At 47.6% G+C, this 72,089-nt stretch overlaps 2 protein-coding genes across 2 annotated transcripts; both read left to right on the top strand.

Moving 5' to 3' along the window:
• The first annotated feature begins 29,671 nt into the window (after positions 1 to 29,671).
• On the top strand, positions 29,672 to 30,652 carry LOC138680943 (eggshell protein 1-like). Its single transcript, XM_069768144.1, has one exon. It carries the CDS (start codon positions 29,672 to 29,674, stop codon positions 30,650 to 30,652), a length of 981 nt encoding a protein of 326 aa, XP_069624245.1.
• Positions 30,653 to 43,977: 13,325 nt separating this feature from the next.
• Positions 43,978 to 50,696, top strand: LOC138680938 (nucleolar and coiled-body phosphoprotein 1-like). The gene is made up of 6 exons (XM_069768139.1): positions 43,978 to 44,069; positions 46,099 to 46,397; positions 47,968 to 48,453; positions 48,520 to 49,080; positions 49,213 to 49,938; positions 50,005 to 50,696. Exons 1-6 carry the CDS (start codon positions 43,978 to 43,980, stop codon positions 50,694 to 50,696), a joined length of 2,856 nt encoding a protein of 951 aa, XP_069624240.1.
• The last annotated feature ends 21,393 nt before the right edge of the window (positions 50,697 to 72,089 follow it).

The following is a 72,089-nucleotide window of genomic DNA, read 5'->3' as shown; positions in this document are numbered from 1 at the left end:
AGGAGAAGGTGTTCTGGGAACGAGGAAGGTTGTACCGGGAGACAGTACCCGGAGAATCACAAAAGGAGTGGTTGAGGGAAAGACAGCTGGTCGTCCCGCAGCAATTCCGGGGTGAGTTGTTGCGGATTGCCCATGAGATCCCGCTAGCTGGACACTTGGGGATCAGCAAAACTAAGGCCCGGCTGTCTCAACACTTCTATTGGCCTAAGATGTGGACAGATGTGTCAAACTACTGCCGCTCCTGTCTCACCTGTCAAAGAGTGGGGAAGGCGGGGCCTGCTCTTAAGGCTCCCCTGATCCCGTTGCCAGTGATAGAGGAGCCTTTCCAGAGGATCGCGGTGGACATTGTGGGCCCACTGGCCGTCCCCAGCAGCTCTGGAAAGCAATACATCCTTACTGTGGTAGACTATGCTACCCGGTACCAAGAGGCAGTAGCTCTGTCGTCAACTAGGGCAGATAAGGTGGCGGATGCCCTGTTGGCCATCTTTTCACGTGTAGGGTTTCCCAGGGAAATGCTTACTGATCAAGGGACCCAATTTATGTCTCGCCTAATGGAGGCTCTCTGTAAGAGAATGCAGGTGAAGCACCTGGTATCGAGTGCGTATCACCCACAGACCAATGGCTTGTGTGAACGCTTCAATGGTACCCTCAAACAGGTGCTGCGTATGCTGGTTGAGACTCAAGGGCGCGACTGGGAGCGGTACCTCCCACACCTGCTGTTCGCTTACCGAGAGGTTCCGCAGGCCTCGACGGGGTTCTCCCCCTTCGAGCTCCTGTACGGCAGGCGAGTCCGGGGACCCCTTGGGTTGGTAACAGAATCCTGGGAAGAGGAGCCGAACCCTTCTGAAGTGTCCATAGTGGAGTATGTCATGCGCTTCCGTGGCAAGATGCAGACCTTGACGCAGTTGTTGCATGACAACATGACGCAGGCTCAGGCTGATCAGAAGCACTGGTACGACCAGAACGCCCGGGAGCGGACCTACCACGTGGGTCAAAAGGTGTGGGTGCTGGTCCCCGTACCAACGGATAAGCTTCAGGCAGCCTGGGAGGGCCCGTACGTCGTCCACCAACAGCTCAACCCGGTCACGTACGTGGTCACGCTTGACCACGCTCGGGGTAGGCGAAAGGCCTTTCACGTCAACATGATGAAGGCTCATCACGAACGTGAACCTTTCGTCCTACCGGTCTGCAGCTTGCCCGAAGACGGTGAGGAAGACACCCTCCTGGACATGCTGGCCCAAGCCAAGGCCAATGGGTCCATCGAGGACGTGGAGGTAAGGGCGTCGTTAACTGAACCCCAGCGGTTGCAGTTGCAAACCACACTGGAACCCTTCAGGGTCGTGCTCTCCAACTGACCTGGGAGGACTAAGTTAGCAGTCCACGAGGTGGGCACCGGGAATCACGCCCCACTACGGCGAACACCCTATCGAATCTCTGACCAGGTGCAGCAGACTATGCGCCAAGAGATCGATGAGATGTTACAGCTGGGGGTGATTCGACGGTCAAAGAGCGCGTGGGCATCACCTGTAGTTCTCGTGCCAAAGAAGGACCGGACCACCCGGTTCTGCGTGGACTACAGGGGGCTCAACGCCATCACAGCCTCGGATGCGCACCCAATGCCGCGCATCGAGGAGCTGCTTGAGAAGTTAGATGGCGCAGATTACCTAACAATAATGGATCTGAGTCGAGGATACTGGCAGATTCCCCTGAGCCCCGAGGCGCAGGAGAAGTCCGCCTTTATCACACCCTTTGGACTGTACGAGTCCACGGTCATGCCCTTCGGCATGAAGAATGCCCCTGCCACTTTCCAGCGGATGGTCAACCTCCTGCTTCAGGGACTGGAGAAGTACGCAGTGGCGTACTTGGATGACATTGCCATCTTCAGTTTCTCCTGGGAGGAACACCTGCAGCATCTCGAGGAGGTGCTCAGGCGAATTCACCAAGCAGGACTGACTATCAAGCCCGGAAAGTGCCAGATGGGCATGAGGGAGGTTCACTACCTGGGGCACCGGGTAGGCGGGAACACCCTGAAGCCAGAGCCTGACAAAGTGGGAGTGATCGTGAACTGGCCCACTCCCGTGACCAAGAAACAGGTGATGTCCTTCTTGGGCACTGCAGGGTACTATAGGCGCTTCGTACAGCACTATAGTAGCCAGCCTGGCAAAACCTTTGACAGACCTCACCAGGAAGAAGCTACCCCACATCGTCAACTGGACAGATGGCTGTGAGGGGGCCTTCCAGGTGTTGAAAACCGCACTGTGCAACGCCCCTGTGTTGAAAGTAGTCGACAGCAGTCGACCGTACTTGGTGCAGACCGACGCCAGCGAGTTTGGCCTTGGTGCTGTGCTCAGCCAGGTTGACTCGGAGGACCAAGAGCACCCCGTGTTATACCTGAGCCGGAAGCTTTTGCCGAGGGAAGTGGCCTACTCCACCATTGAGAAGGAGTGCCTGGCCATAGTCTGTGCCCTGCAGCGCTTGCAGCCCTACTTGTACGGTCGCCCCCTTCACTGTGGTGACCGACCACAACCCTCTGCGCTGGCTAAACGCCATGTGTGGAACCAACGGCAGGTTACTACGCTGGAGCCTTGCCCTTCAGCAGTTTGACTTCACCATTGAACACAAAACAGGCAGGGAGCATGGGAATGCAGATGGACTGTCCCGCCAGGGTGAACCTACTGTGGTGCTCATGGAGGCATACCGTGGGGTTCTGCCTCCCTAGCGCAGACCAAAAGGGGGAGGTGTGAGGACAATGCATAAAATCGGTAGTAGTTTCTCTGCCTTTTAGCACCATAGCTGAGGGAATTCTGCACCACTAACCATGGTGCTGAGAAACACATGGTCGCTGTAAACCCCCCCCTCTTTTTCCCCTTTCTGAATACAACCAATCAGCCCTAGGACAAACACTGGGTAACCTGAAGCTGTGTGTGAGCAGGGTGTGGCCTTACACTGCAGGTGACCAATCATGCAAAGCCACCTGTGGTCCCTCCCTTCTTAGTCAGGAATGTCTTTGTCCTGAGAGTCTCACAAAGTAAATATCTCAGAGACCTCAGTGAATATCATTAGTGATGTCCCAAGGCTGGAGTATATAAGCCCCCACACTTAACCCAGCAGGCAGTTGGAGTTTTGTTGCCTGAGGACTTGATCTGTACTATGCATTGGGACATCTGGGGTCTGCCTACAGCATGGTTTTGCCTGACATGAACTGAGAACATGTGAGTGTTACCTTTTCTTATTTACTCCCTGTTTATTTCATAATTACCCTTGTACATATTTGCAATTGTCTCATTTGTAACATCTTTATAAAATATTTTTGATAAAGCACTGCCTAATTTTTATGGAATATAATATTTAATATTAGTTCGTTCTCCTGTTCTAAATCGTACCCTAAGTCTTCTGAAGGGAAATACGCTACTGTTACTGTTGTGTTGGGTTAGCTTCGGACCCGTTTAATCGAAGCTGGTGGCAGCGAGAGTGCGCTGACTGTTGAGGGATGCTGTAGCGACTGCGGCGTTGATAATTATTGTTCCTGTCTGAGTGGGAGTAGTTATCGCGTCGCTGCAGCATGCCCAATAGCCAGTACATAGCAGGCAGCCTTTCTGGCGACTAATTACCCAGGGTGCAGTACCTAATCTGACCTGAGAGTAAGGGGGCGCCAGAGAGCTGCAAGTGTTAAGAGGAACTGTAAGCGGGATATACATAAATCCCTGCAGTTTGTGGTATATTGAAAGCAGTGGGATACCTAGAATAAGCCCCTGCTGTAAACTAAGAGGTCAATAGCCCTGTGTGTGTTTTCTCATCACATTGTTAGCAGTGGAGGGATAACTAGATAAGCCCCCCTGCACATGTGATAGTTGTCTGTTGGCCTAAAGTCACCCCGGATCGTGACAATTGGGGCCAGCGGTCAGGGGAATCCTGACACTATGTAACACCACAGATAACACAGTGATCACTCTCTGAGTACAGATAATGTAGTAGATGTCACCTGCAGTCCTATGTAACACCACAGATGACACAGGGATAACTCTCTGAGTACAGATAATGTAATAGATGTCACCTTCAGTCCTATGTAACACGACAGATAACAGTGATAACTCTCTGAGTACAGATAATGTAGTAGATGTCACCTGCAGTCCTATGTAACACCACAGATAACACAGTGATCACTCTCTGAGTACAGATAATGTAGTAGATGTCTCCTGCAGTCCTATGTAACACCACAGATAACACAGTGATAAACCTCTGAGTACAGATAATGTAGTAGATGTCACCCGCAGTCCTATGTAACACCACAGATAACACAGTGATAACTCTCTGAGTACAGATAATGTAGGAGATGTCTCCTGCAGTCCTATGTAACATCGGTATAATCCATGTGTCAGAGTGCAGTGTCTCGTCAGTAGAGTGCTAATTAGACAGTTCTGGATGTGACAATCGTGCTCATTATCTCATTAGTCTATCTTTCTGACCATCCGTTTTTCCTGGCCGCACCTTCTACTGTATAATTCTTGGATGTTGACCCTGTAGGATCCTCAGTTCCGTCGTGCATCCGGTGGCACCGGGGTCCGGCTCTCCATGGGACCGCAGCACACACACTGTCAGTTCAATGCTCGGCTTCATCCTGCCTTTCTTGCGGTAGTTTTGATAAACTTGTCTGCAGCGCCCCAGAGTCCTGGTCGTTGCAGTAATGTTATTCTTCCACCAGGGGGAGTGATGTTACGTCTGAAGGTAATGAAGGAGATCTGTCCAGGTATCACAACCACAAAACACACTTCACACTCCAGTCCTCCAGGGGGAGCCATGCTTCTATCTATTAGGGCACTCCTCACACTTAGGTAAAACTGGTTCGTTGGTTAGGAAGTTAGACAGAAGCTGACTGGAGGGAGAAGGAGACAGTCAGTGAGTCCCGACCGAGTTTGGCAGAGGCTGGTTGGAGTGGGTTCCAGCCAGCTCCAGACTGCGGCCTGCGGAAGACGAGGGTACACGGAGCTGCACCTGCATCCCATGCGGCAGCATTCCACGAAAGAGACATTGAAAGGAATTGTGTTGCTGTGAGTGAGAAGCGAAGTCATAGCAACAGGAGAGGAACATCAGGGGGAGACCAGCTAGAAGCAGGCTGTCTCCTTCTGAAGCGCAGTACCGGTAGCCAGAACACTGAGGGAGTAAGGATCTCTATGCCGTTACTTCAGAGACTGGCAGGACAGTTGATTCTACGTTGACTGCCCGACCATATACCCAGGAGGCAGGGTGGCAACTTGTGGGGGCCGGGGCGTCTCTAGGGTCCCTATAAAAAGCCTCAGGCCATCAGTCATACGGGTTTGTCCTATCCGTCGGGGACAGAGAGAAAGAGACTTAACATCTACGATAGTTGTGAGGACCTTACCGAGTTGCTCAGAAGGGAGGGACTACATTGCCCAGGCGCTAGAGGAAGGTTATTGAATTCCACCTGGACAAGGGGACTCTGGATATGCCTTCAGACCGTCGGACTCTGCCTACCTGTGGTCCCTACCCTGGACTGTGGATGCTGAAGCCTTCAGTAAAGGTAAATTGACTGCAACCTTGTGTCCTCGTTATTCACTGCGCCTTACATCATCCACCATCTACACACTGGGAAGCCCTGGGGACATACTTCACCTGTGGGAAGGTATACCATCTAGCTGCCATAACATCACCCCAGTGGACCCCTAAGCAGCGTCGGTCATCCTGACCAAATACCACAGTTGGCGTCACAAACATTATCCTATAAACTTTTGTCCTTTTATTGGACGCCCCTCAAAGGGCCACGGACCGGGTCTAGCCACCGTGACATCCCCACTGAGAATCGAAGGTGCCCGGCTCCGAGTACCCCATTGCCCTGACGTGGGGGCACTCCAACTTTGGCGTCACGAACAGGATCTACTGAAGCCTGAAAAATCGGGTAATGTGCACCTAAGAACTGTGCCAGAATCTTATTTGAACTGCTTGTGCTTAAAGACTGTGTATTGTTCTTTACCGCCAAAATTCCCGCCAAAACCGCCGCAATTGTCGCGCCACGAGGAGCGCAGGAGAAGAAGAAGGGCGGGCCAACATGGGAGGAAACTACCAAAGCGGCACCATAAGTGACGACCGCCCCCGCCGACTACGGCTGCAGGATGATGATGAGCTCAGTAATCAAAGAGCTCAAACCCCAGAAAATGGAGAAGCAGCGTGTGGGTGTGACTGAAGGTCCCGGAGCAGAGATGGCTACCGGCGGGGACCTGGAAGAGGGCGACCCGATCCACTGCAGCCTCAAGTCATCAGAGGAGGAGTGCCCAGGCATGCCGCCGCTAGAGGAAATCGACTTGGTGCAGCTATGGGCAGAACAGCTGCGTCGACTGTCGTGGCACAACGGCTTTACGGCACCGAGGGTGGTGAGACCTACCCTATACCGGGAGAACGCCCAGGCGGAGCCGTAGTCCGGGCAGTCATCGATTCCAACATCCCGGACAGCAGAGCGGATCGGCGCCGAGGGGACCATATCCAGTGCAGGTAAGAAGAACGCCGGCACCCCAGAGACCAGGCTGACTCCAGCGGTCGCTCGTCGCCCTGCATCTGATCCGACCCCTGCACTTCCGGTGCGATGGGAGGTGGTGGTAGTCTCTCCTCACCCGACTGGAAAGGGCTATATACAGGAGATAGAGCCGCCAGTCGGAGCCTCCGCCACCGACCAAGAAAGACCATCTCCCGCAGAAACAGACTGGGGGACATTGTCACGTACACCCGCTATTGGACAGATGATGGCTGGCGTGCACAGAAGGTAAGGAAAAGTGCCCCCTTAATGGTGTCACCCAGTGCCTGGCAGGCTGGTCTGAACACCCCTGCAGCCACCCAGGATGTGGCAGCACAAGCTGACGCGGTAACTAATCTGCGCAGTCAGACCCGATTGCAGCGCCTGACCTGACTGTGCCTGAGCAACTGACCCATGGGGTCGACATAGACGAGGACATATACACGGATTGTCCGAGGTCAAAGGTTACCAGATATCGTATTGGGCCCTGGATGCAGTTACATAAGTAAACCTCAAAAACCTAAAGATTGTATATAGTTTAAAAACATTTCCTGTTTTGCTGCTTTAAAACCCATCTAGGGTTATTCCTTAAAGGGATCCCCTGTTTAAAGTGATCCCATGTTTTGGTTGCACCTGTTTTTGCACAAGTTTCTACTTTTATACCAAAGAACTGCAGAATCATGAACTGTGCATGATCACAAACTGTCCACTGTATATGGTTTGCACCTTCTTTAAGGTGCTCTCTACTGGTTTTACAAAAAGAGCTTTTGCGAAGAAACTGTTCCTGATGACATCGTGAACATTTTTGCTGTTTTAAAGCTAATAAGTGACTTGTGTATTGATACTTTGCACTACCTCAGAGAAAGACTTGAGTTTCCTCTTAAAGGGAATGTTGAAGTATTGCACTATGCTAAAGAGTTAATATAATAGATAGTAAGTTAATGCAATAAAGTTAGAAAGTTAGAATAGTAATAATGTTTACATAGCAGATAGTATGCAGCTAGAAGGTTAGAGATAGAATGTTTGATAATGTTCAGAATAAAATGTTAAAATGATGTACTTTAAATAAAATTGAAGTTAAGTTAAAATGATAGGTTGAGTACTTTAAAAGAAATGCAGTGAGCCCGTGAGGGTAGACAGATAGTCCTGCATGTGTAGAAGAGAGAAAAGGCAAATGTTGATTTGCACTTTAAGGGTTAATGATAGTATACCCTTAGAGGGTGCTTGCACTGAGTAGATAGAATACCTGTATGGGTAATTATGTTCCATAGATAGATAGTAATTGTTTTCCATTTGCCTTTAAGAAGTCGCGCACGCGCAATGTAAATATGTTATTGTTTGCAACGTTCAAGTGTTCTCACCTCCCATAAAGGGAAGCACAGTTATATTAACATGTTTTATAGCATTTCAAAAATTTTGCATGTATTTTGCTGATGTATTATGCTGATGTATTATTGTTTTCTTTTTCCCAGTCTGGGAGTACTGGATTTAACAGGGGGGAGGTGGGGGTGCAGTGCCCCAGAGTCCTGATCGTTGCAGTAATGTTATTCTTCCACCAGGGGGAGTGATGTTACGTCTGAAGGCAATGAAGGAGATCTGTCCAGGTATCACAACCACAAAACACACTTCACACTCCAGTCCTCCAGGGGGAGCTATGCTCCTATCTATTAGGGCACTCCTCACAATTAGGTAAAACTGGTGGGTTGGTTAGGTAGTTAGAAAGAAGCTGACTGGAGGGAGAAGGAGATAGTCAGTGAGTCCCGACCGAGTTTGGCAGAGGCTGGTTGGAGTGGGTTCCAGCCAGCTCCAGACTGCGGCCTGTGTTGTGAATTCTGTGGTCAAGCTCCCTCCTGTGGTCATGAGTGGTACTTCGGCTGGTTCTGTCTATGGGCTTCCTCTGGTGGATGTGAGTGGGGCTGCGGCTTCTGAGTTTCCTTCCTCAGGTGACGAGGTTAAGTCGTTAGGTGCTGCTCTATTTAACTCCACCTAGTTCTTTGCTCCTTGCCTCCAGTCAATGTTCCAGTATTGGTCTTGCTCTCTCCTGGATCGTTCTAGTGGCCTGTCTTCCCTGCATAAGCTAAGTTCTGCTTGTGTTTCTTTGTTTGCTATTTTTGTCCAGCTTGCTATTTTGGTTTGTCTTGCTTGCTGGAAGCTCTGGGACGCAGAGGAAGCACCTCCGTACCGTTAGTCGGTGCGGAGGGTCTTTTTGCGCCCTCTGCGTGGTTGTTTGTAGGTTTTTGTGCTGACCGCAAAGCTATCTTTCCTATCCTCGGTCTATTCAGTAAGTCGGGTCTCACTTTGCTAAAATCTATTTAATCTCTGTGTTTGTATTTTCATCTTTACTCACAGTCATTATATGTGGGGGGCTGCCTTTTCCTTTGGGGAATTTCTCTGAGGCAAGGTAGGCTTATTTTTCTATCTTCAGGGCTAGCTAGTTTCTTAGGCTGTGCCGAGGCGCCTAGGTCTGGTCAGGAGCGCTCCACGGCTACTTCTAGTGTGGTGTGATAGGATTAGGGATTGCGGTCAGCAGAGTTCCCACGTCTCAGAGCTCGTCCTATGTTATTAGTAACTATCAGGTCATTTTCTGTGCTCTTAACCACCAGGTCCATTGTGGGAATAGAGGGAAAAGAGAAGTTCTGAGACCATTTTTTTCTCTGCACTCTGTTTTGTTTTTCTTTTCCCCTAGACATTTGGGTGGTGCAGGACACAGGTGTAGTGATGGACATTAAAGGTCTGTCTTCTTGTGTGGATCATCTCACTGCAAGAGTACAAAATATTCAAGACTTTGTGGTTCAGAATTCTATGTTAGAACCTAGAATTCCTATTCCTGATTTCTTTTCTGGAGATAGAGCTAAGTTTCTGAGTTTCAAAAATAATTGTAAACTGTTTCTGGCTTTGAAACCTCGCTCCTCTGGTGACCCAGTTCAACAAGTTAGGATCATTATTTCTTTATTACGTGGCGACCCTCAGGACTGGGCATTTTCCCTTGCGCTAGGAGATCCTGCATTATGTGATATTGATGCGTTTTTTCTGGCGCTCGGATTGCTCTATGATGAACCTAATTCAGTGGATCAGGCAGAGAAAATCTTGCTGGCTCTGTGTCAGGGTCAGGATGAGGTAGAGATATATTGTCAGAAGTTTAGGAAGTGGTCTGTGCTCACTCAATGGAATGAATGTGCTCTGGCAGCAATTTTCAGAAAGGGTCTCTCTGAAGCCCTTAAGGATGTCATGGTGGGATTTCCTATGCCTGCTGGTCTGAATGAGTCTATGTCTTTGGCCATTCAGACCGATCGACGCTTACGTGAGCGTAAAACTGTGCACCATTTGGCGGTATTATCTGAGCATAAACCTGAGCCTATGCAATGTGATAGGACTTTGACCAGAGATGAACGGCAAGAACACAGACGTCGGAATGGGCTGTGTTTTTACTGTGGTGATTCCACTCATGCTATCTCCGATTGTCCTAAGCGCACCAGGCGTTTCGCTAGGTCTGCCACCATTGGTACGGTACAGTCGAAATTTCTTTTGTCCGTTACTTTGATCTGCTCTTTGTCATCCTATTCTGTCATGGCATTTGTGGATTCAGGCGCTGCCCTGAATTTGATGGACTTGGAGTTTTCTAGGCGCTGTGGTTTTTTCTTGGAGCCCTTGCAGTATCCTATTCCATTGAGAGGAATTGATGCTACGCCTTTGGCCAAGAATAAGCCTCAGTACTGGACCCAATTGACCATGTGCATGGCTCCTGCGCACCAGGAGGATATTCGCTTTTTGGTGTTGCATAATCTGCACGATGTGGTCGTGTTGGGGTTGCCATGGCTACAGGTCCATAACCCAGTATTGGATTGGAAATCTATGTCTGTGTCCAGCTGGGGTTGTCAGGGGGTACATGGTGATGTTCCATTTCTGTCTATTTCATCATCCACCCCTTCTGAGGTCCCAGAGTTCTTGTCGGATTACCGGGATGTATTTGATGAGCCCAAATCCAGTGCCCTACCTCCGCATAGGGATTGCGATTGTGCTATCGATTTGATTCCTGGTAGTAAATTTCCTAAAGGTCGACTGTTTAATTTGTCTGTGCCTGAGCACGCCGCTATGCGGAGTTATGTAAAGGAATCCTTGGAGAAGGGTCATATTCGCCCGTCGTCGTCACCATTGGGAGCAGGGTTCTTTTTTGTGGCCAAGAAGGATGGTTCGTTGAGACCTTGTATTGATTACCGCCTTCTTAATAAAATCACAGTCAAATTTCAGTACCCCTTGCCGCTGCTGTCTGATTTGTTTGCTCGGATTAAGGGGGCTAGTTGATTCACCAAGATAGATCTTTGTGGTGCGTATAATCTTGTGCGTATTGAACAGGGCGATGAATGGAAAACAGCATTTAATACGCCCGAGGGCCATTTTGAGTACCTGGTTATGCCATTCAGGCTTTCCAATGCTCCATCAGTATTTCAGTCCTTTATGCATGACATCTTCCGAGAGTACCTGGATAAATTCCTGATTGTATACTTGGATGATATTTTGGTCTTCTCGGATGATTGGGAGTCTCACGTGAAGCAGGTTAGAATGGTGTTCCAGGTCCTGCGTGTGAATTCTTTGTTTGTGAAGGGGTCAAAGTGTCTCTTTGGTGTTCAGAAGGTTTCATTTTTGGGTTTCATTTTTTCCCCTTCTACTATCGAGATGGACCCTGTTAAAGTTCAGGCAATTTATGATTGGACTCAGCCGACATCTCTGAAGAGTCTGCAAAAGTTCCTGGGATTTGCTAATTTTTATCGTCGCTTCATCAATAATTTTTCTAGTATTGCTAAACCGTTGACTGATTTAACCAAGAAGGGTGCTGATGTGGTCAATTGGTCTTCTGCTGCTGTGGAAGCTTTTCAGGAGTTGAAGCATCGTTTTTCTTCTGCCCCTGTGTTGTGCCAGCCAGATGTTTCGCTCCCGTTCCAGGTCGAGGTTGATGCTTCTGAGATTGGAGCAGGGGCTGTTTTGTCGCAAAGAAGTTCTGATGGCTCAGTGATGAAACCATGTGCCTTCTTTTCCAGGAAGTTTTCGCCTGCTGAGCGTAATTATGATGTTGGCAATCGAGAGTTGCTGGCCATGAAGTGGGCATTCGAGGAGTGGAGTCATTGGCTTGAAGGAGCTAAGCATCGCGTGGTGGTTTTGACTGATCATAAGAACTTGACTTATCTCGAGTCTGCCAAATAGTTGAATCCTAGACAGGCTCGTTGGTCGCTGTTTTTCTCCCGTTTTGACTTTGTGGTTTCGTACCTTCCGGGCTCTAAGAATGTGAAGGCAGATGCCCTGTCTAGGAGTTTTGTGCCCGACTCTCCGGTTTGCCTGAGCCGGCGGGTATTCTCAAAGAGGGGGTAATTTTGTCTGCCATCTCCCCTGATTTGCGGCGGGTGCTGCAAAAATTTCAGGCTAATAGACCTGACCGTTGCCCAGCGGAGAAACTGTTTGTCCCTGATAAATGGACGAGTAGAGTTATCTCTGAGGTTCATTGTTCGGTGTTGGCTGGTCATCCTGGAATCTTTGGTACCAGAGATTTGGTGGCTAGATCCTTTTGGTGGCCGTCTCTGTCGCGGGATGTGCGTTCGTTTGTGCAGTCCTGTGGGGCTAAGCCCTGCAGTTCTCGTGCCAGTGGGTTGCTTTTGCCCTTGCCGGTCCCGAAGAGGCCCTGGACACATATCTCTATGGATTTTATTTCGGATCTCCCTGTCTCTCAAAAGATGTCGGTCATTTGGGTGGTTTGTGATCGCTTCTCTAAGATGGTCCATTTGGTACCCTTGTCTAAATTGCCTTCCTCCTCTGATTTGGTGCCATTGTTTTTCCAGCATGTGGTTCGTTTACATGGCATTCCGGAGAACATCGTTTCTGACAGAGGTTCCCAGTTTGTTTCGAGGTTTTGGCGAGCCTTTTGTGCTAGAATGGGCATTGATTTGTCTTTTTCCTCGGCTTTCCATCCTCAGACAAATGGCCAAACTGAACGAACCAATCAGACCTTGGAAACATATCTGAGATGCTTTGTTTCTGCTGATCAGGATGATTGGGTGTCCTTTTTGCCTTTGGCTGAGTTCGCCCTTAATAATCGGGCCAGCTCGGCTACTTTGGTTTCGCCGTTTTTCTGCAATTCTGGTTTCCATCCTCGTTTCTCTTCAGGGCAGGTTGAGTCTTCGGACTCTCCTGGTGTGGATACTGTGGTGGATAGGTTGCAGCAGATTTGGACTCATGTAGTGGACAATTTGACATTGTCCCAGGAGAAGGCTCAACGTTTCGCTAACCGCAGGCGCTGTGTGGGTCCCCGACTTCGTGTTGGGGATTTGGTTTGGTTGTCGTCTAGTTATATTCCTATGAAAGTTTCCTCTCCTAAATTTAAGCCTCATTTCATTGGTCCGTATAGGATTTCTGAGGTTCTTAATCCTGTGTCGTTTCGTTTGACCCTTCCAGCTTCTTTTTCCATCCATAATGTATTCCATAGGTCATTGTTGCGGAGATACGTGGCACCTGTGGTTCCATCCGTTGAGCCTCCTGCCCCAGTTTTGGTTGAGGGGGAGTTGGAGTATGTGGTGGAGAAGATTTTGGATTCTCGTATTTCGAGACGGAAACTCCAGTACCTGGTTAAGTGGAAGGGTTATGGTCAGGAAGATAATTCCTGGGTCGTTGCCTCTGATGTTCATGCTGCCGATCTGGTTCATGCCTTTCATTTGGCCCATCCTGGTCGGCCTGGGGGCTCTGGTGAGGGTTCGGTGACCCCTCCTCAAGGGGGGGGGTACTGTTGTGAATTCTGTGGTCAAGCTCCCTCCTGTGGTCATGAGTGGTACTTCGGCTGGTTCTGTCCATGGGCTTCCTCTGGTGGATGTGAGTGGGGCTGCGGCTTCTGAGTTTCCTTCCTCAGGTGACGAGGTTAAGTCGTTAGGTGCTGCTCTATTTAACTCCACCTAGTTCTTTGCTCCTTGCCTCCAGTTAATGTTCCAGTATTGGTCTTGCTCTCTCCTGGATCGTTCTAGTGGCCTGTCTTCCCTGCATAAGCTAAGTTCTGCTTGTGTTTCTTTGTTTGCTATTTTTGTCCAGCTTGCTATTTTGGTTTGTCTTGCTTGCTGGAAGCTCTGGGACGCAGAGGAAGCACCTCTGTACCGTTAGTCGGTGCGGAGGGTCATTTTGCGCCCTCTGCGTGGTTGTTTGTAGGCTTTTGTGCTGACCGCAAAGCTATCTTTCCTATCCTCGGTCTATTCAGTAAGTCGGGTCTCACTTTGCTAAAATCTATTTCATCTCTGTGTTTGTATTTTCATCTTTACTCACAGTCATTATATGTGGAGGGCTGCCTTTTCCTTTGGGGAATTTCTCTGAGGCAAGGTAGGCTTATTTTTCTATCTTCAGGGCTAGCTAGTTTCTTAGGCTGTGCCGAGGCGCCTAGGTCTGGTCAGGAGCGCTCCATGGCTACATCTAGTGTGGTGTGATAGGATTAGGGATTGCGGTCAGCAGAGTTCCCACGTCTCAGAGCTCGTCCTATGTTATTAGTAACTATCAGGTCATTTTCTGTGCTCTTAACCACCAGGTCCATTGTGGTTCTAAATCACCAGTTCATAACAGGCCTGCGGAAGACGAGGGTACACGGAGCTTCACCTGCATCCCATGCGGCAGCATCCCACGAAAGAGAAATTGAAAGGAATTGTGTTGCTGTGAGTGAAAAGCGAAGTCATAGCAACAGGAGAGGAACATCAGCATGAGACCAGCTAGAAGCAGGCTGCCTCCTTCTGAAGCGTAGTACCAGTAGCCAGAACACCGAGGGAGTAAGGATCTCTATGCTGTTACTTCAGAGACTGGCAGGACAGTTGATTCCACGTTGGCTGCCCGACCATGTACCCAGGAGGCAGGGTGGCAACTTGTGGGGGCCAGGGCATCTCTAGGGTCCCTATAGAAAGCCTCAGGCCACCAGTCATACGGGTTTGTCCTATCCGTCAGGGGGACAGAGAGAAAGAGACTTAACATCTATGATAGTTGTGAGGACCTTACCGAGTTGCTCAGCAGGGAGGGACTACAACGCCCAGGCGCTAGAGGAAGGCTATTGAATTCCACCTGGATAAGGGGACTCTGGATTTGCCTTCAGACCGGCGGACTCTGCCTACCCTGTGGTCCTTACCCTGGACTGTGGTTGCTGAAGCCTTCAGTAAAGGTAAAGAGACTGAAACCTTGTGTCCTCGTTATTCACTGCGACTTACATCAACCACCATCTACACACTGGGAAGCCCTGGGGACATACTTCACCTGTGGGAAGGTATTATTATTATTATTTATTTATATAGCACCATTGATTCCATGGTGCTGTACATGAGAAGGGGTTACATACAAGTTACAAATATCACATACAGTAAACAAACTAACAATGATGGACTGATACAGAGGGGCGAGGACCCTGCCCTTGCGGGCTTACATTCTACAGGATTATGGGGAAGGTATACCATCTAGCTGCCATAAAATCACCCCAGCGAACCCCTAAGCAGTGTCGGTCATCCTGACCAAATACCACAGGTGTGGTGTCATGAACGTTATCCTATAAACTTTTGTCCTTTTACTGGATGCCCCTCAAAGGGCCACGGACCGGGTCTAGCCACCGTGACATCCCCACTGAGAACCGAAGGGGCCCGGCTCCGAGTACCCCATTGCCCTGACATGGGGGCGCTCCATGTCCATCTGACCAGTCCTCCCTGTGATCACCTCTGTTGTGTGGTCCTCGAGATTCATAAGCTCCTGCTAGCTCTGATCAATAGGACAAGCGTCTCTGTCCCTCACAGAGTCATAAGTCCCTCATTAGTAAGGAATGGAGGTATATTGCTAGTAAAGATAGCCCATAACTGTGGCAATTGTTCAGAATTCCACACGAGTACATAAGGAATAACACTATTTCTGGCCATTATATGACTTGTATCCTGAATTTATCTTCTGATTTACCCTCTGTAGATTCTATCTCTAAGCTTCAGTTCTCTCCCATACGCAGCACACAAAGACATGAGGGGTTCCTGCTCTCCTGTCTCTATATGTCCCATGTTCAGGAGCAGCAGCATGGAGGACATTATACAGCAGTACTAAGAGTGTAGATGTGAATCCAGCTCTGGGGTGAGATAAACACTTGCGAGAAACAGCAGCAGCACTGAAGATATTACACAGTAGTACTGAGTTGTGTAGCTGCGAATGCAACACTTACATAAGATAAAACATTAATAGCTAGCAACACCGATGACATCATTCAGCAGTACTAAACAGTGTAGATGTAGATCCAGCTCTAGAGTGAGATAAAACTCTTAAAAGAAAGCAGCAGCAACATGGAGGATAATATAAATTAGTAATAAGCAATGTTGTTGCAAATTCAGCTCTGAGATGAACTAATCCACCTACTAGAAGCCACAGTGGCATGGAAGCCAGTGCACGGCACTGCTGAACAAATTTAATATATATATAGGACTGGGGTGAGGTAAAGCAAATACTAGAAACAGCAGCACAGTCTGTCTCTCTGCCTCAGTCTCTGCTGCTGCATTCTCTTCATCCTCTCATCAATTTATAGACTTATATGGGAAGCAGCTGTAACCTGATCCCTCAGTGATCTGGGAGTTTTGCTCTCTTTCCTTCCTCGGGTGCTCTGCTTGCGGTGGATCTTGCCATGGTGACTTTGTGTATTACATAGCTGCCAACCCCACTGTACCCAGGAGAATCATCTGTTTGCAGGGTAAAGACATGGAGGGAGATGCTCAGGGGGTACTTGTTGCAGCTCCTTATAGTCTGTCTGTCCAGTTTCGCCGCTCCTTGCAGCTTTTCTGGTGTTTTGCATATTTACTGTCATGAATGAGAAGAAGTCAAATCTATGAATAAAACATTGTCCTAATGGAACGGCGAGGCGGGTGAGATGTTTTATTAATGACTTCTCCGCCCTCCGGTGCCTCATGGTGGGAAGATGCTGCTCTGCCATTTACTCCCCTTTATTAGGATGGAGAGGAGAGGACATCTTTATATGGGCAGTCAGTGCCGAATCCTTCACAGACGTTATTTTCCTCCTTTCTGAGATCTTTCCACCAATTACTGTGAGTTTGTGGAATCACACCGACATGCGGGTGTCCAAAAAGTGTCCAACAACCAATCAGATGCCCCGACAGAGCTCACGTCTGCCCATTATTGTGGACTGGCTTTTCTGATCTGAGATCAGTGATTGGTGGAGAGGGCGCAGGTGTGTACAGTCACCTGGCGGAGTGTAATAAAGGGGCTTCCGCTTCCCATCACTGTAGGATGAAAGGTGTCTAAACTTCTGATCTACTTTGTGTTTCAGTTCTTCACCTTTTTTAGAATCTCTGCTTGTTCACAGTGAATGGAAACATTGTTATTACATCTAAATATAGAGACCCATCAATTATCTAATAGCTGAAGGTTTGTTATAATGTGTCAGTGTAGTCCAGGGATCTTCAGCTTGTGGCTCTGGAGCGTCCCCGTCAGGGCAAGTGGTTTACTCGGTACCAGGTCTTGCGGTTCACAGGGGGAGGTCACGGTGGCTGACCTGGTCCGAGGCCCTGGGACGTCCGTATAAAAGTGAAAAGTCTTTAAAGGGATAAAGTTTACGTTCGTGACGCCACCTGTGGTATTCGGTCAGGGTGACCAACGCTGCTTTAAGGGGTCCGCTGGGGTGATGTTATGGCAGCTAGATGGTAAACCTTCCCACAGGTGAAGTATATCCCCAGGGCTTCCCGGTGTGTAGATGGTGGTATGGTGAGAAGTGCAGTGAAGAACGAGAATACAAGGTTGTAGTCTCTTTACCTTTACTGAAGACTTCAGCATCCACAGTCCAGGGAACCAGATCACAGGGCAGGCAGAGTCCGGCCGGTTCGGAGGCAAGTCCAGAGTCCCTTTGTCCAGGTGGAAATCAATAGCCTTCCTTTGCGCTGTAGTGGTGTAGTCCCTTACTACATAAGCTTCAAATAAGGGCCTCACAGATGTGGTGTCTCTCTCTCTGTCCCCCGTAGTCGGATAGGACAAAACCCGTATTACTGGTGGCTTGAGGCTGTTTATAGGGACTCTAGCACGCCCCGGCCTCTGAGGGGTGCCACCATGCCTCCTGGGTGTAGGTGTGGACAGGTAACATGCAATTAGCTGTCCTGCCAGTCTCTGAAGTAAGGCATAGAGGTCCTTACTACCTCGGTGTTCCGGCTACTGGTTATCTGCACCTCAGAAGGAGGCAGCTTGCTCCTGGCTGATCCCCTTCTGGTATCCTCTCCTGTGCTTTGCTTTCCTTCACGCTCGCTGCAATACAATTCTGCTTTCAAAATGTCTGCAGCTCTGAGGGCTTGCACAGCTCTGTGGACTCTCTGTCCTCCTTAGATGGATGTCTGGAACTAACTAACTTTCCCTACAGACTACCAGTTATATATATATGGGGAGTCACTGTTAGTATCGCTGCTCCTACTCACCTTCGCCGCTCTGCCTCTGGGTCCCGGCGCGCTCGTCCTGTTTCTTCTGCGGCCGCTCTCCCTGCTCGTTCCTGCCGCTCAGCTCCGGGGTCCTGGCGCACTCTTTTCCGCGGTGCTCCTTCCCTTCTTCCTGCCTCTTCTACCTGTGTCTCCTACTGCATCCATCCCTGAGCTTATGCAAGTTGATCGAGTCAAGATGGCGGAGCAACGTCGTAGGAAGAGACGTTCCCAAGGACTCTGTTTCTACTGCGGTAGCGCTTCCCACTTGTTGCGGTCTTGCCCTGAGAGACCGGAAAACTCCTCCACCTAGGACAGGTAAGAGAGGCCTCCCTAGGTGTACCTGATTCCTCTCAACCTTTGTTCCTGTCTTTCTTACTGGTTCTTAATCTGAAGCATTTTTCCGAGGTCGCGTATGTGGATTCGGGCTCGGCAGGCAATTTTATCAGTCTTGAGGCGGTTCGGAGGCTTCGCGTTTCAGTTCTCACTTTGGACACTCCATGTCTGATTGCCTCCGTAGATGGGAGACCTTTGCAAGATGCCATCACCATGGTTACGGAAGAGGTTGAACTGCGGATTGGGGCTCTACATCGTGAAAAAATCACTTTTTACGTCCTGCCTAACCTCGCCCATGCTCTGTTACTTGGGTTACCATGGCTCCGAACTCATGAACCTACTCTTGACTGGGGGACGTGCTTCGTTGGGGGTCCACTTGTCAGAAACAATGCTTACAGTCCATATGTCCTGTTGTCCCTCCACTGGTGGTTTCTGTACCCTCCGGATTACTTTCTCCTTACTGGTCCTTCATTGATGTCTTTGATAAGAAAGAGGCTGAGAGTCTTCCTCCGCATCGCTCCTATGATTGCCCAATCGAGCTTCTTCCCGATTCCACACCACCAAGAGGAAGAATTTACCCGCTTTCTACTGCTGAGACTCAGGCTATGTCCAAATACATCCAAGAAAATGTAACTAAAGGATTCATTCGGAGGTCTTCTTCACCCGCAGGTGCGGGATTTTTCTTCGTCAAGAAGAAGGACGGTTCGCTTCGTCCTTGCATTGACTACAGAGGTCTGAACAACATCACTGACAAGAATAAGTACCCTCTACCTCCGCTTAGAGGGGCACGAATCTTTATGTTAAGTTAGATCTTCGGGGTGCTTACAATCTTATCTGTATTCGCGCCAGAGATGAATGGAAGACCGCCTTTAACACCCGGGACGGTCATTATGAATACTTGGTCATGCCATTCGGCCTTTGCAATGCTCCCGCAGTCTTCCAGGAATTTGTCAATCATATTTTCCGAGACCTTCTCTACTCCTGTGTTGTGGTGTATCTAGATGACATCTTAGTGTTTTTGTCAGATTTACCGACCCACAGAAGAATTGTCCGTTTGGTTTTGCAACGTTTGAGAGAAAATTGTCTTTATGCTAAGTACAAGAAATGTCTCTTCGAGCAAACTTCTCTGCCCTTTCTAGGATACATCGTCTCGGATTCTGGACTTAAGATGGACCCTGAGAAAGTGAATGCCATTCTCAATTGGCCGCGACCCTACGGAGTAATAGCCATCTAGCGGTTTCTTGGATTCGCTAATTACTACAGGCAGTTCATATCTCATTTCTCCTCTGTGATTCAGCCTCTTTCATCTCTCACTCATAAAGGTTCCAACCCGAAGATTTGGACCCCGTAGGCCGAGAATGCCTTTGTGCACCTGAAGCATTCTTTTTCCTCTGCTCCTGTATTGCACCATCCTGAGATTAACAAGCCATTTGTTCTCGAGGTTGATGCCTCCTCCAGGGGTGCCGGAGCGGTGCTCTCCCAAAGGTCCTCTGTGGGTCGGATGGTTCCTTGTGGATTCTTTTCTAAAGCATTTTCTGCATCAGAATGCAATTATACCATTGGAGACCGAGAACACTTGGCCATAAAGCTGGCTCTAGAAAAATGGAGGTATCTTCTGGAGGGAGCCGTGCATCCATTTGTAATTTTCTCTAACCATAAAAATTTGGCCTGTCTTCAGACTCTTCCAGTTCCTTCTGCCCCGTAGCAGCATATCGCCATGGACTTTATTACCGATCTACCGAGTTCCTCAGGCTGTACAGTCATCCTTACAGTAGTAGATCGGTTCTCTAAAATGGCTCATTTTGCTTCCCTGCCCGGTCTACCCTCGGCTCCTGAATTGGCAAAGATATTTATTTCGAATGTCTTCAAACTCCACGGTTTTCCTCAACACATCGTGTCTGACAGAGTGCAATTCACGTCTCACTTTTGGAGGGCGTTATGCAAACTCTTGAAGGTGTCTCTAGATTTTTCGTCAGCCTACCACCCTCAAACCAATGGCCAAGCTGAGTGAACAAATCAAATTGTGGCTGCCTATCTCCGACACTTCACTAATGCCCACCAAAATGATTGGGTCAGTCTTCTGCCTTGGGCTGAGTTTGCTTATAATAATCATTCCAGTGAATCCTCAGCTAAATCTCCTTTCTTCGTCGTGTTTGGACAGCATCCGAATATGCCTCTTCCGATTTACTCAAATTCAGGAGTTCCGGCAGCTGATTCTTTGACTTTGGAGTTTTCTACAATATGGGGGGAGGTTAAAGAAGCATAAGGCATCTGTAATGATGAAAAGACATGCCGACAAGAGGCGTTCAGATTCTTCTCCGTTTTTATCCAGCGACAAGGTCTGGCTCTCCTCATGATACATTAGACTCAAGATACCATCTTATAAACTTGGTCCTCGCTACATCGGTCCTTTTGAGATTCTGAGTCGAGTCAACGATGCTGCTTACAAGCTGAAGTTGCCTGCATCGCTCCGTATTCCCAATATGTTTCATGTGTCTCTGCTCAAACAAGTTATCCTTAACCGCTTCCATCCTTCTTCCTGTACCGCTCCTCAATCTGTCCATGCCGATAACATTTTTGAGGTGAGGGATATTTTAGCCATGAAAAAGGTTCGTCGGAGAGATTTTTTCTTGATTGATTGGAAGGGTTTCTGTCCTGAAGAGAGGTCGTGGGAACCGTTAGAAAATATCAATGCACCTCGTCTTTTAAACAAATTTCTCTCCAGTTTGGGAGGGGGGAGGTGGTAAGGAGGGGGGTACTGTTAGTATCGCTGCTCCTACTCACCTTCATTGCTCTGCCTCTGGGTCCCGGCGTGCTCGTCTTGCTTCTTCTGCGGCTGCTCTCCCTGCTCGTTCCTGCCGCTCAGCTTCGGGGTCCCGGCGCACTCGTTCCCATGGTGCTCCTTCCCTTCTTCCTGCCTCTGCCTCTGCTGGAGGGATCCGTCTTCTGCGCAGGCGTCCTGGCATCTCTAGAGGGCGCACGCGCTACAATCCCTCTGCTACCGGATACCTGGATCCAGTGATCTCCTGCAGCCAATCCGGGTGAGGTATTTGGTATATCAGGCCGCCTCCCCTGCATGGAGGCGCCTGATCGTCATTTGCTTTCTGCTTGTGTCTCTGGCCTCTCTGTTCTCAGTTTCTGGCATCCTCGTGCTTTTCACTTTGTCCAGCGCTATCCCGTGTCCGTGCTCTTCGCTGACTCAGTTAGCGTCTCCTACCGTCCATTTCACTAAATCCGCTCTCTCTCCCTCTCTCTCTGCAGATCCGTCCTCGTCCCAGCTCCTCTGTAGTCCAGTATCTATGTGCGTGTACCTTCCGTAGCAATTGTATCGGTTGTCCTGGTTCCAGTGTTTCTATCCCCTGTATTTTCTTGGTTTTTCTCTCATTCCCTCCTCCCTCCTTCTGAGCCATCCCTCTCGGTATTAGCTACTGTGGACTGGTGACCTCTGGGCCTGCTCCTGATGGTCACTGTATAGGGGTCGGTCTCACTAGGTCAGCTCGCTCAGGGGTAGGTCTTTTCCATGGTCCAGAGGGTCCACTCTAGCTCCACCTCCTTGGTAGCGTCACAGTCACCTAGTAAATAGGATCAAAAGCTCCCCCTGGTGGCCTGGAATATGAATGTGTTGCATGTTTGTTATACCTGGATGCAGTTATCCTTCCTTGTCTCCAAACGTAGCATCACTCTCCCCTGGAGGAAAGCAATACCACTGTGATGACCAGGACCCTGGGGCGCCACAGTTCCACAGCTGTTGTAGAACTACAACATCTGGCATCATGGGATTTGTAGTTGGAAGGTTGCAGGTCCCTGATTAAGAAAAAGCTCAGCTGTTCACTGACCTGTTTGTACAATGTATCAGTGCAGATAAGTGTATTTGATTGGTGTCACGGTTCACACCGTACTGCCAACAATATGTCATGGAACCCACCAATATGTCAGGGATCCCAGGGAGAATATTTTTATCATCCCACTACTAACACCAATTTGTCACGAACCGGGGTTGTTTGGTTGCCCCTGGTTCCTTCTGAAAGGGATTTATCTATAATCTATATCCCACTTCCCAGTTCCGGTTTGGAACTTGCAGCTCTCTGACGCCCCCCTTACCCTCAGGTCAGAATAAGTACTGCACCTAGGGTAATTTGTCGCCAGAAAGGCTGCCTGCTATGTACTGGTTATTGGGCATGCTGCAGCGAGGGCGATTTAACTAATCCTACTCAGGCGGGAACAATAGTTATCAACGCTGCCATCACTACAAAGATTCCCACAAAACAAAAAGTATGCTGTCACCAGCTCCAATTTCCTAAGGATTATCAGGTCAGGAGCCAACCCAAATCAGTAGCGTAATTCACTTCAGAGGAAGCGACAGTTCGTTTATAGAGCATGAAGAGACAAGCTAGTAAATTATATATTTTACTCCATGAAAAGGTAGACAGTGTTTACAAGGTATAAAAAGATATTATAAAGAAGACAATTCATATGTACAATACAGATTACAAATAAAATAAGGATTAAAATGGAAAAACACTTACAAAGCGTTCAGATCATTTCATATCATCATGGCTGGCCTGTGGGCTTTGTAGGATCCACACATCAAAATGCATGTCCCATCTATATATCAGCTACATCCCGGACACAAAGACGCTGCTGGAATGCTGTCTCCCTAAGATATTCTTAGCCCAAAGACCAGGCACTCCCCCTGTGGTGACATCACTTAGAAGCTCAAACCTCCTCTTTACTTACAGCTATGGTAACTATTTTATGCATAACTTGCAGTGTGAACCTCGCATAAGTACGACACCATGCTCATGAGGTTCCCCACGTCAGGGGAGTTCTTTTAAGTGTAAACACGGAGCAATTACCTGAACCACTTACTGAGAAATCCGCACTTTGCACTCATTGCGTTTAGCTGCTCGAGCTTTCAGTGGGTGATAGATCTACCGATGGGCATCCAGAATATATAATTCTTATCTTTCTAGCCCAAATCGGTGCCGCTATATATAACTTTAATCAAACAAAGAAACTCAGGGCTTCCACACAAGTTCTAACTAGTATTAGATGGGAGGGTGAATGAGGGGTTTTCACAAAGACTGATATTTGCAGCTAAAAGCAATAAAAATTATTCTGGGAGGGGGAAATGAGGGGTTTAGGGTTCACATACACACAGGCAGAGTGACAAGAAACCGGGTCGGTATGGCTTGCAGCGTGTGTATACTCAGCTTTAAGGGATGAAGCAGAGCTCAGTGTGCGTGATAATACACAATCAAATACTACATGTTCCTGACATTTGGATTGGCTAGACTGGTTACCACTGTAACAAACCCTCAGTTGTGGGATGTATTAAAGGATATGCATCATGATGGCTCAGTGGTTAGCACTATATACAGTGGCTCATTGGTTATCACTATATACAGTGGCTAGGTGGTTAGCACTATATACAGTGGCTCAGTGGTTAGCACTATATACAGTGGCTCAGTGGTTAGCACTATATATAGTGGCTCAGTGGTTAGCACTATATATAGTGGCTCAGTGGTTAGCATGTATACAGTGGCTCAATGGTTTGCACTATATAAAGTGGCTCAGTGGTTAGCACTATATACAGTGGCTCAGTGTTTAACACTATATACAGTGTCTCAGTGGTTAGCACTATATACAGTGGCTCAGTGTTTAACACTATATACAGTGTCTCAGTGGTTAGCACTATATACAGTGGCTCAGTGGTTAGCACTATATACAGTGGCTCAGTGGTTAGCACTATATACAGTGGCTCAGTGGTTAACACTATATACAGTGGCTCAGTGGTTAGCACTATATATAGTGGCTCAGTGGTTAGCACTATATGCAGTGGCTCAGTGGTTAGCACTATATACAGTGGCTCAGTGGTTAGCACTATATACAGTGGCTCAGTGGTTAGCACTATATACAGTGGCTCAGTGGTTAGCACTATATACAGTGGCTCAGTGATTAGCACTATATACAGTGGCTCAGTTGTTAGCACTATAAGTGATGGCTCAGTGGTTAGCACTATATACAGTGGCTCAGTTGTTAGCACTATATACAGTGGCTCAGTGGTTAACACTATATACAGTGGCTCAGTGGTTAGCACTATATACAGTGGCTGTGGTTAGCACTATATACAGTGGCTCAGTGGTTAGCACTATATACAGTGGCTCAGTGGCTAGCACTATATACAGTGGCTCAGTGGTTAGCACTATATACAATGGCTCAGTGGTTAGCACTATATACAGTGGCTCAGTGGTTAGCACTATATACAGTGTCTCAGTGGTTAGCACTATATACAGTGGCTCAGTGGCTAGCACTATATACAGTGGCTCAGTGGTTAGCACTATATACAGTGTCTCAGTGTTTAACACTATATACAGTGTCTCAGTAGTTAGCACTATATACAGTGGCTCAGTGGTTAGCACTATATACAGTGGCTCAGTGGTTAACACTATATACAGTGTCTCAGTGGTTAGCACTATATACAGTGGCTCAGTGGTTAGCACTATATACAGTGGCTTAGTGGTTAGCACTATATACAGTGGCTCAGTGGTTAGCACTATATACAGTGGCTCAGTGGTTAGCACTATACACAGTGGCTCAGTGGTTAGCACTATATACAGTGGCTCAGTGGTTAGCACTATATACAGTGGCTCAGTGGTTAGCACTATACACAGTGGCTCAGTGGTTAGCACTACATACAGTGGCTCAGTGGTTAGCACTATATACAGTGTCTCAGTGGTTAGCACTATATACAGAGTCTCAGTGGTTAGCACTATATACAGTGGCTCAGTGGTTAGCACTATATACAGTGGCTCAGTGGTTAGCACTATATACAGTGGCTCAGTGGCTAGCACTATATACAGTGGCTCAGTGGTTAGCACTATATACAATGGCTCAGTGGTTAGCACTATATACAGTGGCTCAGTGGTTAGCACTATATACAGTGTCTCAGTGGTTAGCACTATATACAGTGGCTCAGTGGCTAGCACTATATACAGTGGCTCAGTGGTTAGCACTATATACAGTGTCTCAGTGTTTAACACTATATACAGTGTCTCAGTAGTTAGCACTATATACAGTGGCTCAGTGGTTAGCACTATATACAGTGGCTCAGTGGTTAACACTATATACAGTGTCTCAGTGGTTAGCACTATATACAGTGGCTCAGTGGTTAGCACTATATACAGTGGCTTAGTGGTTAGCACTATATACAGTGGCTCAGTGGTTAGCACTATATACAGTGGCTCAGTGGTTAGCACTATACACAGTGGCTCAGTGGTTAGCACTATATACAGTGGCTCAGTGGTTAGCACTATATACAGTGGCTCAGTGGTTAGCACTATACACAGTGGCTCAGTGGTTAGCACTACATACAGTGGCTCAGTGGTTAGCACTATATACAGTGTCTCAGTGGTTAGCACTATATACAGTGTCTCAGTGGTTAGCACTATATACAGTGGCTCAGTGGTTAGCACTATATACAGTGGCTCAGTGGTTAGCACTATATACAGTGGCTCAGTGGTTAGCACTATATACAGTGGCTCAGTGGTTAGCACTATATACAGTGGCTCAGTGGTTAGCACTATATACAGTGTCTCAGTGGTTAGCACTATATACAGTGTCTCAGTGGTTAGCACTATATACAGTGTCTCAGTGGTTAGCACTATATACAGTGGCTCAGTGGTTAGCACTATATACAGTGGCTCAGTGGTTAGCACTATATACACTGGCTCAGTGGTTAGCACTATATACAGTGTCTCAGTGGTTAGCACTATATACAGTGGCTCAGTGGTTAGCACTATATACAGTGGCTCAGTGGTTAGCACTATATACAGTGGCTCAGTGGTTAGCACTATATACAGTGTCTCAGTGGTTAGCACTATATACAGTGGCTCAGTGGTTAGCACTATATACAGTGGCTCAGTGGTTAGCACTATATACAGTGGCTCAGTGGTTAGCACTATATACAGTGGCTCAGTGGTTAGCACTATATACAGTGGCTCAGTGGTTAGCACTATATACAGTGGCTCAGTGGTTAGCACTATATACAGTGGCTCAGTGGTTAGCACTATATACAGTGGCTAGCACTATATACAGTGGCTCAGTGGTTAGCACTTTTCAGCCTTGCAGCGCTGGGGTCCTAGGTTCAAATCCCACTAGGGACAACATATGCAAGCAGTTTGTATGCTCTCCCATGTTTTGTGGGTTTCATCCCACATTCCAAAGACATACTGATAGGGAATGTAGATTGTGAGCCCCGTCGGGAACAGCGATGATTACGTTTATAAAGCTCTGTGGGATTAATGGCGCTATATAGGTGAGTATAATAAATATGCCAGAATATTCCCCCAGTGCGGGGTCTCTGGGATCCCACTGATCAATGAACCGATGATTCTGCCCTGTGGTCCCTTCAGTCTCCGTGCTGTGATGTTTCTCCATAGTTAGAAGGACGGGAAAGGAAAACAATGAAGGAGGCTGCGTTTTTATTGTTGATGTGTTCCTAAAAGTCGGACCGCTGTCAATCATGAATGATGGCTCATCCGTGCGCGGTAACTTTGTGAGAGACAATTACTCAAGAATGTGGCAATTCACTGACAGCAAACAAAGGTCTGAAAATGCTAACAGGTCTGACGACAAGGAAGTTGCAGGATTATCCGTTATACGATGTTGGTGAAACTTTACATCAAACCAGAAATCTGAGCTCCAGAGAAGAGACAGATAGACACGTGACTGACAGGTGAAAGGTGACTGACAGGTGACTGATAGGTGAAAGGTGACTGACAGGTGACTGATAGGTGAAAGGTGACTGACAGGTGACTGGTAGGTGACTGACAGGAGATAAGTGATTGACAGGAGATAAGTGACGGACAGGAGATAAGTGACAGGAGACTCACAGGAGACAGGTGACTGACAGGAGACAGGTGACTGACAGAAGACAGGTGACTGACAGGTGAAAGGTGACTGACAGGTGACAGGTGACTGACAGATGACAGGTGACTGACAGGAGACAGGTGACTGACAGGTGACTGATAGGTGAAAGGTGACTGACAGGTGACTGATAGGTGACTGGTAGGTGACTGACAGGAGATAAGTGATTGACAGGAGATAAGTGACGGACAGGAGATAAGTGACAGGAGACTCACAGGAGACAGGTGACTCACAGGAGACAGGTGACTGACAGAAGACAGGTGACTGACAGGTGAAAGGTGACTGACAGGTGACTGACAGGAGACAGGTGACTGACAGGTGAAAGGTGACTGACAGGTGACAGGTGACTGACAGATGACAGGTGACTGACAGGAGACAGGTGACTGACAGGTGACTGATAGGTGAAAGGTGACTGACAGGTGACTGATAGGTGACTGGTAGGTGACTGACAGGAGATAAGTGATTGACAGGAGATAAGTGACGGACAGGAGATAAGTGACAGGAGACTCACAGGAGACAGGTGACTGACAGGAGACAGGTGACTGACAGAAGACAGGTGACTGACAGGTGAAAGGTGACTGACAGGTGACTGACAGGAGACAGGTGACTGATAGGTGACTCACAGGAGACAGGTGACTGACAGAAGACAGGTGACTGACAGGTGAAAGGTGACTGACAGGTGACAGGTGACTGACAGATGACAGGTGACTGACAGGAGACAGGTGACTGACAGGAGATAAGTGATTGAGAGGAGATAAGTGACGGACAGGAGATAAGTGACAGGAGACTCACAGGAGACAGGTGACTGACAGGAGACAGGTGACTGACAGGTGACTGACAGATGACAGGTGACTGACAGGAGATAAGTGACTCACAGGAGATAAGTGATTGACAGGAGATAAGTGACTGACAGGTGACTGACAGGAGACAGGTGACTCACAGAAGACAAGGGACTCGCAGGTTACTAACAGGTGACAGGTGACTCACAGGTGACTGACAGGAGATACGTGACAGGAGACTCACAGGAGACAGGTGACTGATAGGTGACTGACAGGAGACAGGTGGCTCACAGGTGACTGACAGGAGATAAGTGACTGACAGGAGATAAGTGACTGACAGGAGACAGGTGACTGACAGGAGATAGGTAACTGACAGCTGACTGACAGGAGACAGGGAACAGATAATTGACAGATGACTGCCAGGTGACAGGTGACGTCACGCACATAGGGCACCAGATCATTTTTGCCGTTTTCCGGATCTTCTGGATCACCCAGTGCCGGATCACACAGCTTTTCCTGTCGCGGCTTCATTTCCATGATATTTATGAGATGGATTTGTGGGCATTGGTTATTGCAGACCCCGTCGGTGCCGGGCGGGGGGCGCGCTGCGTCGTGTGACTGTAATTATGGGCTCTGGGGACCCAGGAGGGGGCAGCTAATTGTTTTTGGATGCACAGGAGATAATGCCAGATTAAGTGAAATTGCAGTTTAATGCGGCCGCCCCATTTATAGGGAATTAGCATCAATAATGGATGATTTCCTGGCGGATTTCACAGCAGAGTGGAGACACTTACACAATGTAACAGAATCTCAGCCTAACAGATTTCTAGTGAAGCTTTCTATTCTCTGCGCTGTGTATGATTATGGAGGACGGGGGGTTCTGAGCAGCCGGTGGTCCGTGACTTATCTGGGTCCGGTCAGTGACGTCACATATGGCCAGAGCTGATGTCATCCAGCCTGGTGTCAGTCCTCACTGCAGGGACAGCGTTCTATTCATGGCAGAGCGGGGCGATGGCGGGGACGATGCGGGTCCTCAGTGATTACTGGGCAGTTCAGTCACTTTGTGCAAGTTCAAGAACTCAGCAATCGGGTGTAATAAAGGGGTTGTCCGGTCCAAACCGGTAAGTCTGCAGTCCCTCTATTTGTCAGTCTGTGACTGCAGACGTATGAATCCCCCCAGTGTACTCACCCTGCAGGGTATGTGTGAGTTATACATTCTCCCGGCCAGTGGAGGTGGCCTCGCTCCATACACTTGTGCGAAGCAAGGACGAGCCCACTTCAAGATGATACTGGTAGTGATCATAATGGTGGTGATGATAATGATAATGGTGGTGATGATGATGGTGATAATAATGGTTATGATGGTGATGGTGATGATGGTGGTGGTGATGATGGTGATGATGATGGTGATGACTGTGATGATGATGGTGGTGATGATGGTGGTGGTGATGATGGTGGTGGTGATGATGGTGGTGGTGATGATGGTGGTGATGATGATGGTGGTGGTGATGATGGTGGTGGTGTTGATGGTGGTGATGATGATGGTAGATGATGGTGGTGATGAAGGTGATGTGGTAGGATGGTGATGATGGTGGTGGTGATGATGGTGGTGATGATGCTGGTGGTTGTCATGGTGATGATGATGATGATGGTGGTTGATGGTCATGATGATGATGATGGTTATGATGATGGTTATGATGGTGGTGCTGATGATGGTGGTTGATGGTCATGATGATGGTGGTGATGGTGGCGATGATGCTGGTGATGATGCTGGTGGTTGTGATTGTGGTGATGATGGTCATGATGATGATGATGATGGTTATGATGGTGGTGATGATGGTGGTAGTAATTATGGTGGTCATGGCGATGATAATGATGATGGTCATGATGGTGATGATGGTTATGATGGTGGTGATGATCTTGGTGGTGGTGATTATGGTGGTCATGGTGATGATAATAGCGATGATGATGATGGTCATGATGATGATGATGATGGTTATGATGATGGTGGTGATGATCATGGTGGTAATGATGGTGGTGGTGATTATGGTGGTGATGGTGATGATAATAGTGATGATGATGATGGTTATGATGGTGGTGATGATGGTGGTAGTAATTATGGTGGTCATGGCGATGATAATGATGATGGTCATGATGGTGATGATGGTTATGATGGTGGTGATGATCTTGGTGGTGGTGATTATGGTGGTCATGGTGATGATAATAGCGATGATGATGATGGTCATGATGATGATGATGGTTATGATGATGGTGGTGATGATCATGGTGGTAATGATGGTGGTGGTGATTATGGTGGTCATGGTGATGATGATAATAGTGATGATGATGATGGTCATGATGATGATGATGATGGTTATGATGATGGTGGTGATGATCATGGTGGTGATGATGGTGGTGGTGATTATGGTGGTCATGGTGATGATAATGATGATAATGATGGTTATGATGGTGATGATTGTGATGGTGATGATGGTCATGATGATGGTTATGATGGTGGTGATGATCATGGTGGTGATGATGGTGGTGGTGATTATGGTGGTCATGGTGATTGTGATGGTGGTGATGGTGATGATGATAATAGTGATGATGATGATGATGATGGTGATGATGCTAACGACCCTTTTTGACCCTTTTTGTCCCTTTCCGTTTTTGTGGGTACAAGTACTTTGTATAAAGGTTGCCCGCTCTCAGTCGATGCCGCCGGCCAATGATGCACCACTGACTGTTGACATAAAAAAGCAATAATGTAACATGAAACACAAGCAGTAAATAAATAAGATGCCAAACTGGGAAGAAAGTGTAAGAACGCGACGTGTTCTCTGCACGCGGCGTCTGTGGCGTTTTCTCGGCCTCTTGAACCAGTTCCTACGGTAAAAATAACACAATTGTTTCTGCTTTGCAGCGTTTCTTATAAATATCGCCGCCGCTGCGCTCGCCCTCCGCCAGCAGCCCGCCCCATCTGCCCGGGGAGAGATCTGCGCGGACCCTGCCCCCTCCACATCGCCATATTAGCCCCATCAATTACAGGGAAACAGTGCAGCGAGCAGTTTTCTTCTTTGTGCTGATAATTAACGTTTACTTTCCTGCTGAAACTTCGTGACAATGTTATTTCGAGGATCTTGCTGGCTTTCTTAATTGGTGATTATCTATTCCACGCTGTGCAGCAATTTCTGCGCGTTTAATTGTTTTAAACAAGTAATATTTCTGTTCTTTCATGTCTTGCTTATTTCAAAGCCTCGTACGAGCTGCAGATTTCTGCTCTCGGCTTCTCTTGTTCTTTGCAAATTCTTTGCCAACAACCTTTATTAACCGTTTGCCTCCCCAGACCACATCTCCCGGGCCGTGCGGGCTCCCTCCCTGCTGCAGTAAGATTGCTAATGGCTGTCTGCGGTCCTGACAACTATTTCCCCAGGTCGGCAAATAGTTGTCAGCCTTGGCCCTCTCTATACAGGGGTCAGCTGCCAGGTGCCCAGTAACCATGTGACATCTAAGCTCCTCCCTGGAGGGGCTGAGGATCGGATGGAGGGCCCCTTTAAATCTCCGCACACCATTAAATGCCGCTACATTCGAAGCCGCCATAAGTCGCCGTCGCCCGCAGACACATTTTAATTAAAATAGTTCAGTGTTTGGCAAAATGAAGAAGAGTAAAACCTCCGGTCAGATCCTCTGAACTGAGATAAGACTGGACGTCTGAACAATGGGAGATTACGGGGAGGAAGTAATTATAAAACCTGAGCCCAGATATCAAATCCTCAGAAGAATCGACGCTTAGACGAGGATGGAAGTTCTGCAACTTTCTAATGAACTTTTTCTCCCCAACTTCTAGATCTGTGTTACAATGTGAACTGGTGACAGCCATGTGTGACGATCTCAGGTGGGCCGCAGACAGCAGAAGCCCCTCATAAAGCACCGTTACACCTGCCTTGGGGATGCTGTGGCCCCTGACCTCCGGGGCCCCTGTGGGCTGCAGAGTTGGCACCAATGAGATGCCTGATCTGAGGAACGTCTGATACAATTGTATCCAGTCTGGACAATCCTCTGCCAGCGAAGCAGCCTGGACTGATACAATGTAACTAGGAGACGACTATTGCTCCTGGATTTAGGCCAATGAGGATTCTTCTAGATTTGGTTTATTGTAAAAAGTTCTTACTCCCATTGAGTTTTCAGACTCTGGGAGTAACACAATACAAGTTGCTATACACTGGCAGCCAGCAGAGGTCTTACAATGGTGAGAAATGAACAGAGCATCGCACCGAGTCAAAGCAATGAGACAAAGGGGAATCTTCCCACCGGCCTCCGCTCCATTCACGTCAATAGGGCCGACTGCCCTTCCCTGCAGAGCAAAACTGTGCAGGTAGATGAGGCTCTGCGCCCCCTTCATTCTCATGATTAGCCGGGGTCCCAGAGGTCAGACCAGCGATTATTGAGGACTGATCACTTTAGAAGATTGAAATATCCCTTTAATTCACAGACTACTCGATACAAGTAGTGGAAGATAGAAAGAAAAATCAGGTACCGCATGATGTGTATTTAGTCCGCACTTTGGCTCAGACAACAGCATCAAAAACGCTATGTGTGAATCCACCCGCCCATTAAAGGGAAACAGCAGTGAAAAATACACCCTCCTGTGCCTTATTACTGAATTCCATCGGTCGGTCTCTGGTCTCTTTTGTGGTTTCTATCTTCTTGTATAGAACACTGGGGATGTTACATAATAACACTGTGAATCCAGAACCGGTGATACACTAAATTCTGTCTGACTCTATAGGGAAGAGAACTTGCTGAATAATCGGCTGTTCCACACAGGGACTTCTCTAACTTCTATCACAGCTACTGATGATGATTAGACAGAGCTGCGATGACAGAGATGATAGCTCAGCTGCCCTGACTGTATGGCAGAGATAGCACTGGTTCAAGCTACTAAACCAAAGCATCATTGGATAAACAGCAAACCAAAGAGGAAGGGAAAGGAATGCGGGCAGGGTGCCATCTAAAATTCAACATGGCATCGGATCACAAGCAGACAGCAGGTAAACTACTGACAAGGGACTGCAATGTACGCCAAAGCCCAAAGTGTGATAGACCCTCAGGTGGGGGGTGCAATCGTGTAAAGGGGGGCTTCCTCTGGAGGGCTTCTCTAATTAATGCTCTAATCAGCATCTCAGCCCTGTATGACCTGGATACAATATATCCTTGCAGAAGCTACGTCCAGCAGCCATCACATCCCTGTGATCTTGATGTTTGCTTCTTTCTTGTTACTTTTTGATACATCATAAAAACGGCTGCAGTTAAAGGGCCGGCGCTTCCTGTGAAGAGACTGATGATCATGATGGAAGTTGTCCCTGGCATGATCGCAGCTGTGAACATCTCTTCTACTTATTACCCATCTACTCATGCAGAGAGCATGGAATAAACTTCATCCTAAACCAGGGGTGTGAATTGTAATTGTTGAAGATCATGTAAATGAAGTCCACAGCTCCATTAATTAGGAGGTAATTGACGCCGGATTCCATGGCAACACAAAGCATCTGCCAGAACTTCTCTCCTTGTCAATGTTTAAATGTATTTCTTGCTGCCACCATACTAAATCGCAAAAAGGGGGAGGGGAGACGGCCAACAGAAAAGACTCGAGTTTACCGAGCGCGGGAAGTGCGGCATTAATGATCAGCAGATGGTTACATTAATACCGCGATAGCCAACGATTGCGAAAACTCCGTAACCTGCGACCAACCAGGTGGAAATGTAACAGAATCAACTGCGACATCAGATCACCAATGGAATACTAATAAGTTACTGTATGTATACAGGATGTCACGAGATTGTATGAATATGAAATATAATATGATTTTGGAGTTTGACTGTCAGAGCCATGCTGCGTGCTAAAAAAAACCCTCCCTTCCCTCTGTGTTTCTGAATGTATTTGTAGACGAGAGTTGTATTGCCCTGGCCATAAATTCCAAGCTTGGAGCAACTTACTTCCCCCCTCCCATCTGTCCAGCTGTAACTGGTATAGAATTTCTCCAAAATCCATGAGGGTCTTTGTTCTAATATGATAAGATATTGGGCCAACGACTTGGGCTAGGAGAATATTAAATACATATGGCTAACGTCCATCGGCGGATCGGTCCGCCACTATAAGCAGGAGCTTCTAACTCCATCAGTTACAAAGTATGGATTTCTCTGAAACTGTGCGTCACAAACAGCACAAATTTTGTTTCATTAGAACGCCAATGTTAATACAAGATGAATGCTGGGTGTGTTATGATTCTGACATGTTCGGTAGCAGAGATACAATAGACAAACTTGTGTGAAATTTACTAAGACTGAAGAGAGAGGAGGGTCTGGGTAAGCCAGCCCTGTTGGTGATGTCACAGGCTGCGGTTTATAAGTTTTGCCAGACCCCAGCAGTTTTTTTTCACCTGAGGAGCCTGACTGCTAGTCTTGATGAACTGGGACAGATGGAAACTCCACCAACTAGCCTGGTTGCCTGCAATGCTCTGAACACATGTAAGTGTTGATTTCTCAGTAATCCCTGTTTTTTTATAATAATAATAATAATCTTTATTTTTATATAGCGCTAACATATTACGCAGCGCTTTACAGTTTGCACACATTATCATCGCTGTCCCCGATGGGGCTCACAATCTAAATTCCCTATCAGTATGTCTTTGGAATGTGGGAGGAAACCAGAGTGCCCGGAGGAAACCCACGCAAACACGGAGAGAACATACAAACTCTTTGCAGATGTTGTCCAAGGTGGGATTAGAACCCAGGACTCCAGCACTGCAAGGCTGCTGTGCTAACCACTGCGCCACCGTGCCGTGTAATTTATAATTACGTTTGTACATATTTTCAATTGTCTCATATTGTGACATCTTTATATAACTTTTTATAAACACTGCCTTAAATCTTTGATGGAGTATAATATTTAATACTTGATTCGTTCTTCTGTTCTGAAACGTACCCTAAGTCTTCTGAAGGGAATTACGCTACTGTTATGGGTTAGCTTCGGACCTGTTTAATCGGAGCTGGTGGCAGCATACCTTTGTACTGGGTAGTTGGGAGTCATTGTAGCGACTGCGGCATTGATAATTATTGTTCCTGCCTGAACGGGAGTATTTATATCGCCTTGCTGCAGCGTGCCCAATAGCCAGTACATAGCAGGCAGCCTTTCTGGCGACTAATAACCCTAGGTGCAGAGCCTAGTCTGACATGAGAGTAAGGGGGCGCCAGAGAACTGCAAGTTTCAAGTGGAACTGTAAGCGGGATATACATAAATCCCTGCAGTTCATGGTATATTGTAGAGCAGTGGGATACCTAAAATAAGCCCCTGCTGTGTGTTTTTTTCATCACATTGTAGCAGTGGAGGGATACCTAAGATAAGCTCCCTGTGATAGCCATCTGTTGGCCTAAAGTCACCCTGATCCATGATGTAGGGGTGACGGTCACGGTGTGAATCGTGACACCCTCCATACACTCCATTCCCATTCGTCCCCTCCATCCCTCCTGTACATCACCTCCATCCCTTCCGTCCCCCTCCATCACCCACATCCCCCTACATTCCCTTCGTCCCTCTCCATCTCCCTCCATCACCTCTGTCCTGCTCGGTCTCCTCCTTCCCCTTCATCGCCTCCAACCTCCTATGTCCCCTTCAACCCCATCCATCCCACTCCATCATCTCCATCCCCTACATCCCCCTCCATCCACGTCCATCGCCTCTATCCCCCTCAATCACTTCTGTCCCCTCCATCACCTCCATCCCCTTTCATCCCCTCTATCACCTCCGTCCCCTCCATCACCTCCATCCCCCTCTGTCTGTCCCCCTCTGTGCCCTCCATTACCTCCGTCCCCTCCGCCCCCCAACATCCCCTCCATCACCTCTGCCCCTTCTGTTACCTCCATTCTCTCCATCACCTCCGTCCCCCTCCGTCTCCTCTATCACCTCCATCCCCTCCATCGCCTCCACCTTCCTCCGTCCCTTTCATCACCTCCGTCCCCCTCTGTTCCCTCCATCCCCCTCCGTGGCCTCCATCACCTCTGTCCCCTCCATCACCTCCACCTCAACATCCCCTCCATCACCTCTGCCCCCTCTGTTCTCTCCATCACCTCCATCCCCCTCCATCTCCTCTATCACCTCCGTCCTCTCCATCACCTCCATGTTCCTCCGTCCCCTACATCATCTCCGTCTCCCTCCGTTCCCTCCATCCCCCTCCATTACCTCCGTACCCTCCATCACCTCTATCCCCCTTTGTCCACTCTAACACTTCCGTCCCCTCCATCACCTCCATCCCCCTCCATGCCCTCCATCTCCTTCATCACCTCCACCCCCCCACATCCCCTCCATCACCTCCGCCCCCTTTGTTCCCTCTGTTCTCTCCATCACCTCCATCCCCCGTCTCCTCTATCACCTCCGTCCCCTCCATCACCTCCACCTTCCTCCGTCCCCTCCATCACCTCCGTCCCCCTCCATTCCCTCCATCCCCTCCCTCACCTCCGTCCCCCTCCATTCCCTCCTTCCCCCTCCATGCTCTCCATCACCTCTGTCCCCTCCATCACCTCCACCCCTAACATCCCCTCCATCACCTCTGCCCCTGTTACCTCCGTTCTCTCCATCACTTCAGTCCCCCTCCATCTCCTCTATCACCTCCGTTCTCTCCATCACTTCCATGTTCCTCCGTCCCCTACATCACCTCCGTCTCCCTCCGTTCCCTCCGTCCCCCTCCATGCCCTCCATTTCCTCCGTACCTCCATCACCTGCATCCCCCTTCGTCCCCTCTATCACCTCCGTCCCCTCTATCTCCTCCATCACCTCCATCTCCCTCCGTTCCCTCCATCCCCCTCTGTACCCTCCATCACCTCCGTCCCCTCCATCACCTCCACCCCCAACATCTTCTTCATCACCTCTGCCTCCTCTGTTACCTCCATTCTCCATCACCTCCGTCCCCCTCCATCTCCTCTATCACCTCCGTCCCCTCCATCACCTCTATGTTCCTCCATCGCTTACATCACCTCTATCTCTCTCCGTTCCCTCTGTCCCCCTCCATTACCTCCGTACACTCCATCACCTCCATCCCACTTCGTCCCCTCCATCACCTCCATCCCCCTCCGTCCTCTCCATCACCTCCGTCTCCCTCTGTTCCCTCCATCCCCCTCCGTGCCCTCCATCACCTCCGCCCCCCAACATCCCCTCCATCACCTCTGCCCCCTCTATTCTCTCCATCACCTCCATCCCCCTCTGTCTCCTCTACCACCTCTGTCCACTCCATCACCTCTTCCTTCCTTGGTCTTCTTCATCACCTCCATCCCCCTCCATTCCCTCCATCCCCTCCGTCCCCCTCCGTTCCTTCCGTCCCCCTCCGTGCTCTCCATCACCTCCGTCCCCTCCATCACCTCCGCCCCCAACATCCCCTCCATCACCTCTGCCCCGTTACCTCCGTTCTTTCCATCACCTTCATCCCCCTCCGTCCACTCCATCACCTCCGTCTCCCTCCTTTCCCTCCATCCCCCTCCGTGCCCTCCATCACCTCCGCCCCCCAACATCCCCTCCATCACCTCCGTCCCCCTCCGTTCCTTCCGTCCCCCTCCGTGCCCTCCATCACCTCTGTCCCCTCCATCACCTGCGCCCCCAACATCCGCTCCATCACCTCTGCCCCGTTACCTCTGTTCTCTCCATCACTTTCATCCCCCTCCATCTCCTCTATCACTTCGTCCCCTCCATCACCTCCATGTTCCTCCGTCCCCTCCATCACCTCCGTCTCCCTCCATTACCTCTGTACCCTCCATCACCTCCATCCCCCTCCGTCCGCTCCATCACCTGTATCTCCCTCCTTTCCCTCCATTCCCCTCCGTGCCCTCCATCACCTCCGCCCCCCAACATCCCCTCTATCACCTTCGTCCTCCTCCATCCCCTCCATCACCTCCGTCCCCCTCCGTTCCCTCCATCCCCTGCATCACCTCCGTCCCCCTCCGTTCCCTCCATCCCCCTCCGTTCCCTCCATCCCCCTCCATTCCCTCCGTCCCCTTCATGCTCAGCTTTACGAACAGGATTATTTCTAAATCTTTTATATTTGAATCTAAAATGAAACCCTGCGATTCAGTTGAGTTAATTAATCTGGAAATCTCGTCTCTGTGCTTATGGTTCCTGGTGCACGTGCGTTGTCTATAACATGGTGAGGCTCCAAAGCAAAGAAGCAGCTGGATAACCTCAGCGTCTCAACCGCAACATAAACAGCTAGAATTATCCGCTGCAGCAAAATGACTTCTGAAAGCGCCACGACTTACATCACCCACTAATCCCACTGTGCAGCCGATCCAGAGACAAAACTGATTTCATTCTCTCTATTCTGGAAATAAACTTCAATTACTTTCTATTATAGTATCAATTCATCAAAAGTGTCAAAATCTTAGCTTGCTGACAGTGAATAGAAATTTTCAAGAATCCATACAAAAAAAAACAAAGTTCAAATAATAAGAATCTGGTATAATCTAGACTGGCACTAAGGGTTAGGAGTAGGACCAAAATACCATAGACCAACAGCCCTGGTGTAACTAGAGTCCAATAAGCCTGGCTCACCCACTGCATGTAGGTCAGATGTAGGGTCCCTAGTAGCATTCAAAATCCTATAATGACATACCGTATGTGTTACCCCCTTCCCCCGTTATATAGTAATGTCTCTCATCCTTGTAGATATGTTTCCCATCCTGGTATATATGTCACCATCTTGTTATATATGTCCCCATCATGGTATATATGTCACCCATCCTGTTATATAAGTCTCCATCCTTGTACATATGTCTCCCATCCTGGTATATATGTCTCCCATCCTGGTATAATGTGCCCCATCCTGGTATATATGTCACCATCCGGTTATATATGTCCCCATCCTTGTATATATGTCCCCCATCCTGTTATATAAGTCTCCATCCTTGTATATACGTCTCCCATCCTGGTATATATGTCTCCCATTCTGGTATAATGTGCCCCATCCTGGTATATATGTCACCATCCAGTTATATATGTCCCCATCCTGGTATATAAGTCCTCATCCTTGTATATATGTCTCCCATCCTGGTATATATGTCTCCCATCCTGGTATATGTCTTCCATCCTGGTATATATGTCCCCCATCCTGTTATATAAGTCTCCATCCTGGTATAATGTGCCCCATCCTGGTATATATCTCCCTCATCGGGTTATATATGTCCCCATCCGGGTATATATGTCTCCCATCCTGGTATATATGTCTCCCATCCTTGTATAATGTGCCCCATCATGGTATATATGTGCCCCATCCTTGTATATTCAGTGGGGCAAAAAAGTATTTAGTCAGTCAGCAATAGTGCAAGTTCCACCACTTAAAAAGATGAGAGGCGTCTGTAATTTACATCATAGGTAGACCTCAACTATGGGAGACAAACTGAGAAAAAAAAATTCAGAAAATCACATTGTCTGTTTTTTTATCATTTTTTTTGCATATTATGGTGGAAAATAAGTATTTGGTCAGAAACAAACAATCAAGATTTCTGGCTCTCACAGACCTGTAACTTCTTCTTTAAGAGTCTCCTCTTTCCTTCACTCATTACCTGTAGTAATGGCACCTGTTTAAAGTTGTTATCAGTATAAAAAGACACCTGTGCACACCCTCAAACAGTCTGACTCCAAACTCCACTATGGTGAAGACCAAAGAGCTGTCAAAGGACACCAGAAACAAAATTGTAGCTCTGCACCAGGCTGGGAAGACTGAATCTGCAATAGCCAACCAGCTTGGAGTGAAGAAATCAACAGTGGGAGGAATAATTAGAAAATGGAAGACATACAAGACCACTGATAATCTCCCTCGATCTGGGGCTCCACGCAAAATCCCACCCCGTGGGGTCAGAATGATCACAAGAACGGTGAGCAAAAATCCCAGAACCACGCGGGGGGACCTAGTGAATGAACTGCAGAGAGCTGGGACCAATGTAACAAGGCCTACGATAAGTAACACACTACGCCACCATGGACTCAGTTCCTGCAGTGCCAGACGTGTCCCACTGCTTAAGCCAGTACATGTCCGGGCCCGTCTGAAGTTTGCTAGAGAGCATTTGGATGATCCAGAGGAGTTTTGGGAGAATGTCCTATGGTCTGATGAAACCAAACTGGAACTGTTTGGTAGAAACACAACTTGTCGTGTTTGGAGGAAAAAGAATACTGAGTTGCATCCATCAAACACCATACCTACTGTAAAGCATGGTGGTGGAAACATCATGCTTTGGGGCTGTTTCTCTGCAAAGGGGCCAGGACGACTGATCCGGGTACATGAAAGAATGAATGGGGCCATGTATCGTGAGATTTTGAGTGCAAACCTCCTTCCATCAGCAAGGGCATTGAAGATGAAACGTGGCTGGGTCTTTCAACATGACAATGATCCAAAGCACACCACCAGGGCAACGAAGGAGTGGCTTCGTAAGAAGCATTTCAAGGTCCTGGAGTGGCCTAGCCAGTCTCCAGATCTCAACCCTATAGAAAACCTTTGGAGGGAGTTGAAAGTCCGTGTTGCCAAGAGAAAAGCCAAAAACATCACTGCTCTAGAGGAGATCTGCATGGAGGAATGGGCCAACATACCAACAACAGTGTGTGGCAACCTTGTGAAGACTTACAGAAAACGTTTGACCTCTGTCATTGCCAACAAAGGATATATTACAAAGTATTGAGATGAAATTTTGTTTCTGACCAAATACTTATTTTCCACCATAATATGCAAATAAAATGTTAAAAAAACAGACAATGTGATTTTCTGGATTTTTTTTTCTCAGTTTGTCTCCCATAGTTGAGGTCTACCTATGATGTAAATTACAGACGCCTCTCATCTTTTTAAGTGGTGGAACTTGCACTATTGCTGACTGACTAAATACTTTTTTGCCCCACTGTATCTCCCTCATCGGGTTATATATGTCCCCATCCGGGTATATACAGTGGGGCAAAAAAGTATTTAGTCAGTCAGCAATAGTGCAAGTTCCACCACTTAAAAAGATGAGAGGCGTCTGTAATTTACATCATAGGTAGACCTCAACTATGGGAGACAAACTGAGAAAAAAAAATCCAGAAAATCACATTGTCTGTTTTTTTAACATTTTATTTGCATATTATGGTGGAAAATAAGTATTTGGTCAGAAACAAAATTTCATCTCAATACTTTGTAATATATCCTTTGTTGGCAATGACAGAGGTCAAACGTTTTCTGTAAGTCTTCACAAGGTTGCCACACACTGTTGTTGGTATGTTGGCCCATTCCTCCATGCAGATCTCCTCTAGAGCAGTGATGTTTTTGGCTTTTCGCTTGGCAACACGGACTTTCAACTCCCTCCAAAGGTTTTCTATAGGGTTGAGATCTGGAGACTGGCTAGGCCACTCCAGGACCTTGAAATGCTTCTTACGAAGCCACGCCTTCGTTGCCCTGGTGGTGTGCTTTGGATCATTGTCATGTTGAAAGACCCAGCCACGTTTCATCTTCAATGCCCTTGCTGATGGAAGGAGGTTTGCACTCAAAATCTCACGATACATGGCCCCATTCATTCTTTCATGTACTCGGATCAGTCGTCCTGGCCCCTTTGCAGAGAAACAGCCCCAAAGCATGATGTTTCCACCACCATGCTTTACAGTAGGTATGGTGTTTGATGGATGCAACTCAGTATTCTTTTTCTTCCAAACACGACAAGTTGTGTTTCTACCAAACAGTTCCAGTTTGGTTTCATCAGACCATAGGACATTCTCCCAAAACTGCTCTGGATCATCCAAATGCTCTCTAGCAAACTTCAGACGGGCCCGGACATGTACTGGCTTAAGCAGTGGGACACGTCTGGCACTGCAGGATCTGAGTCCATGGTGGCGTAGTGTGTTACTTATGGTAGGCCTTGTTACATTGGTCCCAGCTCTCTGCAGTTCATTCACTAGGTCCCCCCGTGTGGTTCTGGGATTTTTGCTCACCGTTCTTGTGATCATTCTGACCCCACAGGGTGCGATTTTGCGTGGAGCCCCAGATCGAGGGAGATTATCAGTGGTCTTGTATGTCTTCCATTTTCTAATTATTGCTCCCACTGTTGATTTCTTCACTCCAAGCTGGTTGGCTATTGCAGATTCAGTCTTCCCAGCCTGGTGCAGGGCTACAATTTTGTTTCTGGTGTCCTTTGACAGCTCTTTGGTCTTCACCATAGTGGAGTTTGGAGTCAGACTGTTTGGGGGTGTGCACAGGTGTCTTTTTATACTGATAACAAGTTTAAACAGGTGCCATTACTACAGGTAATGAGTGGAGGAAAGAGGAGACTCTTAAAGAAGAAGTTACAGGTCTGTGAGAGCCAGAAATCTTGATTGTTTGTTTCTGACCAAATATTTATTTTCCACCATAATATGCAAAAAAATGATAAAAAAACAGACAATGTGATTTTCTGGATTTTTTTTTTCTCAGTTTGTCTCCCATAGTTGAGGTCTACCTATGATGTAAATTACAGACGCCTCTCATCTTTTTAAGTGGTGGAACTTGCACTATTGCTGACTGACTAAATACTTTTTTGCCCCACTGTATGTCCCCCATCCTTGTATATATGTCTCCCATCCTGGTATATATGTCTCCCATCCTTGTATAATGTGCCCCATCATGGTATATATGCGCCCCATCCAGTTATATATGTCCCCATCCTGGTATATATCTCCCTCATCGGGTTATATATGTCCCCATCCGGGTATATATGTCCCCCATCCATGTATATATGTCCCCATCCTGGTATATATGTCCCCCATCCGGTTATATATCCCCATCCTGGTATATATGTCCCCCATCATGGTACATATGTCCCCCATCCTGTTATATAAGTCCCCACCCATGTATATATGTCTGCTTTAATTGTTCAATACTCAGTACCAAGGGGTGTTCAGCATGTAAATCCAAGTAATACGGAAAAGAAGAGCGATCCACCGCTAGCGGGTATATTTAAAGACTCCCTTTATTGTGGTATTAACCCTGTAGGGTCTCATTTGGATATTGAGACTAGAGAAAAAATATGGTCTAACAAATATGTGGATATCTGGTCCTTAATATCGGTAGATCAGCATATGATGGACAAGGAGAGGAGAGTGAATGACAGACCTTTTGACAGGAGCAGACAAAAGGTTGCCAAAACGATGAACAATTGGTTACAAGCTTTCTCGGTTTTGGGTTGCGTCATGGGTCAGTGGCATCCGGAACGATGTTGTGAGTTATTCATTTATCAGGATATGATTTTCTCATTGTACAAGGCCCATGGCGGGTCTGCCTGGTGGTGTTATGATGAGGAATTCCGGAGGCGGCTGGCTCTGCAGCCGGAAATCGGGTGGGGTGGTGAAGGCTACCGAGGTATGGATTAGATTAATGTTATCACAGAAACAGCCCCCCTTTCTATCAGCGGCCACTAGCCAATCCTCAGCAACAGCAGGTCATAGCTCAGTGGTCGTGCGGAGACAAGGAGTCTGCTGGTTATTCAACGAGGGACATTGCCATTTCTTTGGATTGTGTAAATATAAGCATGAATGTTCTGCCTGCGGTGGTGCCCACCCCACTTCCCACTGCCCACGGGAAAATTACCAGCCAAGCCCTCTGGCAACGAAAGTAGGGAACCCAAGGACCTCGGCGAGCGTAGCCGCAATGAGCCCTTGGTTAGACTGATATCCTAACAAAGTCGCAGCGGGCCAAACTTTTGTTTTTTTCGTACGGGTTTTTCATTCCATTCAAATTTCACAGTTTTCCCTCTTTTGCGCCCAACCCTGAAGTCCTGCGGGAAAAGATTGGAAAAGTGAGGTTGGGGCGAATTGCGGGCCCGTTTACATCCCCTCCGTTTTGGAACTTTAGAGTCTCCCCATTGGGCTTAGTTCCGAAAAAGGACTCGGGTTCATTTTGTCTTATCCACCATCTATCCTACCTTATTGGTGAATCTGTGAATGATGGCATTTCAGAAGAGGATGCATCGGTTTCTTACGTCTCCGTTGACAGAGCAGTTGCTATTGTTCGCCAGGCTGGTGCTGGCGCATTCTTGGTGAGGTCTGATATTGTATCCGCCTTCCGTCTTTTAACGGTTCATAGGGACTGTTTCCACCTTTTGGGCTGTCGAGTGGAGGATGGTTTTTATTACTACATGTGCCTTCTGAAGGGTTGTTCTATACCGTGCTATTACTTTGAACTCTTCAGTTCTTTCTTGGATTGGGTGGTTAGATCGGGCACCTGGGTAAGATCTGTCACACACTACTTGGACAATTTTTTGTTTGTAGGTCCGAAAGATTCTGATGTTTGTTCACGGTTGTTAGAATTTTTCAAGGATATAGCGTTTCAATTTGGTGTTCCGTTGTCAGAAGTAGAGACGGTTGGTCCAGTGACAACTCTGTCCTTTTTGGGTATTGAAATCGATACTGTCAGCATGGTTTATCGATTGCCGGGGGAGAAGGTGGAGAAGCTTTTGAAAATGATTGAAGGCTTTTGTGCTGTCAAAAAGGTTACCTTGCATCATATGCAATAGCTACTCGGATTGTTGGTTTTTGCCTGTAGGGTCATGCCGGCGGGTAGAGTTTTTTCAAGATGTTTATCATTGGCTACCCTTCCCAGCCATAAAATTCATTTGACGAAAAATTTACGGGCTGATTTGGAAATTTGGAGAAGATTTTTTATTTCTTTTAACGGCCACACGTGTTTCATGTCTCCTGAGATTTCAAGCCCGGAGTTGAGATTGTTTTCTGATGTGGCTGGATCGACTGATTTTGGGGTTATATTTGGTGATCAGTGGTGTGCAGCTGCGTGGCCGGATTCGTGGAGAGAAGATGGGCTGTGCAAAAATATGGCACTGTTGGAGCTGTTCCCCATCATGGTAGCCATCGAAATATGGGGCACTCAATTTGCTAATAAAAAAAAATATGTTTTTGGTGTGACAACCTCAGTGTGGTGCACTGTGTAAACCACCTGTCTTCTTCCTCTCTTCCAGTCCTTGGTTTGCTACGTCATTTTGTTCTTCAATGTTTGGAAAAGAACATTTGGTTTAGGGCTCGTCATGTCCTGGGAATTGATAATGGTGTTGCTGATGCTTTGTCATGTTTTAATTGGCAGGTTTTCAGGCAGCTTCTGCCCAGTGCTCAACCTGAAGGTTCCCCTTGCCCCTCGCTGCTATGGGACATAGTTGCCAACAGCTGATGCCGTTGGTCCGTTCGTCAGTGGTATCATCTACTTGGCAGAGTTACGGTAAGTCTTGGGCTGAGTGGTGCAGTTTGATAAATGGGAGACCGGTTCATGTTTGCTGCCAGGCCAGACTGGAGGTAACAGTTGATTTTGTAACGTTATTGTTTAACTCTGGAATTTCGGTTTCTCGGCCCAGCAACGCCTTTCAGGCCTAGCCTTTTATTTCCAATTGCTTGACTGGCAGGACGTCAGGAAGGCCTTTATAATCAGACAGGACTTAAAAGGGTGGAAGAGGTCCCAACCTAGTAAAGAAAGCAGACGTCCCATTTCTATTTCTTTATTGAGCAAAATTATTTCCTTTACCACGGTTACTTGCTCGTCGCAATTCGAAGCTGCTCTTTTTTCAGTTGCGTATGTAATTTTGTATTTTGGGGCCTTACGCATTAGTGAATTGCTCCCTAAATCAAAATGTAGGTCAGATAAGGGTCTACTTTTTGAGGACGTGATAGTGGTAGGAGATGCAATACGTATCCGTATTCGCAGGTCCAAAACAGACCCTTCAGGCAGGGGAGCTTGGATCCAGGTCCCATTTGTCCAGACAAGCTGGTTGATAATTATTAACATTTCAGACATAGCGGGGAATTTTTTCTTGCTCATGCTGATGGTTCCCCTTTGACAAAATTTCAATTCCAATAGATTTTTATGGAAATGCCTACTGGCTTCTGGTGTTCACCCAGGTGAATATGGGACCCATTATTTTCGCATAGGTATCGCTACCGAGGCGGCAAGGGCGAGGGGTGCCAGAGGCCGAGGTGCAAAGATTAAGACGGTGGCATTCCGCTTGCTATGCCAGGTATATTAGACCTGATTTACTGATATGATTACTTTCTTTTCTTTTCCAGGTTCCACCAGGCCAACGGTGTGGCTCCTAGGACATACATTTTTTGGGCGGCTCAGAGAGCAGAATGTCATCCTGGAGGAAGGAATCTGGGTTTTCAGGGTTTGGATGTTAATTGGAGAGTCATCTGGGGTTTAAAATGGCCTCAAGTTCTTCAGGAAGTGGTGGATATTGGCCGGGACAGTGTAGGTCCAGTTATCTTAGTTCTACATGGGGGTGGTTATGACTTATGTTCTCATAAAGTTGCCGAGTTATTGACGATTATGAGAACGGAGTTAGAACTTTTCTCTAGTCGGAACTCAGGTTAGTATGGTCAGAGATAGTTCCCAGAGCTGTGTGGCAGGGCGCCCGGGACGGGCGGCAGTGGAGCGTACTAGGTGCACTGTAGATGCGTGCATGGCCAAGTTTGTGCGGTGTAAGTTTGGTGTGGTAATGAGGCACCGACAGCTAGAAGGGGATGATTCTCCCCTTTCGAGACAGGACGGTGTACACCTCAATCACATTAGTTTAGATATCCTGCTGTCGGGTATTCAGGATGGAATAGAACGAGCATTGTACTTGATGGGTGGAGGTCGGAGTCCTGTTTAGTGTTAAACAGGATCCTCCTTGGCGTTTTGCAACAAAGGAAGCACTGGAATACTGCGGCTATGTAGGCTGACTTGCCTGCGGAATTGCAGTGCATTTGCTACTGGTCTTTTGTAAAGTTTAAGTGCTTCATTTTATTATTATTGTTAAACAAGTTATGCAAAATTAAAGCTGTGACCGACTTCACCCATCAGCTATTTGTGTTTGTCTGGTTATTTAGTGGGATGGTCTTTGGGGAGGTTTGGGAGAGGGAGTTCCCAGGGTTGGTGGGGCGTGTTGGGGTCGCCGCAGTCCAGTATACAGCTTACAATCCAGAGAAAGGAACAAGTATAAAGCTAATTGTGAAGATACAGCAGCTTCATAGAGTCTGCAAACACTGTCTGTGCTGCTTGTAAATTGCAACACTGTATGGCTTCAGACCAGTCTCCATTTTTCTGTACTGTCAGGGAATCTGTACTTACAGTTGCAGTGATCTGTGCAGTTCCAGCCTCATATAAGCTCTAAGAATTTGCAGGTTCTGTGCCCGGCTGCCACCATGTTCTGTTTGATGAATCCTGTCATAAATCACACTCTGTGAGTATCTCCAGGCTCTTTATTCACATCATGTCTCAACCTCCATTACATGAATTCTGAGTACAACAACATCCAACAAGTTCCAAACCAAGAATATAGAACACACATAAAAGTAGTGAGACCCCTAGAGGCCACATGAACATATAACATATTGCTACATGAACATTCCTTATATAATGGTAAATATAATGGTAAATACGGGAAGAATTTCTAATTCTCTGCATGGTTTCCAATAGCAAGAAAAAAGCTCAGGATCTCATGCAGCCTTCAGTGAAAGATCCAAACGTTGGACTAAACCTACATGGAAGGTCAAAGACAATCTAGAAACCGCCAAATGTGAATTACTTTCCAGTGTAGCTTCCCTATGGGAAAGGGGCAGAATCAAGTGACTTCTTATCTATGCCTGGCGCTCATGAGTTACCACCAGAGAGGAGCCCTGGAACAATTGTACTCTGCACATCAGTCTTTCAAGGACACTTGTGAGAAATATACCTCTGTCTTGGTGAGACTAAACACGCCAGAGTCTCTAAAGGAACTTCAGAGCTTTCAACAACTCCATGCTGAACGAGAATGCACTGTGCGCGACATCGTGAATAAAACGGAAGCAAAAATCATGCAGATGTCGGAAGTGTCATCTCGCAAATTCAGGTCCGCTAAGTACTCAAAGCACTCATCCAGATCAAGTGCATTAAAATTCTCTACCCTCAGTGAACAGCTTATAAGAGCTCATGGGCCGAAGTGGAGACTACCAAAGTGCAAGCCGTCTTCACCCAAAGGAAGGCGGACATGGAAGCTGAATCTGCAGGTAAGAAGGCGGACATGGAAGCTGAATCTGCAGATAAGAAGGCAGACATGGAACCTGAATCTGCAGGCAAGAAGGCAGACATAGAACCTGAATCTGCAGGCAAGAAGGCAGACATAGAACCTGAATCTGCAGGCAAGAAGGCGGACATGGAAGCTGAATCTGCAGATAAGAAGGCAGACATGGAACCTGAATCTGCAGGCAAGAAGGCGGACATGGAAGCTGAATCTGCAGGCAAGAAGGCGGACATGGAAGCTGAATCTGCAGATAAGAAGGCAGACATGGATCCTGAATCTGCAGGTAAGAAGGCGGAAATAGAACCTGAATCTGCAGGTAAGAAGGCGGACATGGAAGCTGAATCTGCAGGCAAGAAGGCGGACATGGAAGCTGAATCTGCAGGTAAGAAGGCGGACATGGAAGCTGAATCTGCAGGCAAGAAGGCGGACATGGAAGCTGAATCTGCAGGTAAGAAGGCGGACATGGAAGCTGAATCTGCAGGTAAGAAGGCGGACATGGAAGCTGAATCTGCAGATAAGAAGGCAGACATGGAAGCTGAATCTGCAGGCAAGAAGGCGGACATAGAACCTGAATCTGCAGGCAAGAAGGCAGACATGGAAGCTGAATCTGCAGGTAAAAAGGCGGACATGGAAGCTGAATCTGCAGGTAAGAAGGCAGACATGGAAGCTGAATCTGCAGGTAAGAAGGCGGACATGGAAGCTGAATCTGCAGATAAGAAGGCAGACATGGAAGCTGAATCTGCAGATAAGAAGGCGGACATGGAAGCTGAATCTGCAGGTAAGAAAGCGGAAATAGAACCTGAATCTGCAGGCAAGAAGGCAGACATGGAAGCTGAATCTGCAGGCAAGAAGGCGGACATGGATCCTGAATCTGCAGGCAAGAAGGCGGACATGGAAGCTGAATCTGCAGGTAAGAAAGCGGAAATAGAACCTGAATCTGCAGGCAAGAAGGCAGACATGGAAGCTGAATCTGCAGGCAAGAAGGCGGACATGGAAGCTGAATCTGCAGGCAAGAAGGCGGACATGGAAGCTGAATCTGCAGGCAAGAAGGCGGACATGGAAGCTGAATCTGCAGGCAAGAAGGCGGACATGGAAGCTGAATCTGCAGGCAAGAAGGCGGACATGGAAGCTGAATCTGCAGGCAAGAAGGCGGACATGGAAGCTGAATCTGCAGGTAAGAAGGCGGACATGGAAGCTGAATCTGCAGATAAGAAGGCGGACATAGAACCTGAATCTGCAGGCAAGAAGGCGGAAATAGAACCTGAATCTGCAGGCAAGAAGGCGGAAATAGAACCTGAATCTGCAGGCAAGAAGGCGGACATAGAACCTGAATCTGCAGGTAAGAAGGCGGACATGGAAGCTGAATCTGCAGGTAAGAAGGCGGACATGGAAGCTGAATCTGCAGGTAAGAAGGCGGACATGGAACCTGAATCTGCAGGCAAGAAGGCGGACATGGAAGCTGAATCTGCAGGTAAGAAGGCGGAAATAGAACCTGAATCTGCAGGTAAGAAGGCGGACATGGAAGCTGAATCTGCAGGTAAGAAGGCGGACATAGAACCTGAATCTGCAGTCAAGAAGGCGGACATGGAAGCTGAATCTGCAGGCAAGAAGGCGGACATGGAAGCTGAATCTGCAGGTAAGAAGGCGGACATGGAACCTGAATCTGCAGGCAAGAAGGCGGACATGGAAGCTGAATCTGCAGGCAAGAAGGCGGACATGGAAGCTGAATCTGCAGATAAGAAGGCGGACATGGAACCTGAATCTGCAGGCAAGAAGGCGGACATGGAAGCTGAATCTGCAGGCAAGAAGGCGGACATGGAAGCTGAATCTGCAGGTAAGAAGGCAGACATGGAAGCTGAATCTGCAGGTAAGAAGGCGGACATGGAAGCTGAATCTGCAGGTAAGAAGGCGGACATGGAAGCTGAATCTGCAGGTAAGAAGGCGGACATGGAAGCTGAATCTGCAGGTAAGAAGGCGGACATGGAAGCTGAATCTGCAGGTAAGAAGGCGGACATGGAACCTGAATCTGCAGGCAAGAAGGCGGACATGGAAGCTGAATCTGCAGGCAAGAAGGCGGACATGGAAGCTGAATCTGCAGGCAAGAAGGCGGACATGGAAGCTGAATCTGCAGGCAAGAAGGCGGACATGGAAGCTGAATCTGCAGGTAAGAAGGCGGACATAGAACCTGAATCTGCAGGCAAGAAGGCGGACATGGAAGCTGAATCTGCAGGTAAGAAGGCGGACATGGAAGCTGAATCTGCAGGTAAGAAGGCGGACATGGAACCTGAATCTGCAGGCAAGAAGGCGGACATGGAAGCTGAATCTGCAGGTAAGAAGGCGGACATGGAAGCTGAATCTGCAGGCAAGAAGGCGGACATGGAAGCTGAATCTGCATGCAAGAAGGCAGACATGGAAGCTGAATCTGCAGGCAAGAAGGCGGAAATAGAAGTCCTAGAGAAGGAATGTGAACATGCGACAGTCATGGCAAGGTTAAAGGTCTTTGAACAAGCTCTAAGTGGGAGTCAATGGGACAATATCAGCTTGTGTGAGATTGATACACAAGACCCCTGTAAGCGCACAAGCAGGGCCGTATTTGCCACTAGGCACTCGAGGGCACGTGCCTAGGGCGGCGACATTGCGGGGGGGCGACACCTGGGCAAGGATTTTTTTTTTTTTTAAGTCACAAACGCGACCGACGCAAAACCCCGCCCTCCCCGCCTGCCTCCCCGCGCCCCCCCCCGCCTCCGCATCCCACCCACCCTCCATGAAGAGAGACGATACTCACCTCCACCTCCTGCTCCAGCCTCCAGCGATGCCTGTTCTCACCGTCTGTAGCGCGTCCTGAGTGAGTGGTCACATGGTACCGGTCATTAAGGTCATGAATATGCGCATATTCATGACCTTATTGAGCAGTATCACATGACCGCTCACTCAGGAAGAAGGCGCTGCGGCGGGACAGAGCACCAGAGGGATGTCGGCGGCTGCGGTGCGCGCGGTGTGTGGGACAGGCAGCTGAGCTGAGTGACAGGTGAGTATGAGGACGGACGGGGGGGCGATGAAGCTCTGCAGGGAGGTAGGGAGGGAGGGGGGGCGATGAAGCTCTGCAGGGAGGGAGGGAGGGGGGCAATGAAGCTCTGCAGGGAGGCAGGGAGGGGGGGCGATGAAGCTCTGCAGGGAGGGGGGGCGATGAAGTTCTGCAGGGAGGGAGGATGATGTTCTGCAGGGAGGGGGGGCGATGATGTTCTGCAGGGAGGGGGGGCATGATGTTCTGCAGGGAGGGAGGGGGGGCATGATGTTCTGCAGGGAGGGAGGGGGGGGCGATGATGTTCTGGAGGGAGGGGGGGGCGATGATGTTCTGCAGGGAGGGAGGGGGGGGCGATGATGTTCTGCAGGGAGGGAGGGGGGGGCATGATGTTCTGCAGGGGGGGGGGGGCGATGATGTTCTCCAGGGAGGGAGGGGGGGGCGATGATGTTCTGCAGGGAGGGAGGGGGGGGCGATGATGTTCTCCAGGGAGGGAGGGGGGGCGATGATGTTCTGCAGGGAGGGGCGATGCTCTGCAGCTGTCACGGTCCTGTAGAGTTATCGGACATGTTTGTCTTCTCTGTTGGGCGCAGATGGAGCAGATAACGGCAGACGACCCCCATCCTCCGCGGAGTCCCGTCCACACTGGGAGATCCTGCGTCCGCAGTCGCTTGTGCCGGTGTCACCCGCGCGGATCAGCGCCGTCCTCCCGCGGAAATATCCGGTGATCAGACAGCGAGGCTTCTACTCTGATATTCTGACCTATAGCGCCGCTCCTCTGGTGAAAGTGAGTGCAGGCGTCACATGACCGGCAGCCGCGTGCTATACTGCACGTGTCCACGGCTACAGAGCGCTCTGTCCCCGCCGTTCTCCGGTGTCTCCTGGTGCTGCAGCTTCAGCTGCCATTTCCATTATATTGCAGGATGTCAGCGCCGGACCGAGCGTTCAACCGAATCTCCTGAGACAAGTGGAGGAGGAGCGCAACACCCCGAAAGGTGAGCGGAGGATACTTGTAACAACCACAGGAAGGTAGACCCCGACAACCAGATCCAACAGTCACAATAGGAGATGTCACAGCTCACCTCCTCCTCCTTAAAGGGAACCTGTCACCCCCAAAATCGCGGGTGAGGTAGGCACACCGGCATCAGGGGCTTATCTACAGCATTCTGGAATGCTGTAGATAAGCCCCCGATGTAACCTAAAACATGAGAAAAAGACGTTATATTATACTCACCCAGGAGCGTTCCCGCTATTGGTCCGGGTCTGGCGCCTCCATCTTCATCAGATGACGTCCTCTTCTGGTCTTCATGCCACAGCTCCGGCGCAGGCGTACTTTGCCTGCCCTGTTGAGGGCAGAGTAAAGTACTGCATTGCGCAGGTGCCGGGAAAGGTCAGAGAGGCCCGGTGCCTGCACAATGCTGTACTTTGCTCTGCCCTCAACAGGGCAGGCAAAGTACGCCTGCGCCGGAGCTGCGGTGTGAAGACCAGAAGAGGACGTCATCTGATGAAGATGGGAGGCGCCGGACCGGGACCAGCAGCGGGAACGCCCCTGGGTGAGTATAATATAACGTCTTTTTCTCATGTTTTAGGATACATCGGGGGCTTATCTACAGCATTCCAGAATGCTGTAGATAAGCCCCTGATGACGGTGTGCCTACCTCACCCGCGATTTTGGGGGTGACAGGTTCCCTTTAACACCCTCCCATAGAAGTGAATGGTCCCCACAATACAGTCTGATGTTACTTACATATTACAGTGTCACCCGGGCTCAGTACATGGGGTGTCTCGCCCGTCACTCGGGCTCAGTACAGTCATGGTCAAAAGTATTGACACCCCTGCAATTCTGTCAGATAATACTCAGTTTCTTCCTGAAAATGATTGCAAACACAAATTCTTTGGTATTATTATCTTCATTTAATTTGTCTTAAATGAAGAAACACAAAAGAGAATGAAGCAAAAAGCAAAACATTGATCATTTCACACAAAACTCCAAAAATGGTCCAGACAAAAGTATTGGCACCCTCAGCCTAATACTTGGTTGCACAACCTTTAGCCAAAATAACTGCGACCAACCGCTTCCGGTAACCATCAATGAGTTTCTTACAATGCTCTGCTGGAATTTTAGACCATTCTTCTTTGGCAAACTGCTCCAGGTCCCTGATATTTGAAGCCTTCTCCAAACTGCCATTTTTAGATCTCTCCACAGGTGTTCTATGGGATTCAGGTCTGGACTCATTGCTGCCACCTTAGAAGTCTCCAGTGCTTTCTCTCAAACCATTTTCTAGTGCTTTTTGAAGTGTGTTTTGGGTCATTGTCCTGCTGGAAGACCCATGACCTTTGAGGGAGACCCAGCTTTCTCACACTAAGCCCTACATTCTGCTGCAAAATTTGTTGGTAGTCTTCAGACTTCATAATGCCATGCACACGGTCAGGCAGTCCAGTGCCAGAGGCAGCAAAGCAGCCCCAAAACATCAGGGAACCTCCGCCATGTTTGACTGTAGGGACCGTGTTCTTTTCTTTGAATGCCTCTTTTTTTCTCCTGTAAACTCTATGTTGATACCTTTGCCCAAAAAGCTCTACTTTTGTCTCATCTGACCAGAGAACATTCTTCCAAAACGTTTTAGGCTTTTTTAGGTAAGTTTTGGCAAACTCCAGCCTGGCTTTTTTATGTCTCGTGGTAAGAAGTGGGGTCTTCCTGGGTCTCCTACCATACAGTCCATTTTCATTCAGACGCCGACAGATAGTACGGGTGGACACTGTTGTACCCTCGGACTGCAGGGCAGCTTGAACTTGTTTGGATGTTAGTCGAGGTTCTTTATCCAACATCCGCACAATCTTGCGTTGAAATCTCTTGTCAATTTTTCTTTTCCATCCACATCTAGGGAGGTTAGCCACAGTGCCATGGGCTTTACACTTCTTGATGACACTGTGCACGGTAGACACAGGAACATTCAGGTCTCTGGAGATGGACTTGTAGCCTTGAGATTGCTCATGCCTCCTCACAATTTGGTTTCTCCAGTCCTCAGACAGTTCTTTGGTCTTCTTTCTTTTCTCCATTCTCAATGTGGTACACACAAGGACACAGGACAGACGTGGCCATTATACAGTATGGAGCACTGTGTGGCCATTATACAGTATGGAGCATCATGTAGGGCCATTATACAATATGTGGAGCACTGCATAGCCATTGTACAGTATGAAGCACTGCGTGGCCATATTTTTTTTTTTGTTTTAATGTATATGAAACAGTGTGATCAGCAGTGCTAAATGGGTGTGGTTGGGACTTGGATATGGGTGTGATTAGTTGTGAAATGGGTGTGGTCAGAGGCGTGGCCTAAAATTTGCCGCGGCGCATGTAGTGCGCCGCAACCTTTAGACCTTTTTCCCTTCAAAAGTTGGGAGGTATGGCACCGCATTTCCCAGATCACATCAAGTACCGCAAATCCCATAGGGAATGAATGAAACCAAACACAGTGTTGCCGTAAGTGATCCGTTACGCGGCAGATGCAGAAAAACTGCCTGATCTGCTGCAAACGGCAACTTTCACATCAGCGATTCTTCCCAAAGTCACTGCCGATAGTGTCATACTCACCAGAGGGGGAGGCAGCGCTAAAAGTGCCTAGGGCAGCAGAAACTCTAAATACGGCCCTGCGCACAAGAGACTATGTACTAAGCCAAAACAACGAACCACCGATCACCACTAATGTTCCTGTCAGTTCCGACACTTCTCCAAGGCACCAAGACGCTGATCCGCATGCAGCTCCCAGATTTCAAGGTCAGTCCAACAAACAACCAATGTCCAATCCTAAATCTCATTCACGCTCCAACACGCAGCCGATCACTGCACCTCAGCAAACTCCATATGCTGACGTCTACATGCAACCTGACATGACGGCAAGTCACTGTACCTTTGAAAACCGCATGGCTCCAGCATCACAGACGACAGAGTCTGTATACACCAAACCGCTTGCTGGGTTAAATGCTTATACCGCACCATACCTTCCCATGTTCCTGAACCAAGAAACTATAACCAAAGTGAACAGCACTACTCAGCCAGCAAATGTGCTCCCAAAGTCAGAAAGAACAGACATGTCTGACTTTGCGAGGTTCATGATTCTCCGAGAACTCGCCAACACGATCTCACAAGGTTCGACGACCAACCCGAAAACTACAGAGGGTGGAAGTGTGCCTTTAAAACTGCAACTAGTGACCTTGGCATTACTGCTGCTGAAGAGCTGGACCTGCTGATCAGGTGGCTGGGAGCATGATCCACAGAACAAATCAAGAGTCTCAGATCCATTTACATCAGCGATCCAGCGGCTGGCCTCATGACCGCATAGGACAGACTAGAGAAAGGTTTTGGCCGTCCTGAAGCTATAGAAGACACACTGCTCAAACAATTACAGGATTTTCCTAAAATATCCAGCAAGGCCACTTCAAATTCCAGGAATTCAGTGACCTGCTGTTCTAACTCCAGCTGGCCAAGACAGACACACATCTACCTGGCCTCAGCTACCTGGACACCGCACATGGGGTGATACCCATAGTCGCCAAGCTGCCATATAACGTGCAAGAAAGGTGTACTACGCTAGGGACAAGATGCAAAAAGAAACACCATGTGTCTATTCTTCCATTCTCCTACTTCTGCGAGTTCATCAAAGACATTGCAGAGCATAAGGTCGACCCAAGCTTCACCTGTTGAGAACCCACCAGCACAGCTTCATCCGCTCCCAAATATGAGAACCCTTGTCAAATTGAGAAAAAACTTAGAAGCCCAGTATCGGTTAAAAAGACTGACCTTCTTCCCACACCAGCAACGGTTCCTGATGAGGGCCACAAGGGTGAAAGAGTCGAGAATCCAAAGCGTCAGTGTCCCATCCACAAGAAGCCATCTGCTGAAGAAATGTATCGGCTTCAGAAAGAATCCGCTCCAAGAACACAAGGAGCTTCTAAAGAAGTTTGGAGTATGCTTCAGATGTTGTGCTTCTACCGAACACCTTGCTAAGGACTGTAAGGTTACAATCAAGTGTATGGAGCATGACAGCAAGGATCACGAACAAGCGCACCATCCATCCCAGCTTAACCCTACACCTACGCCTTCTCCCACCACAAGCCATGGCAGGGAGAGTACAGGCCAAGCAGCAAGTCATCTTGCAGTATCTTCTTCATGCACAGAAGTCTGCGGAGAAGGTCTTTGGGACAAGTCTTGTGCGAAGATTTGCCTGGTAAAGGTACATCCCAAGGGTCACCCAGAGAAGGCCTTGAAGGTGTATAACATCCAGGACGATCAGAGCAATCAATCACTAGCAAGGTCAGAACTCTTTGATCTGTTCAATTTAAAGGGAAGCGCATACCCCTACACCTTAGGCACCTGCAGCGGCATCTCAGAAGTCTTCGGAAGAAGGGCCAGTGGTCTCATGGTAACGTCTCTTGAAAACACCATAGAAATACCTCTACCCACACTCATTGAGTGCAATCAGATACCTTCCAGAAGGAAGAGATTCCAACGCCGGAAGCTGCTCTTCATCACCCTCACCTGAAGACTATAACCAGCAAGATTCCAGCTCTCAATCAAAATGCAGAAATCCTGATCATACTTGAGAGAGATATCCTCTGTTTACACAAGGTACGTCAACAAATCAACGGTCCTCACGACGCACCATTTGCTCAATGTTTTGAACTAGGCTGGGTGAACATAGGGAACGCCTGCGTAGACAAAATGAAGAGACCTAAAGCTATATTCTCCTACAACACGCACATCTTGCCAAATTGGTCACAGCACTCATTTCCAGTCATGCTCACATCATTACTCGGTGAAAGAGAAACTGAGGAACACCAAGTGGCGACGGCCACCACTTGAAAGTGCAAACACGGACAGTCCCTGGGACGACTAAGCTTTCTCTGCACTATTCGTGTATAAACTTCACATATTGAGCTCCACTACATCTGCTAGGATTAGCACGTGACTGATGAAAGTCCACAAGGACTGAAACGTTTCGAGTGCTACAAATAAATGCACTATTGGATACTTAAGTTGAGTGCTAGAGTTTATTTTTGATATAGATTTGAAGGTTTGGGAACATAGTCGTTAGCACCTCTTGGCAGCTGTGCACACGGTGTTTACACTATACAGTCCCTGGGACGACGACCTCGGGTCAATGGTATTCAATTTCACAAGTGAAGACAACAAGTTGGCCCCCACAAGAGAAGAGAAAGAATTTATAATGGTTATGGACAGAAGAAGAATTGGCTCCAGACGACTCCAACAGCTGGGTGGCTCCTTTACCCTTTCGTTCTCCAAGACCAAAGTTGCCAAACAATCTGCAGTAATCAACAGCAAGGTTCTCTTCTCTAAAGCGCACTTTAAAAAGGCCAGAGATGGAAAGACATTTCATCGATTTCATGCAAAACATCTTTGACAGGGATCATGCAGAACCCGCACCAACATTGAAGGAAGGAGAAAAATGTTGGTACCTTTCATCCGTCGGGGCCTGCCACCCTCGGAAACCTAACCAGATCAGGGTGGTATTTGACTCCAGTGCTAAGCACAAAGGCGTCTCCCTTAACAGCTTGCTTCTTACTGAACCCATAATGAACAACAGCCTCATAGGAGTGTTGATTCACTTCAGGTAGGAACCTGTGGAGATAATGGCCGACTTCCAGCAGATGTTTCATTGCTTCATCGTGAGGGAAGACAGTAGAAACTAGCTCAGGTTCTTATGGCACAAAGATAATGACATCCACAATGAGGTTGTGGACTACCAGATGAAGGTGCACGCCTTTGGCAACAGGCCTTCACCTGCAGTAGCCATCTATGGACTGAGACGGGTAGCCCAGGAAGGTGAGAGAGAATATGGGCGTGATGCTCGTCAGTTTGTAGAGAAGAATTTCTGTGTGGATGACAGGCTCAAGTCTTTATACTCGAGTGAAGAGGCTATCGATCTGCTCTCCTGGACTCAGGAAATGCTCTCTTCATCAAATCCCAGATTCCACAAGATTATCTCCAACAGTCAAGAGGTAATGGAAGCGTTTCCATTTGAAGACTATGCCACGAGCTTAAGATACCTCGATTTAGGTTCCGATGTACCTCCCAAGCAACGCAGCCTCGGTCTGCTATGGCCTATTAAACAGGACGCATTTACTTTTCAAGTGTCACCCTGCGACACACCATTCACCAAACGAGGAGTCCTATCTGTCATAAACAGTGTCTACGATCCTCTTGGGGTTGTCACACTCATCACTAGTCACTAAAGGTCTTAGAACAACTCCAAGTTCCACGTTGTTACTCTGTAAAATCTTCCTTTGACACCAGAAGAGAAGTCCACATTTTCTCCGAAGCATCTACAGAAGCCATTGCCGCAGTAGCTTAGCTGAAGACCTTGGGAGCGCACAATGAAGTGCACTGTGATTTCATTCTGGGTAATGCCAAACTAACCCCTAATCCTCCACACTCATCACACATGGGTGGATCCTGTGAACATGATTGGAATTGCACAAAAAATTCTCGATTCCATGTTGCTGGACCACAAGCTTCCTCTCACCCATGAAGTGCTGGTCACTTTCCTCACAGAGTTGTCAGCTAAAGTAAATGCTAGACCTTTGGTTCCGGTATCATCCAACCCTGATGCTCCAATGATTCTCACTCCAGCTACACTCCTTACACAGAAGATCGAAGCTGTTCCAGTCACTCCCAGAGACTTTTGTTGTGAATTCTGTTGTCGGGCTCCCTCCTGTGGTCATGAATGGTACTTCGGCTGGTTCTGTCCATGGACTTCCTCTGGTGGGTGTTTCTGAGTTTCCTTTCACAGGTGACGAGGTTAATTCGTTAGCTGCTGCTCTATTTAACTCCACTTAGATCTTTGCTCCACGCCACCTGTCAATGTTTCAGTATTGGTCTAGTTCACTCCTGGATCGTTCTTGTGACCTGTCTTCCCATCAGAAGCTAAGTTCCAGCTTGTATTTCTTTGGTTTGCTATTTTTGTGTCCAGCTTGCTATTTAATTTGTTGTCTTGCTTGCTGGAAGCTCTGGGACGCAGAGGGAGCGCCTCCGCACCGTGAGTCGGTGCGGAGGGCCTTTTTGCGCCCTCTGCGTGGTCTTTTTGTAGGTTTTTGTGCTGACCGCAAAGTAACCTTTCCTATCCTCGGTCTGTTCAGTAAGTCGGGCCTCACTTTGCTTAACCTATTTCATCTTTGTGTTTGTATTTTCATCTTTACTCACAGTCATTATTTGTGGGGGGCTGCCTTTTCCTTTGGGGAATTTCTCTGAGGCAAGGTAGGCTTTATTTTCCTATCTTCAGGGCTAGCTAGTTTCTTAGGCTGTGCCGAGTTGCATAGGGAGCGTTAGGCGCAATCCACGGCTATTTCTAGTGTGGTTGATAGGTTTAGGGATTGCGGTCAGCAGAGTTCCCACGTCCCAGAGCTCGTCCTTATTATCAGTAACTATCAGGTCATTCCGTGCGCTCTTAACCACCAGGTCCATTATTGTCCTGACCACCAGGTCATAACAGACTTTGACCACAAAGACATTTTCAGACGTTAATGGAAGCAGGTACAACATCTGTCTAATGGAATCTGGCACCGATACTGAATATCTGCATCTGCTTTAAAACCGTCACAAATGGCAGGAGCCAACTCCTAACCTACAGGAAGAAGATGTCATCCTTTTAAAAGACAAAGAGGCTCATAGTACCCATTGGCCGAAGGGCCATATCACCAATGTTGTGCCCAGCGATGATGGAAAGACTCAGAAGGTAGAAGTCAAGGTGACAAAAGGTTGTTCAACTCGAATCTTCTTTCGCCACGTCACTGAACTCGTGCTACTTCTACCGAAGGAGGACGTCACATGAAGTGAACATTGTTGCTGGACTCCATCACGGTGGGGAGCATACTTCCTCACACCCCAGCCGTGTTAGGACATAAAACGCTCTGCGTGCAACCGGGCTTGAACACTTCTCCGTGGATTGAATGTTAACATTGGATTGTTGGGTTGGTGGAAGAGTTGGCTTGTTGGGGCTTCCCCAACCCGAAGATGGGTTTTTCTACTGAACTCATATTCATGTTTTATTTTTTATTCAAGGACTACACATCATCGTTCAAGTATGGACTTGAATTTTTGCATTATTGTTGCATATTGTTTTCTTCTCTCCTCTTTTCAGGTTCCATGTCGGCGTTAGATCAGATCAAAGCAACCTGGGCTTCCATAACACCTCAGCAGCGCAAAAGGCTAATTGCCTCCATGCCACACCACATTGATGCAGTAATTGGTGCAAAAGGAACCCCGACCAAGTATTGAGTGTATTTACTGAACATAAATTTCAGTAGGCCAACATTTTGGATTTTAAAATCATTTTTCAAGACGTTGTTATAAAGTATTCTAATTTAATGAGATAATGACGTTTGGGTTTTCATTTGCTGTAAGTCTTAATCAAGGTAAGCATTAGGAGCAGGCAACTGCCTAGGGCCCCCGCCCTTCCAGGGGCCCCCAGCCAGTGGCGTGCCGTGAATAGCGGAACACCACACGGCCACTATGGGGCCCGTGAGTAAGAGGGACCCGGCGCAGTCCCCCGTCCCCTCGCATCAAAGATGCCGATGCAGATGAAAGCAGAGCATCAGATGATGATCCTTCTCCCATCACTCCCCCTCTGCCTCTGACTCAGTGTGTGCTAGCAGGGGAGCTGATGAGACACTCTGCAGAAGCCATAACAGCTGGGGAACAAGGAGGAGAGGTAAGTATTTTGTGTGTTTGTCTGCTGCACTATACTGTGTGTGAGGTGACTGCACTATACTGTGTGTGTGCGGTCTGCATTATACTTTGAGAGGGGGCTGCATTATACTGTGTGTCAGGCAACTGCACTCTACTGTGTATGTGGGGGGTTGCACTATACTGTGTGGGGGGGACTGCACTATACTGTGTGTAGGGCTGTATTATACTGTGTGTGGGGAGCTGCATTATATTGTGTGTGGAAGCTGCATTATACTGTGTGTGGGGGGGGCTGCACTATACTGTGTGTTTGTGGGAGGGGGCTGAATTATACTGTGTGTGGGAGAGACTGCATTATACTGTGCATGCGAGGGCTGCAATATACTCTGAGGGGGCTGCATTATACTCTGAGGAAGCTGCTTTATACTCTGGGGGCTGCATTATACTGTGTATGTATGTGGTTGTGCATTATACTCTGAGGGGGCTGCATTATACTGTGTGTATGCGAGGGGGCTGCACTATACTGCGTGTGTGTTTTTGTGGGGGGCTGAATTATACTGTGTGAGGGGGGCTGCATTATACTGTGAGGGGGCTGCACTATACTCTGGGGGGCTGCATTATACTGTGTATGTATGTGGGGGCTGCATTATACTCTGAGGTAACTGCATTATACTCTGAGGGGGCTGCATTATACTTTGAAGGGGTTACATTATACTGTGTGTTTGCGCGCGGGGGCTGCACAATACTGTGTGTTTTTGTGGGGGCTGAATTATACTGTGTGTGGGGGGGGCTGCATTATACTGTGTGTGGGGCTGCATTATACTGTGAGGTGGCTGCATTATACTCTGGGGGGCTATATTATACTGTGTGTGGGGCTGAATTATACTCTGAGGGGGATGCTTTATACTCTGAATGCTGCATTATACTGTGTGTGTGGGGGGGGGGCTGCATTATACTCTGAGGGGGCTACATTATACTCTGAGGAAAGCTGCATTATACTCTTTCAAGGACCAAGGGGAGTACATTCTGCTATATGTACTATATGGGACCAGCATTATACTGTATAGAGGACTATCTGTACCCATCATTCTTCCTCAGCTGGAGTAAGGGAAGGTGAACATGGTCAGGATACGCTGCGGGTTGGACGCTTTGTACTTGCGCAGCGTCCATATGTTATAGCATAGTAGATGGGACATGTGCTGCGTCCAAACCGCTGCCAATTACTGAGCGTGTGCATGTACCCTAAAGAGGCCGGAAAACAAGCATCGAACGACTTCTATATTGTTGATCGCGATCATTTTACGGCCTGAACTCAGCGCATGTAAATACAACCAAATGTTTCTGTGTGATGGTGCGATATGTGAGCATTAGGGGCCCCACTTTATCTAAAACCGGCCCTGGCCATAATCATCAACATTACCAGAAATAATGACTCTATATAATATATGAGGTTTACTTTTTGTATTGAAGAACTGAATTAAAGTCACTTTTTGATTATATTATTATTTTGTGGGAAGCCCTTTAAGTCCCTCATTTTGCCTCTGTTACTTGATGCATAAAAAAAATAAACAATTCTACTGACCTCGCTCCGACGCCGCGCGGCGTGCTCTTCTCTGTATTTCGGCTGAACGTGCCTCCTCGGACACAGACCCAGCTGAGATAGCTGCTGGTTTCGCTGCACCCCCCTCCCCGTACTGGCCTGGTCATGTTCGTACTCACTGTGACCTCGACCGTTTCGCCCCTGACCACGAGGAATATTCATCCATGACACACTCTGGATCACCAGGGGAGATCGCTGAAAAACACATGAAGTGATCCAATATTTCTTTGCACGTCAGATATATTGATGTAAATGTTCATTCAGAGCGATGGTGGCCGCAGTCTCACTATCTGCCAGCTGTTCAGCACTGTCGTCTGCGCACTCCGCTGCCGCCGGGACTTTGATATTTATGGATCCCATGCAGGCAGCGCAGCATCCTCACACTGGATGTCCTTGGATGGATCTATTCAAAGACTGAAGCTTTATGTATCGAGCTGAAAAACAATTGATTGTCAGGAACACAAGAAACTTTGTATGTGCAGCGGTCGGCCCTGTCTGCTGAGGTCAGCTGACACATAGCGAGGTGAGGTACAAGAGTCGGGGACCCTCCTGATTGGGGTCCACCTTGTCGCGGTGGGATGGAGTTTGCACTTTTTTGATCAACATTGTATCAGCCGGGTCCCCTATGTGACTTCCATGCACTGTTACTGTTACTATTAATTCATTCACTTATTACAGGGGATTTGCTCATTTTCTGTTTGTCGTAGGCTCTGTTTGGCCGCAGTGTGAATACGTGCCTAGACATTGCACTTCTACCATCATGTGCACGGCTTTTGTGTTACTGAGAGCAATCCATACTTAGATGGATATATGAGACATATATCGCACATGCAACGAAATAAAGACCCCATCTACCAAAGATAATAACTCATGACATACACTAGGCAACCAGGGATGAGGAGCTCTGAAATACCCCATGCCACCAGGGCTAATATCTGCTGCCACACCCTAGACCACCAAGGTTGCTATTACCCCCCTATAATACAATTTACCATCAGAGAGGTTAACCCCTGACATACCCTAGACCACCAGGAGTAGTAGGCTCTAAAATATCCTGAAATACACTGTACTGCCAGGGATTTTAAAACCTGACATACCCGAGACCGCAAGAGATAATAACCCCTATGCTACCTTAGACTGCCAGAAATGATAACTCTAAAATACTCTACAGCAATGGTAACTTTTAAAATACCATAAGGCCACCAGGGATATTAGCCTAAGAAATATCTTATAACACCACCAGGGATCAGTAGACCACCAGGGATGAAAACCGCTGAAATACCATAGACCACCAGGGATGAAAACAGCTGAAATACCGTAGACCACTAGTGATGTAAACCGCTGAAATACCGTAGACCACCAGGGATGAAAACCACTGAAATAACCTAGACCACCAGGGATGAAAACCTCTGAAATACCCTAGATCACCAGGGATGAAAACCGCTGAAATACCGTAGACCACCAGGGATGAAAACCGCTGAAATACCATAGACCACCAGGGATGAAAACAGCTGAAATACCGTAGACCACTAGTGATGTAAACCGCTGAAATACCGTAGACCACCAGGGATGAAAACCACTGAAATAACCTAGACCACCAGGGATGAAAACCTCTGAAATAACCTAGATCACCAGGGATGAAAACCGCTGAAATACCCTAGATCACCAGGGATGAAAACCGCTGAAATACCGTAGACTACCAGGGATGAAAACCACTGAAATAACCTAGACCACCAGGGATGAAAACCTCTGAAATACCCTAGATCACCAGGGATGAAAACCTCTGAAATACCCTAGATCACCAGGGATGAAAACCTTTGAAATACCCTAGAACACCAGGGATGAAAACCTCTGAAATACCCTAGTCCACCAGGGATGAAAACCGCTGAAATACCGTAGACCACCAGGGATGAAAACCACTGAAATAACCTAGACCACCAGGGATGAAAACCTCTGAAATACCCTAGATCACCAGGGATGAAAACCTCTGAAATACCCTAGATCACCAGGGATGAAAACCTCTGAAATACCCTAGATCACCAGGGATGAAAACCTCTGAAATACCTTAGAACACCAGGGATGAAAACCTCTGAAATACCCTAGTCCACCAGGGATGAAAACCTCTGAAATACCCTAGATCACCAGGGATGAAAACCTCTGAAATACCCTAGATCACCAGGGATGAAAACCTCTGAAATACCCTAGATCACCAGGGATGAAAACCTCTGAAACACCCTAGAACACCAGGGATGAAAACCTCTGAAATACCCTAGACCACCAGGGATGAAAACCTCTGAAATATCCTAGATCACAAGGGATGAAAACCTCTGAAATATCCTAGATCACAAGGGATGAAAACCTCTGAAATACCCTAGATCACCAGGGATGAAAACCTTTGAAATACCCTAGAACACCAGGGATGAAAACCTTTGAAATACCCTAGAACACCAGGGATGAAAACCTCGGAAACACCCTAGACCACAATGGATGAAAACCCCTGAAATACCCTAAAACACCAGGGATGAAAACCTCTGAAATACCCTAGACCACCAGGGATGAAAACCTCTGAAACACCCTAGAACAAAAGGGATGAAAACCTCTGAAATACCCTAGGACACCAGGGATGAAAACCTCTGAAATACCCTAGACCACCAGGGATGAAAACCTATGAAATACCCTAGAACACCAGGGATGAAAACCTCGGAAACACCCTAGAACACCAGGGATGAAAACCTCTGAAATACCCTAGAACACCAGGGATGAAAACCTCGGAAACACCCTAGACCACGATGGATGAAAACCTCTTAAATACCCTAGACCACCAGGGATGAAAACCTCTGAAATACCCTAGACCACCAGGGATGAAAACCTCTGAAATACCCTAGAATACAAGGGATGAAAACCCCTGAAATACCCTAGAACACCAGGGATGAAAACCTCTGAAATACCCTAGATCACCAGGGATGAAAACCTCTGAAATACCCTAGAACACCAGGGATGAAAACCTCTGAAACACCCTAGAACACCAGGAATGAAAACCTCTGAAATACCCTAGACCACCAGGGATGAAAACCTCTGAAATACCCTAGACCACCAGGAATGAAAACCGCTGAAATACCCTAGAACACCAGGGATGAAAACCTCTGAAATACCCTAGAACACCAGGGATGAAAACCTCTGAAATACCCTAGATCACCAGGGATGAAAACCTCTGAAATACCCTAGACCACCAGGGATAAAAACCTCTGAAATACCCTAGATCACCAAGGGATGAAAACCTCTGAAATACCCTAGAATACAAGGGATGTAAACCCCTGAAATACCCTAGATCACCAAGGATGAAAACCTCGGAAACACCCTAGAACACCAGGGATGAAAACCTCTGAAATACCCTAGAACACCAGGGATGAAAACCTCTGAAATACCCTAGAACACCAGGGATGAAAACCTCTGAAACACCCTAGACCACCAGGGATGAAAACCTCTGAAATACCCTAGAACACCAGGGATGAAAACCTCTGAAACACCCTAGAACACCAGGAATGAAAACCTCTGAAATACCCTAGACCACCAGGGATGAAAACCTCTGAAATACCCTAGACCACCAGGAATGAAAACCTCTGAAATACCCTAGACCACCAGGGATGAAAACCTCTGAAATACCCTAGAACACCAGGGATGAAAACCTCTGAAATACCCTAGATCACCAGGGATGAAAACCTCTGAAATACCCTAGACCACCAGGGATAAAAACCTCTGAAATACCCTTGATCACCAAGGGATGAAAACCTCTGAAATACCCTAGAACACCAGGAATGAAAACCTCTGAAATACCCTAGACCACCAGGGATAAAAACCTCTGAAATAACCTAGACCACAAGAGATGAAAACCCCTGAATACCCTAGAACACCAGGGATGAAAACCCCTTAAATACCCTAGACCACGATGGCTGAAAACCTCTGAAATACCCTAGAACACCAGGGATGAAAACCTCTGAAATACCCTAGACCATCAGGGATGAAAACCTCTGAAATACCCTAGACCACCAGGGATGAAAACCCCTGAAATACCCTAGACCACCAGGGATGAAAACCCCTGAAATACCCTAGACCACCAGGGATGAAAACCCCTGAAATACCCTAGAACACCAGGGATGAAAACCTCTGAAATACCCTAGACCACCAGGGATGAAAACCCCTGAAATACCCTAGAACACCAGGGATGAAAACCCCTGAAATACCCTAGAACACCAGGGATGAAAACCTCTGAAATACCCTAGATCACCAAGGATGAAAACCTCTGAAATACCCTAGACCACCAGGGATGAAAACCTCTGAAATACCCTAGATCACCAGGGATGAAAACCTCTGAAATACCCTAGACCACCAGGGATGAAAACCCCTGAAATACCCTAGATCACCAGGGATGAAAACCTCTGAAATACCCTAGACCACCAGGGATGAAAACCCCTGAAATACCCTAGACCACCAGGGATGAAAACCTCTGAAATACCCTAGATCCCGAGGGATGAAAACCTCTTAAATACCTTAGACCATGAGGGATGAAAACCTCTGAAATAAACGGGACCTCCGGGGATTATAGACTGTGGATTCACATCTGATAGTTTTTTGAACGCTCAGTTTCATTGCCAGTAGTAGTTTCCCTATAATGATGACAGTTACGCTACATCCATCATGTACGTATTTCTGCAGCAATCAGAGGCCTATAATAACCTATCGTTTTGTCCAGGAAGCACAATGCCAGGACGGTGCTGCTGATCCTGAGATAGCGGAGGGGTCCGATCATGGAGCCCATTCTCAGAGGCTTACTCTGTGGCATATGTATGTATGTGCCCCCTTCACCCTGAGCATCACATGCCGCCATCCTCAGATCTGTGCATTATAAAACATAGATGCGGCTCCGCACCCCAGGACCTGCAGCCACTGGCAGCGCACATCAATCAAATTGCAGCCAATTTTGGGAAGATCATCTACATGGAGCTGCGGGTAATTGGATTTTGCATTTTGCAGTATATTCTTGTTACATAAACAAAAGATACAGGAGGAAAATGAGACGTCGCGGAGTCGGAACCTGCGGCATCTGGAAGATATTTCAGGAGTTTAATGTCTCCTTTCTTTATTACAAGCTCAAGAACCGCAGAAGAGAATGGATCATTATTCCGGTCTCCTTTATCATTAGTGCGGATCTGGGAGGGAAGGCTCTTCGCAGTCTATTAGCTTCTCCAGGAGAATGCGGAGACGCCATAACCGCGCCATAGTTATTCCCTCCGATAGCAGAGCGCCTCTCCTGAGCCCTGACACATTCATTCTCATTTTTTATATGCGGCCACACTTGGTGGCTTTTATATATCGTCCTATTTGCCGCCAATGACAAAGCCAGGAATCAGATTAGGTGTAAATTATCGAATGGGAAGTGAGCGGCTGGCGGCCCCACGCTGGCGGTAATCACAGAGGATACAAAGTTTCCCACTTTTACACTTCGGGAGAGTTAATATTGGCCTTCTTACAAGATCCGACACTGACCCCATTGGAGAAAACCACAAAGAAGAAGAATTGTGCAAGCACTACTGGGGGCACATAGGGAGGACAACCCCCCAGTCTACTCACAAAAACCATAGTAATCCACCTTTGTCACCAAGTAGGGGCACAGACTGGAGAACCCCAGACACTGGTCCATCCACCAACCAACATTCATTGGTGCTGGTGCCTCCCCACTAAGGCTGGTTTCACATTTGCGTTTTTTTTTTGCGTTTTTGCGCTAAAAACGCAAAAAAAGCCTGCGTTTTTTTTCCTATACTTAACATTAAAAACGCATGCGTTTTTTTGCATGCGTTTTGACGCGTTTTTGCAACGCATGCGTTTTTTCTCTGCATGCGTTGTATTGCAGAAATGCAACATATAGTAATTTTAGCGGCTTTTTTTATAGAAAAACACAATAATACACACTGATAAGCCACCGCCAAACCCTAACCCTAAGGGATCCTAACCCTAACCCTAAGAGTTAGGGTTAGGATCCCTAGGTTTAGGGTTAGAGTTTGGGTTTGGGTTAGAGCTTGTGTTAGGGTTAGGGTTAGAGTTTGTGTTTTAGGGTTAGGGTTTATAGTTTGTGTTTTAGGGTTAGGGTTAGAGTTTGTGTTTTAGGGTTAGGGTTAGAGTTTGTGTTAGAGTTTGTTAGAGTTTGTGTTAGGGTTAGAGTTTGGGTTTTAGGGTTAGGGTTAGAGTTTGTGTTTTAGGGTTAGGGTTGGGGTTAGAGTTTGTGTTTTAGAGTTAGGGTTAGAGTTTGTGTTTTAGGGTTAGGGTTAGAGTTTGGGTTAGGGTTTGTGTTAGAGTTTGTGTTAGGGTTAGAGTTTGTGTTTTAGGGTTAGGGTTAGAGTTTGTGTTTTAGGGTTAGGGTTAGAGTTTGTGTTTTAGGGTTAGGGTTAGGGTCAGAGTTTGTGTTTTAGGGTTAGAGTTAGGGTTAGAGTTTGTGTTAGGGTTAGGGTTAGAGTTTGTGTTTTAGGGTTAGGGTTAGGATTAGGGTTAGTTTGTGTTAGAGTTTGTGTTAGAGTTTGTGTTAGGATTAGGGTTAGGGTTAGAGTTTGTGTTTTAGGGTTAGGGTTAGGATTAGGGTTAGTTTGTGTTAGAGTTTGTGTTAGAGTTTGTGTTAGAGTTTGTGTTAGAGTTTGTGTTAGGGTTAGAGTTTGTGTTTTAGGGTTAGGGTTAGGATCCCTAGGGTTACTAGGGATCCTAACCCTAACCCTAACCCTAGGTATTTCTGTTTATAGTGGGTTTTCTAGTTGATTTTGATGATTGGCAGCTGTCACACACTTCTCAATATGCGTTTAAAAAACGCAAATGCAGGAAAAAAAGCTTGTAAACGCATCAAAACGCCGCGTTTGAGTTAAAACATGCAAAAACGCATGCGCCTTAAAAACGCAGCGTTTAAACGCGTTTTTGCACCAAATGCGTTTGCGTTTAAAACGCTGCAAATCAAAACGCAAGTGTGAAACCAGCCTAATTCCATTAGGTGCCCCTTGTAAAAGCTTGTGTCATCTGCTTCTGCCTGGATCCCCCACTCATCTACATGGTTACCCCACCCATCTGCTACGGCCCTCGAATTCCCTCTTCTTCCTGCAGTTACACCCTCTACTACTTTTACTACAGCCCCCCAGACGTCCTGATGATGTTACCATCTACTACTCCTCAGATCATACAAAAGGAAAATGTGCACACAGAACTATATTAAAGCACATTATTTGTACAAACAACAATAAAACCAATACAAAGTGGTGGGCAGGTGGCGATAGGCTAAAAGATGGCACCAAAGTTCAGCTAGGTCACACTAAGATCTAGACAGCATACTAATTGTTAAAGTAAAAGCTGAGGCATTACAAAGAAACAATGAGATGACTACAGAATGTGAGGAAACATCCAAATGTATAACTATACAGTGCAATGACAGACATGATAACAGCATTCCCCAGAAGAAGGCACGCTAACCAAAACGCGCGTCGGGGTAGTGGCACCCTCATTATTATTATTTATTACTATAGCGCCATTTATTCCATGGCGCTCTCCTCATTCATGCTAGGTAATGATTGTTTTAATACCTTGTATACTATTCAAGCATACTCTAAGTAAGTTTTTGACTCTGTAGCTTGATTCTGCTTGTGTTGCTACAACACTGTTATCAGCTCTGCCATTGCACTGTATCACTCCTTACAGTTATATATATGGATGTTTCCTCACATTAATTCAGTAGTCATTTCATTGCCTCAGCTTTTACTTTAACAATTAGTATGCTGTACAGATCTTAGTGTGAACGAGCTGAACTTTAGTGCCATCTTGTAGCCTATCGCCACATATTACCTGCCCAATACTTTGTATTGGTTTTCTGTTTGTATGGTAACAATGTACTTTTCCATAGTTCTGTCTGCGCATTTCCCTTTTATATGATCTCATGTTTCGACAGAGCAGAAGAGCTCCGGTTTCCATGTCTCTTTTTCCTGTCTCTCACTCTCCTTATCTCGGACTCTTCTGCTCCGGTTTCCATGTCTCTTTTTCCTGTCTCTCACTCTCCTTACCTCGGACTCTTCTGCTCCGGTTTCCATGTCTCTTTTTCCTGTCTTTCACTCTCCTTATCTTGGACTCTTCTGCTCCGGTTTCCATGTCTCTTTTCCTGTCTCTCACTCTCCTTATCTCGGACTCTTCTGCTCCGGTTTCCATGTCTCTTTTTCCTGTCTCTCACTCTCCTTACCTCGGACTCTTCTGCTCTGGTTTCCATGTCTCTTTTTCCTGTCTCTCACTCTCCTTATCTCGGACTCTTCTGCTCACGGTTTCCATGTCTCTTTTTCCTGTCTCTCACTCTCCTTATCTCGGACTCTTCTGCTCTGGTTTCCATGTCTCTTTTTCCTGTCTTTCACTCTCCTTATCTTGGACTCTTCTGCTCCGGTTTCCATGTCTCTTTTTCCTGTCTCTCACTCTCCTTACCTCGGACTCTTCTGCTCTGGTTTCCATGTCTCTTTTTCCTGTCTCTCACTCTCCTTATCTCGGACTCTTCTGCTCACGGTTTCCATGTCTCTTTTTCCTGTCTCTCACTCTCCTTATCTCGGACTCTTCTGCTCTGGTTTCCATGTCTCTTTTTCCTGTCTTTCACTCTCCTTATCTTGGACTCTTCTGCTCCGGTTTCCATGTCTCTTTTCCTGTCTCTCACTCTCCTAATCTTGGACTCTTCTGCTCCGGTTTACTTGTCTCTTTTTCCTGTCTTTCACTCTCCTTATCTTGGACTCTTCTGCTCCGGTTTCCATGTCTCTTTTTCCTGTCTTTCACTCTCCTTATCTTGGACTCTTCTGCTCTGGTTTCCATGTCTCTTTTTCCTGTCTCTCACTCTCTTTATCTCGGACTCTTCTGCTCCGGTTTCCATGTCTCTTTTCCTGTCTCTCACTCTCCTTATCTTGGACTCTTCTGCTCCGGTTTACTTGTCTCTTTTTCCTGTCTCTCACTCTCCTTATCTCGGACTCTTCTGCTCTGGTTTCCATGTCTCTTTTCCTGTCTCTCATTCTCCTTATCTCGGACTCTTCTGCTCCGGTTTCCATGTCTCTTTTCCTGTCTCTCATTCCCCTTATCTCGGACTCTTCTGCTCACGGTTTCCATGTCTCTTTTTCCTGTCTCTCACTCTCCTTATCTCGGACTCTTCTGCTCTGGTTTCCATGTCTCTTTTTCCTGTCTCTCACTCTCCTTATCTCGGACTCTTCTGCTCTGGTTTCCATGTCTCTTTTTCCTGTCTCTCATTCTCCTTATCTCGGACTCTTCTGCTCTGGTTTCCATGTCTTTTTTTCCTGTCTCTCATTCTCCTTATCTCGGACTCTTCTGCTCCGGTTTCCACGTCTCTTTTTCCTGTCTCTCACTCTCCTTATCTCGGACTCTTCTGCTCTGGTTTCCACGTCTCTTTTTCCTGTCTCTCATTCTCCTTATCTCGGACTCTTCTGCTCCGGTTTCCACGTCTCTTTTTCCTGTCTCTCATTCTCCTTATCTCGGACTCTTCTGCTCCGGTTTCCATGTCTCTTTTTCCTGTCTCTCACTCTCCTTATCTCGGACTCTTCTGCTCCGGTTTCCACGTCTCTTTTTCCTGTCTCTCACTCTCCTTATCTTGGACTCTTCTGCTCCGGTTTCCACGTCTCTTTTTCCTGTCTCTCA

Source organism: Ranitomeya imitator, chromosome 5 (assembly GCF_032444005.1).
Source record: "Ranitomeya imitator isolate aRanImi1 chromosome 5, aRanImi1.pri, whole genome shotgun sequence".
NCBI lineage: Eukaryota > Metazoa > Chordata > Amphibia > Anura > Dendrobatidae > Ranitomeya > Ranitomeya imitator.
The sequence above is the reverse complement of the archived record's forward strand: the minus strand, read 5'-3'. Positions and strand labels throughout refer to the sequence as shown.

What these genes read in the sequence shown, in the direction of transcription:
- LOC138680943 (XM_069768144.1), top strand. Translation starts at nt 29,672, where the DNA reads ATGATGATGATGGTTATGATGATGGTTATGATGGTGGTGCTGATGATG.
- LOC138680938 (XM_069768139.1), top strand. Translation starts at nt 43,978, where the DNA reads ATGGCATTTCAGAAGAGGATGCATCGGTTTCTTACGTCTCCGTTGACA. An exon ending in CATGGAAGCTGAATCTGCAG is followed by an intron (nt 49,081 to 49,212) that starts GCAAGAAGGCGG and finishes CTGAATCTGCAG; the next exon opens with GCAAGAAGGCGGACATGGAA. An exon ending in CATGGAAGCTGAATCTGCAG is followed by an intron (nt 49,939 to 50,004) that starts GTAAGAAGGCGG and finishes CTGAATCTGCAG; the next exon opens with GTAAGAAGGCGGACATGGAA.